Here is a 72089-nt window from a genome sequence, read left to right as displayed (position 1 = left end):
TTTGCAAGCCAAGCCACAACCACAATATTATTATGAGGCAGGCCGCTGGCGATTCCTGAACACTTTTCACCGCTTTGGTTATTTAACCCGCACCCAAATATAAGTACATGGGTGTTATTGTTTTTCTTTTTTAGCCCCATCGATATGCGACGGCATGGAATCGAACCTGAGTCCCCGAGCTTAGTAGTGTGGCACCTTCCTCGCCTGCTAAGCTAGCACAGCGCGTAGCTTAAGGTACGAACTTACACATACATTTACATAATGTACGACAGGTATCACCGCACCAAGCTTTCTTTCGACACAGCCTAGTTAGAGGCAACGAGTCTGCACACTTCTGAAATATGTATTTGAAACTTCTCCTCACATATCTGTCTGCGTATTTCGCGGATCTTATATTGCAGCTATGCAGCAGCGCAACCATTGCCTTATGTTTTAATATCTTAGTTGTTCACGAACCAGGCTAGTGAGTTGCATATATTGCCAGAACTTTCGTCAGTGTCGCTTTTTTTATTATTGTTCGGCTTCGCCAAAACAATGTTTTCTGTATTGCTTGAGAAAATAATAGTACCGCAGGTGCATGCTGTTTTGGACTGATATAATAAGGATAATTTTCTCCTATTCCTCGGCGTAAGGCTGCGTAAGCCTTGATAATAAATAAAGCATAAATTAATAGGTAAGCAGACATGCCCTGTTAGTAATTATAATTCTGAGTGTTTGGATCATTGTCTTATGCCATAACATTTTTTTATGGAAAGAGCCCGAATGATTTCTTAGTATTTATGTGACGAGACGTGCAAACGTAGCGCTTTTGTAGGAAGCACGTGTAAGCTTTTTGAAAAAAGTCACAGTTTCGCCGCAAAGCCGAAGCAATGACTGCGATAGCAAAAAATTACAATACCGCAAGAAGAACACCAAGAAGCTCTATACTTGCGGCACGCCCATCATCCGCAAACGACTCACAGAAAGAACACGCACAGGATGACCACGAACTAACAACAGTAACAGCTCGACGCTTGCAGTTCGCTGCACTGCTCAAACAGAACGAAGGACGCTCGAAAAGAACGCACAGGCATACACAGGACGAGCGCGAACTGACAACTGTCCCAGTTACTTATTCGTGTTTGAGCGGCGCACTACAGCCCAACACTTTTTTTTTCTTTTGTTAAAACTGCGGCGCGTGGAGTGGCCGCTCCGCGTCTCCTGCCGCGCGGTGGCGTTCGACGCATTGTTTACCCGGTGTTCTACATCGCGTGTATGTACAGAAATTGGCCGCTTTTTAGTGCGCGTGTCCAGAGCAGTTTTCAAACAGAAGGAAAATCTGTCATTGCTTTAAAGCGCACCCTGCGGGCAATCTCGCGAGTGATATCGCACAACCGGAAGCACCTCAGAGATCTGCACACCGCCAGCGTTAAATGGTGTATATAAATAGCTCGCGGTTAGTACTGTACACAACCGGTGGTGCTGAGGAGCAAGCGGCGCGCCGAGGAGCAAGGGGTCGAGGGTTCGAATCCCAGTAGCGCACTTCGAATTTTTTTCTTCTGATTTATTTGTCTTTTTTGGTTTTTTTATATATATACATATATATACACATCCGGGGCATGACGGCGACAAAAAAATCAGGCGAGAGTGCCAATGTAACTGCTATCGCAACAAAAATTCACCACCCAAGCACTCCCTACAGATGTTTAACCAGCGGCACCGGTGAAACATGCGGCACCGGTGTTTGTCAGGAGCTGTGATCTGTCGAAACGTATTCTGTTGTAGCTTCTAACTTCTCGAACAGCACAATTACCAGATGCGAGCTTTTAATTTTGCGTTTGGTGACGTTAGATTAAGTGATATTAAGAAGAGACGTGAGGAATTTTATGGGTAGAGATTCATGCTGCGGCTGGTATCATTCCTAGGCTATATATGCTGACAAAACCTGAAGAGAAACAATTTCAAGCGCGAAGACCCTTCGAGGTAGCTTATGCTAACATTGCTTCTTCATTATATCTTCTGCGCACTCACGGACTCACCGACCGCCATATTTTTTTTCGACCTGCTCGTCATATACAGCCCCACTCTCAAAACTAAAGAAAGCCACTAAACCATACTACAAGCATGGCTGTGCGTATATAAGAAAGCTGAAGCTTTGGGGGCTGTTTTCTGTCGGGATCAATTTAGGAGGCATTCCGGTCTGTTTTGAGTTATTCAGGAAGACGCTTCAACGCAAGGTGCGATACTCGAAAATAGGAAGCAAGAACAATTTATTACACCGACCGCGATACTTGAACAGGGCACTTTGTTGAAGAACGAGCAACTCGAACACGCCTGGGATAAAACTTTCTCGAGCCAATCGCCTTGAGCTGCAGTCCGTCGGCTAAGATGGAGCGGTTCCACGGATCGACGCATCTTACGCAGGTAGAGGAGCCAAGAGAAAAAAATTAAATAAAGTGAAGAAGTGTTCGTAAGGACGGCCTGGCAATAGTGCGTGAAAAGGTAAACGGTCATTTATCCAAAATGATGAATGCGCACTGAGCGCCCCGACTCGTGGAAAGGAGTTCAATCATATTAGGGCCGAAGTGTGTCCGACAAAAGATGAAAAGCAGAGTACGCCTAGTAAAAAAAATTAATGAAAAGATTACTTTTACGTTAGGTTGTTGGCTGAATAAGGTCACTCACAGCCAAAGCGAGTGTGCATTTATTTATTTATTTATTTATTTATTTATTTATTTATTTATTTATTTATTTATTTATTTATTTATTTATTTATTTATTTATTTATTTATTTATTTATTTATTTATTTTCACACCTGATATCAGAACTCAAAGAGCCAACACAAAAGGAAAGCTTTCCTTCGAGTCCATCTCATGGTTGTTTTGTTACCTAAGGTCCTTGCCTGTCACGAGGCTGAACCGCCACGGCGGTCTAGTGGTTATGGCGCTCGTCTGCGGACCCGAAGGTCACGGGATCGAATCCCAACCGCGGCGGCCGCATTTTCGATGGAGGCGAAATGCTAGAGGCTCGTGTGCTGAGACTTAACGACATGTTAAAGAGCCCCAGGTAGTCGAAATTTCCGGAGCCCTCCACTACGGCCTCCCTCATAATTATGTTGTGGTTCTTGCTCGTAAAACCCCAGAGATTATTATCATGTTATTTTCTCAAAGCACAAGAGTAAAGTCGTGCGTCATCTTACATAATCATAATCTTACATAATAACGTCTAATTATTTTACCGAACGCACATATAATTGGTTTTAAAGATGTATTTCATAGAACGTCACATATTAGTTTAAACCAAAAGCCTGAAGTTCAATCCACCCCACCTCTTAGGCACGCACGCACATCTACCGAAATGTTTGCGTATCTAAGTATTCATATAAATGCCAATCCGCAATAAAGCCAGCTACCATAAACACAATACTAGGCTTGTTTCTAGTCATTTTTTTAGGAAATATCAAACCAAGAGGCCATTCTCTAATAGAATAGGCTACCTAATGTTGCCACTACAAACAGGCTATTCCTTAATGCTAACAAAATGCCGTCCAAGTGATTGCATCACAGAACTCAACGGTACTTGCGTTCAGAAAGTTGGGCTTCTGCAGGCTCGCTCATGGTGCGGAACCCAAATGATTCCCACGAGAGAACAAGAAATGAGGAACAGAGAACCTCTGCGGGCGGATTGAAAGATAGGCATTGCCTGCGAAAAAAAAGACAGCTGTTCGTTTTAGGAAGACGGTAAGGTCAAAAGTTGGGCGAGTTGGTGTTGGTTCATGATACACGGAAGAAGATGGACACGGGACGACGCGCGTCGTCCCGTGTCCATCTTCTTCATTGTGTACCGTATTATCGCGCCCTTCCGTGTATTAGGAAGACGGACACGAATCTCAAGTCATGTATAATCCCTTAGGGTTAAGGTTAAGCCGTACAACCGTCTTTACTCCCTAAGTATCCGTGATCGCATTCAGGCTATTTCGTATTCACTATTTCGAATTCAGGCTATTTCTTATTCACTATTTCGTATTCAACGAAATAGCCTGTCTACATAAAAATACAGCTACCTATACTACCCGTTACGGTGAACTATGGTTTGTACCAATATGAGAACAAATTATGGCTTGCAAATTATAAAAAATTAGATTACCGAGATTGCTGAATTCACTTGAAAATGCTGGCTTTCTAACCTCAAACATAACATGGTCTCAACTGGCTTCGCTTATTCGATCATTTACATAATTTTTGTTGTTGGATATTGTCCGTTGAGCATTTGTTGAACATGTTTGTTCTTCTGTTGAAATGCCGGACATTTTTTGTCGAACACTTTTTCTGTTGTTAGAACTTACCGCAACCTGTAAGAAGTGTATACTGTAAGAAGTGTGCGATCATGTCGTCAAATCACAATGTCCGATAATCGATTCCTTTCTTACCTGTACTTATAACTATGTACTTTACATTATTTTGTAATTTTTTGTTTGTATTGAGTAATTCATGTCGCTCACGGTAGATGAAATCTTGATTCTTAAAACTCAATCATGACACCTATGCCATCTCCGCCACCTGCTGCCGCCATATATCACCGGGGGCTAAGAACTTCTCAAGCTTCCTGTAGCAGCTTTTATCTTAGCCCCTGCCATTGTGTAACGATGTTTTCAAAGGGAAACAAATAAAGAACGAAAGAAAGGATAACACAATTTGGGCAATCCTTCCTTTGATACTGGACATATGAAAGCTTAATCTACTTTTAAATCATTTAGGCGTGTAACCTTGCGTCGTAAGTTAACTGTACACGCTAACTAACAGGAACACTAAATATAGGTCCCCAAGAACGACGAGGTTTTCAACACATGTACGGTTGTGAACGAGAAATTGGAGGCGGCCCTAATCTCTCACATTGTTGTCCGGTAGTGGCGCTCCCACACGTCAGCCTTCGTGTGCCCTGGTGTATCCGTAGAATTAAGATTGCGTTTGGTCGCGCGGCCGAAACGGATCTCAGGGGCCACGTAGAAAAAAAAAAAGGGTGCACCCGATGAGTGTGCGATTAATTAATGAAGAGAGACGAGAGTGTGCACGTAGAGGCGTAATGCTCGAGTTGCATTCTGTTACACTTCGTCCTAGTGGTATCGTTGCCGCGAGAGATTCGACTTCACCGACTTCCATCGCTATCAAGACACCAAAGCGCGCGCTCCCTGCATGATATATATAGGTCCGAGCGCGGACAGGAGGAGCGCCCGAGCTCTCTCTCCGCCGAGCGAGCTCCGCGATGCGAGCGCCCTCACCGGGTACACTTTTCCTATCCCTTACCCTCCGCTGCTCCGCGATGCGAGCGCCATCCCACGCCCGCGCGCTCCTCCTCTCCCTTACCTTCCGCCACTCACCACCTGCTCCGGTTGCTAGGCGCGGCGCAGCTGTTGCTAGGGGCGAGGAGGAGCGCGCGCGGAGAGATAACACCGGTGCGCACGCCGGCCAGGGACGCAGGACAACCCCCGACTAAGAAATGCATTCGCATTTAAAAACGCGTGGTTGAGATCAGCTCCTCAGGCGCCCCAACGATCCAAGCTGCTAACAAGAAAAACCGTTTGTTTTGTCAATGAACTCATTCAATTAATTTTCAGCAATTACCCTGAAAGTTAATCGGCCCTTATGTTAAATGAAGTTAGGCTGCGATATCATATCTATCCAATGTAGGTCTTAATTTGAACCGGAAACATCGATTTGGCACCAGTTTTATCGTTTAGAAGACTTAGTTCTCAATATTCGGAAAATCCGAAGTGACTGCTCGAGCTCGAGTGCTTGGAAAAGAAACCCGAGCGTCACGATGTTCGTGCCACTAAAACATTACCCACATGAGAATAAACTTCACTAATATCCGCCTCGGTGATAGAGCGGTCACGGCGCTCGCCAGCTGACTCGAAGGTCGTGGGTTCGATCCCTGCCGCGGAGGTGGCATTTCGATGGAGGAGAAATGCTAGAGGCTCGTGTAATGTGCGATGTCAGAGAACGTTAAAGAACCCCAGATGGTCGAAATTTGCAGGGCCCTCCATTATGGCGTGCTTCATAATCATATCGTGGTTTTGGCGCATACAACCCCAGATAATATGATCATTATCATTAAGGGGAGAGCCTTAGATGCCTTATCAAGCCCGAAACTTGATCGTCGGCGTCGGCGGCGTCAACACGAGTGACGCAACAAATTATCATCGCGTGATAACGTCACCATATGGCGTCATCACAACATCACAGGCCTCAAAAACTTGTGACGTCATCACGAAGTCACTTAACGTGACGACACATGATGACGTCATCGCATAACATAATCACTTTGTCAAAGGTGGCCCGATCACGGAGGCAGTGCAAAACCAGGCGAGGTGCAGAAAGCTTGCCGGGTTGTCGGGGGAGGATCAATACACTGACTGAGAAGCAAAATAAGAAGAAGGTGGCTTTCATCTTCGAGTCGCCTTAGGGGAATGCACAAGGGACCTTGTGAGTTTTTTTATTATTAAATTTCACAAACGTTAGAGGTTACCTGTACCTTTTCACTGTGATCGCAAGTCCGCATTGATATATGCGCGGCAACGTGAGACCGTTCAAACGCATCGTAACAGAACTGCGAGCGCTGTAGCGATAGCCAGAAGCAAACATCGGATCGATATTGCGGGACGAAGAGCCTTTCGTTCAATGAATATTGAATCTCGAGGCCTTGGGATCGAGGGAGCGCGAAACCTTGGAACATTTTTTTTTTCTTTTTTGCTCTAGTCAAGACGTTGTTTTTCAAAACATCGTCTTAGCTCTCGAACTTTCGTTTAGTTATATCAAATCACTCAGAAAGCGTGGCGAACAATAAAAACCTGATGTTTTGTTTCCTTTTTATCGGCTACGATGGGGAATATGCTTAGAGGTCGTGGCATCAAATAAATAAATAAATAAATAAATAAATAAATAAATAAATAAATAAATAAATAAATAAATAAATAAATAAATAAATGTACTCACAGGGTTCCTTATGCATTCCACTCAGACGACTCGAAGACGAAAGCCATCTTCTTTATCTTCTCAGTCGATGTATTGATCTTCCCCCTCCCCCTCCGAAAGCATTCTGCGCCTCACGTGCTTGTGCATTGCCTCCAGGATTGGAGGCATTGCAAGCCTTCTGCATTTCATCTGGTTGTACACTGCCTCCGTGATCGGCCGAGCTTTGACCAAGCGACGGTGTCATGCAATGACGTCATCACGTGATCATGATTTTTTTACCAGTCGTGTTGTCGCCGACGCCGCGGGACGCCCACGCCGATGGTAAATTTTCGCATTTGATGAGGCATCTAATGCTTTCGCCTTAGTACATAAACTAAGCTCTATACGAACACTCGAAAAACTGAATAATACATAATAGTTGGACCAATGACCTATGGTGCTCCTGTACGTGGTTCAATGAAAGAAAATGTACAATTCGTGGTCACAACAACCAGGAAGCAATCGTTAAAGAAATATTCATTGCGAAAGGTTAGTCTGCGATGAATCACCGATTTGCTGAACAGCAAGTTCCCTTGTTGCGAAAGATCGATAGGATGCAATTCTGCAGCCCGGATTCCCGAGAGAGAGGTAATTACCGGCTGTGCGCTCAGACTTGTAAACAATCCACGTTTCTAGCAGATGTTCTCGCGAGGAGTCGCTTGTGCCGGAAGCGATGTTCGCCTCTTCGAGCCGGCTTGGAACGTTCCCGCCGGGGACGTAATAATTTCATCTGCAGTGTGTGTATTCAGGTGAGTAGATTGAAGGTGGATGTACGCTAGAGGCACCCTACATATACTCACGGATTGAAACACGAAAGTTTAGTGCTAAGTTATGCACGTACTTTCGTTTCCAGCCTGTGCAATTGGTGTCATAGGGTCGTAATTTTGACCCGAACACTTAAACACGAGCCAACATGCTCTTTAGCGGCCATATTTGCAGCAGTTATTGCTCACGATAACTGCGTCTTGCAGCTAACACACACACACACACACACACACACACACACACACACACACACACACACACACACACACACACACACACACACACACACACACCACACACACACACACACACACACACACACACACACGTACCCTTTAGCTTCTTTCCACGCGTGCCTCTCGACTTATCTGATTCTCTCGCCATCGCGCATTGCGAGAAACCGCGAGATCCGTTCAGTTTCCTAGAGACCTGTTCCGATGCTGTGAGTGACTACCGTCGGTGGAACTACCTTTACTTACCCCCTGGGTTGTAGTGTATAAACAATACAAACAAGACAAAGTACGACTGCTTGCTTTGCGGAAATCCACACCCACGATTACCTGCGAACGGCTCGCTCGCTCCATTGCCACTGTTTCGCTCAGAATCGGGGAAGGAGACTTGAAACGAAGATACTTACTTCCGCGGCCCACGAATGCTCTCTCGCGGAGCGATGCCGTCGGCGAAGCACCAGGAGTCTCGCTGATTGCACAAAGGCTGCAGTTTGAGCTTACGTGGCGTTCGAATACGCAGCTGTATGTGTGCGTGCCGGAGTCGAAATTACTTGTGTGTTGTTGTTGTTGTGTTCGTCGTTTACGAGAAGCAAAGCTTAATTTACCATCTCGGATTCACTCCGAGGACTGCCGTTCCGAGGCTGCTGGTTGTTGCTTTCACTTAGTTCGAAGGAGTGATCGCGAGCTTCGACTCATGCCCAAACCTCGCCAGTTCCTGAGAACTCCCGTTTTTTGCAACTCAGTGCTTGTTTATACATACGAAGCTGCGTAACGAGCTGATCTTGTTACACGCCAATGCATTTCCAAGTGCTTTGATCGAATTTCGGGAGCGGTGATATTTGGCAGCACGCGAATAGGTGGAGTATTGTTATCACGCAGATTAAAAACATTTTTTAGTGAAGTTCGGTTTGAATGGCTGCCATAAATCAAGCTCATTACAGGGCAACGTATTCTGTTGGAGCGAATACAGCAACTTCGCGAACTTCATACAGAGGTGTTTTTTGCCCTCTCGCGTATGATACGTATTTTAAGTTAAAAAAAAAATAGAAAACTCAAAGGGTCCCTCGCCTATACGCCTTAGACGACTCGAAGATGAAAGTCATCAACTTTCACTTCCTCTCGGTTGATTGTACTGATCCTCAGTCGTATGTGTGTGAGGGGTGGGGGTGGAGAAGAGCGCAACCGATAAAGTTTGACTGCCGGAGGTTTCTTTTTAATGAGCAACTGTATCTAATTACGTAGATGTTTAGGCAGCAGTTGCGATGGCCCCGACGTTTCGAAACCGGTACGATCTCTTCCTGAAAAGTTGCTTGCTCGAAAACGGCCTCAAAATCGATCTCCAAGCCAGTCCCGAAACGCCGCTACCGTTTTAAACTGTGAACCGCGCCAGCTCAGCATCGAGAATGTTTTTCACGCAGTCATGCGTACTTTTAAGCTATACCTATGAGCGCGAGTGTTCTGGCGATCAGCGTTCATCACCGAAATGCCGAGTCGGGCTTCGAGCCCGGGACCATAAATATAAAGAAACTTTACGGTGCAAATAGAACAGGGATGAGAGCACACAAAACAACAGAAGAACGTGCCCACACTGCGAGCGCTGTGATAATCCGGATGCGTGAGTGCAGCATGTCGTTACAGAATGCCCGCAATACGCAGAAAGCACGCAGAGCTGAGTGGTCTGTTGAACAACCTCGATAGACGACCACTCACAAGTAGAAAAGTGCTTTGACCGTGGCCAAATCCTGACAAATAAAGACGCGCAGTGAGCACTCTGCGTGGTTTTTAATGGACAATAGCTCAATAAGCCGTTTATGATTTTCATCATTGCTTCCTTGCATAGCATTGTTTTATTGGTGAACATATGTCAGAGTCATGTTATATTTAATTACATAGAGAACTATCTGTACGGACTGTATCCGAGGTAATCCATGTGCCCGACCTCCCTGTATGTATTGGACTCTACGGAACTGAGCAGGTTGACCACCTAATTTACCTATACTTTTCTCAGTCACCATCCGCAAGTTGTAATTAACGTGAAAGAACGCATGGCAGTTTTCTCTTTTGGACTTGTTAAATAATATTTGTTGTCCTGTCTAACTGCATAGTAAAAGCGTAACCTCAAATGCCATGTGCACTACGATGTTTGTATAAAAAAACGAACTTGATTGAAATGTTTTTTTTTTTGTTTGTGAGTTGCGAACTGTCGCTAGTAGTGCTGTGCCAAGTTTTTTACCCGGTCAGTGTATCCGCTTTTTATTGTAAAATTTTTAAGTGGTGATCACGCAACTGTTGAATAGTTGTTGGGCAGTAGGGCCATTGTGAGGCAGTTAATTAACCTTTAGCCATACCTTCCCTTGACATATATAATCTTGAAAACTATAAAAATGAAATGAAATCAAATGTCCGTAGACTCTGCTAATTGTTTATACGCCGTATATCGTGTATGTATGTAGTGCTTCTCACTATTTTTCTCTTTTCTTACACGTTTAGTCGTCCTAGTCTTTCTTGTTTTTGTGTGGTGCTTCAATACTGCTATCATGTTGGGAGGGCCAGCTCTAACCTAACCTACATCGCCACGGTTTTTGTTTTCATATATAAATAAAGAATTTGGCGCAGCTTGCACTAGTAGTGCGAGGCTGGAGAACCAACGGTGGAACTAGTATTCGGACTCCCGAGGAAGAAGCCACCCTCCCAAGCCCGTGTCCCTGACACGTGTTCCCGCTAAAACCGTGTCGTGGGTTTGGCGGGGGTCACGTGACTAGCGTTACGTGATGTTGGCGGAAACATCTCACGCGACGAGTGTTACGTGATTTTTCTGGCGGGAACAAGTCACGTGACTAACGGTACGTAATTTAATGTCATGTGACTAGTGGTGCGTGATTTTACGTCACATGACTAGTGTTACGTGCCTTTACTTCACGTTCCCCTCCTCTTCCTTTTTCATCATTTCTCTCTATTTCTCGCTTCCGCTTTCTATTTCTTTTTCTCTTTCTTTCTCTTTCCATCTTGATCTATTTTTATATCTTTTCTTGTCTGTTTCCATCTCTCTCTCTTTCTCTCCGTATATTTCTTTCTCTGTCTTTCTGTCTTCTTTTTTTCTTTCTCTCTATTTCTTTATTTCTCTGTCTCTCTCTCTCTCTCTCTGTGCGCATTCTCTTGGAGTTATTGCATTGCACGCCGGAGAAATCGGAGCACGTGTTCTGGGAGTAAAGCAGAAGTTGAAGAAGAGAACGAAGAGGAAGAAGAGAGCGCACGCCGATTCATGATGATGATAACTTCCGCTCGCACTACCCGGCGTAACGAAAAGCTTAAACAGATTCGCCGTTAAAAATAATGCAACAGGATGGCACCCGTCATTTTGTTTTGCGTGTACATCGGCCTTGTTCAACTTGCACCGCAGAGCTTTTTTTCAGTTATGAGAAAACGCCAACTAGCTCAAACCGAGATTCTTCCCAAACCCGGGTACGCGACCTCATAAGCGAAACGCCACATTCACTAAAATACAGCGACGGCTTTGGCGAATCCACTGCTGGCAGGGCTCCAGCTCTTTTCGTACATTGACACTGCAAGAATATTGTCAAGTCGCTGTGACGGTGAAGAAAAACAATCGCAGGCGTTAAAGATCAAACTTTTTATTGAGTGAGCTGGTGCCCAAAAATATATAATAATAATATCTGGGGTTTAGCGTCCCAAAACCACCATTGTTATGAAGACCCGTAGTGGAGGCTTCGGAAATTTCGACCACCCGGTGGTTTCTTTCTGCACCTAAATCTAAGAACACGGCCTCAAACATTTTCGCCTCCACCGAAAAATGCAACCGCCGCGGGCGGGATTGGATCCCGTGACCTTCGGGTCAGCAGTCGAGCGCCATAACTGCTACACCACCGTGGCGGTGCCTGGTGCCCAGAAAATGAATGACACCCAAAGTGCAGCGATGTCGGCGCATGCAGTCGTCGGTCGTCGAATAATCTGCTGGTCGGTGAAATTCACCGCGTTTTATTCATCCTTTATCGAACCTTCCAGCGTTATCGATGGCGCTCGGGTTAGCTCTAGAGGAAACTGTATTGTTCGCGTTGTGCGCGCAATCTTGTCGGAAGATTTGAAAATAATCGGGAACGTTCCGAGACGTTTCGGGGCAACCTGTGCAAAGCAGTGGTTGTATGCGTGACGGGCTGGTCACATAAAAATAGAAATATAGGCGCGTGTGACAATGTCACCTAGATCTACGAGGCAGCCTGTGAGCTTCCTCAACAACAAAAAAAAAATTCTGCAGCGTGATTTTCTTCCTAATTTCAAAACTGTGGACTCGAAAGCTCGGAACTGCGCTACACGCTGCTATGGTTAAGACGTATTAGACACCCGCGCGCTCGAGGTTGCCACGAAGCCTTTGGAATTTGCATGCGAACCTCATTATCAGAGTTGTTCGGAGAGACCTCCGTCGCCTTGCGTGGCTGCTTCGCCGTCTTCATTCGCGTGTTATGTAAATGAGGAGCTCCTTCAATGACGGATTAAGTTCGAGTGGCTGGTTTGCATAAGCTGACGCTCTCTTATTTCGTCCCAACCTTCCGTAACTGCTCGAATGGACCGGCTGCGGATTCCCGTGCAAGGAACCGTTCACATTCTGATAGAATAACATTGTCACGCACAATTAGCGAGTGGCTTCTTTGCATGCCTTTAAGCTGTCTTTAGGTTGCCACCGGTACGAATAACATTATTGCATCGCTCAGGGCAGACACCTTTAATGTACAGTCGGCGTGAAATGTTTAGGGGTCACGAGACACAAGAAAAAGAGGAATATTCCCGCTGCTTTGGCAGGCAGTTTTGAATTTAGATTTCAGGCCTGTTCCAAAACGCGCTAACATGTACTGTACAGTTAGACCGAATACAGCCACAAATTTTTGGGAAATTCAAATTTTGCTGAGACCTAGTGGTCTCTAAATTTTTGATGCCAACCGTACGTTCGTGCGTTTTTATGTATGCTTGTATACCTAAACATGCAAAATTAAAATCTTCGGGGGAGGCGTTTAATTTACCCCCCCCCCCTCCCGCCCTCTTTCGGTTACAGCAACGGTCTCTGGCAAACGGATGCGCAAGTAATCGTTCACGTCGTCATTGAAGTTTGTTGACAACGCGTTCGGTGACTTCACTCTTATTTGCCACGTTTCCTAACAATTTCCTAACATCACATAGTGCTTCTGTGACGGCAGAGACTGTTCGCGAGAGTTGAACCTTGTCGTAATAAATATTCCGAGAGGAAAGTGTCACTAGAAACAAGAAATAAGACAGTATTTTCGAGTCATTTGTTTGCAAAATAAGAGACTAGATTCAGTTTCAAGGAGTGGCGGCCACGTTCTGCGAGCAGGGTGGCGCTTAATTACCGCTAAGCACATCGCTCATGAGTGGCGGAGCACCTAAGTTGAGGTCGTTCATTTATAAAGCGCGTAATTAAAGGCTTCTGAAGAAGGAAATATGACTCGTTCCCCCTTAGCCAGGTAAAAAAATAATGTCCCCCCTCTCCTCCATATCCATCGGTAGCAGTATCTCATGGCTTCGGTTTTTCGCTGAATAATATACAACGCCAGTCTCATCAAGAGAAGCTGTTTTCCCCAGGAGGTTCACGCTGCGAGAAACCTCGAAGGTTGCGTTCGTCGCTCGCGCGAGTCATTAAGAAATGGGCACTGTGCAGTTCGTTAGGAGGCGCGTAAGAGTTACGCTATTTCGAGGGAAAGACTAAGCTCTGGGGTGGCTATATGTTAAGTGAGTCAGAAGTGGAAAAAAAAAAACGTTCTATCTCGACAGACACTGAGCCGTATTTTGTGAGGCTTTGTTGCGTTTGAAAGACAATCTTAATGTCTAGTGAGTGTAGGAAGGACATTGCTTGCAGGTCTGCAGTGTTTTTGGTAACACTTGGAAAATCTTAATTAAAAAAAAATGGCGAAAGCACCGAGCTTACAGCTTTGCACTAAAGGAATATAAATATCACAAATCTGTAAACTGCGCTTAATACTTCGCGTAAATCGCGTAAAAAAAGGATACGGTACACACAGTTCTGCAAGAAACGTCGCAAAAAACGTTAGTGCCAATTTCGTGAAACCCTTAGGACGCCGTAATAAAATAACGTAAATTGTAAATTCTTATATCAAACTTCTGCGCTTGGCATTCCGAAATACACGACCTCTTTCGAAGCTTACATATGTTTTTTTTTTTCCGTGTGGAACTACTGTTCCTAAACATTGTGCTTCATCAATATCGCGCGCTAAATCAAATCCCCGCTTGCTACTGTCACTACAATTGCACCGTCTCATGTAGAGCGAATATCATTCGAATCGATGCCGTAGTTGTCTACTAAAATCACTGCGTGTTGCACGTATCTCAATAGGAGCTTCCTCTTACATCCGACGGTCCAGAAATGGTTGAGATCAGATTGAGTTTTGTGAATTTTGACAGTATTTAGAACATAACAAAATATTGCCCGAACAAAACAGAGGCAAGTACAAATATGTATGCATACAAAGTACCGATATTAAAGTGACGTAGTCTCTTAAGCAGCACGGCTAGAATGTTATTTCATCATCCTTTGAAGAAAACAAAGTAAATCTTTACTGGCCATATCTAAATCACCTTGCCTATGCGCACGCCTAAAGCTTTTTCAATATGTAAGAATTTGTAGACTGACCAGGGGAGTGAAAACTTGACAGCGCAGAAGAAAACAATCAAAGAAAAGGAATAGCAATGAAAAAAGAAAATGGACAGAGCGGGCAGTTACTTACGATATTAAAAGTATACAATGTTTTAGCGATAATGACACGGGTACTTTCTGGAAGGCTCGACACGACTTAGCTTTGTTCAATTTTTAACTAGCCTGATAAAACGCGGGCTACATAATAAGGTTCGCAACGTAGGGCAATCTGCTCAAGAGCCTTAAATGCAGCAAAAAAAAATTAAGCCGGACAATAAGTACAACAAAAAAAGAAGTTCTTCATGCGAGATTTGGTGCTTCAACTTAAGAGACGTGGGGAAATATCTTAGGTCAAAAAAAAAAAGATAATAATAGTAATGAATGGTGAAGATGTTTTGCATTGTTATATTTTCAGAGTATTGATGTGCGCAGAAGAGAAGGGGCCACGTTATTCTTCTTGCGGCATTGATTTTTTTTACATTTACGTTGTTTTTAATAGTTATGTGCACTGTTCCATTATAGGCGAGAAACGAGCTTAGGCTTCACGCCCGTGACCTATGTTTCAGACTTAATCTTGAGTGCTAGGCTTACTCTTTCGAAACCACGCCCACCTACTTTCTGGCGATGCATTGGAAAGCAACTAAAAACGTAATTACATTTTATGTATGCTGAGGGACGAGTATCTCACATCCACCTGGCCATCCCCTTTTTGCTTTTGGGAAAAGGGGCTCCATTATATGCTCCGATATCTGTGTTTAAAAACACGTAGGTGAATTTATTGTAGGCCCTATGCATGGTTCTCGTAGCGTAGTAGCGCAGCTTTTTTGTGTACTGCTACCTCGTGCGTGTGTGTGTGTGATGCAGCGAGGATTCTTCTCAATTACTTAGTACGAGATTGTTGACTGGATGAAATGTAATTCACACGCCGGGGCAAACTAATACGGTGTCTGCGAGCACGTGCCAATCCAAACTTTTTTAGCCCGCTGACGAAGCCAGCAACTCGTGACGAGGGAAGACTTCGCGCATGCGCATTCCGTAGTTCTCGTTGACGTACGAATACGGCATCATTTTTTTGTCAGCAACCCACCGCGGCGGTCGAGTGGTTATGGTGTTCGACTGGTGACCCGAATGCTGCGGGCTGGAATCGCGTTGCAAAGAAGTGATCGAATTTAGATGTATGCGAAATGCTAGAGGCCCTCGTACTTAGATTAAGGTGCACGTTAAAAAAACCCCGCATGCTCGAAATTTTCGGAGCCCTCCACTACGCTGTCTCTCATAATCACGTCACAGTTTTGCTGCGTTAAATCCCCGCAATTATTTTTGTCAGCATGTTGTCGGAATTGCATTTAATGCGGAAGGTTACGCCAGGAGATCTGGATCTGTTTTAGGCCTTTGCGGGACATGCGAAAGAGTATATAGCGCGCCTGGCGCGGTAGCAGTACGAATATCATATTTTCTAAACGCGTCTTTCGTCAGCGAACACAGTGGTTTCTGACATGTCGGGACGCTCGCTTGAAGGCACTAGCCATTCGAGCAAGTGAACCCTCATTAGTTATTCAATGTTATGCACGATACGCGAGTTGACGTGCAAAAGCGGTGGCACTACTCAAAAACCTCAGATTCTTTTTGGTTCGCTAGCTAATTTTATGACTCACTACACTACCAGCCATAAAAACGAGAGTATCAACGCGCCTATGTAATCTGAACGCCTTCTTCAGGGAAAAAATGGAGTGATTGACTCACCAGTTGATACGTGAAACTCGCCTTTAGGACATCGTCTTGAGGCTCGGCATTTTGGTACGTTGATGTAGCCGACCGGGGTAACTGCTTCTTCCAACGTTGAATATGAGTGGTGTACGCTGTCGTATGCGTTCTGTTCCATGTGAACCATCCGTTTGATCCAGATCAAATCACACCAGTCAGTTCCTTATCGACGCTCCGACTGCGTGCGCGAAAGCTCCTGCGCATGCGTATAGTACTAAATAACGGTAATTTGTGCCACGTTTTGTTCAGGTGCGCAATGCGCTCTTGAAGGGCCCCTAAACTAATCCGAGTTCAAAGATGAGAGAGTTGTTTCTTTCTCGCCCTCACTGCCATTTCTGTGTGGGCTATCTGCTCCTCGCCACTTATTTCTTCATAAAACACGTGAAAAACGTCAGCACTAAGCGTCGAGGCTATCAGAATTCCGCACTTTTCGGCCACACGCTGTTATCTGCGCGTGAGCAGCCGAAAACACACAAAACGAAATGAAATCGGTCATCGCGCACGATAGTCATGAGACACAAGGCAGAACGGTGTGCGACTGCATGTCAAAGCAGGGTAGGAGATAATTCCCAACAGATATCGCTTATGCATGGACCAACGCTGTCTTTGTACTGTTCAAATTCGCGCCATCCAGTATTCAAAATCATGAACCAACCAGACCAGCAACGAATTTTGTTATGCTGACCTTATGAATTGTGCCGAAAAGACGGGAAGCGCTCGATTCTTTGTATTTCCAAAGGTTATTTAGGGGTCCTTTAAGCGCGGCACGTTTATAACATAATCAATAGACCAGATCATTTTACTGTCACACCAGCGTTTAGGGCAAGCATACATAACCTTGCTCACAGTTATCACCTTTTCGCACCGCCAGCACAGGGGCGGCAGGTTTGGTGACGTCACAGCTAACGGCGAGCAAACACTGGTGGTAGATGCGTGATAAGGACATGCCGGACGCTATCGCGATCCTTCGCTCTACCTAACCAGCAGCTTCCAGTCAAAGGTGGCTGCCCACTAGAAGCGAAGAAAACTCAGGTGTATAGCAGAGTGTTCAATAGGATCGGGTGAATCTTTTTTATGATGAAGCTACTTATGACTTGGGTCTGGTGAATTGCGTAAGCGCACAAAATGATGCTTAGAAGAACTCTTTTCGGTGTACCTCGCCAACGCCGATGCCACTCTCACAAGTGGCGCGATACTGGCCGGCGGCACTTCCCACCAGTCTCGTGACGTAGAGATGACGCTAGAGGTGTTATGAGCAGTTGCCCCTTTTGTCTCGCCATGGGACGGACGCGTGTCGCTCGCTCGAAGGAAGTACAGCGGTAATTGAAGGAGCGTCGACGCGTCAAGAAGCGCGAATGGGCTCGAAAACGACGTGAAGCCGCTGCCGCATAACGTGTAGCCGCAGCCGTTGGCTTTCCTGGTTTCCATCTTCACAGCCTTGAGAAGGATATAAATTTTTCTCTGAATAGTTCAGCCAAGTCACTACTACACGACAAATGACTGCACGGACTATCTAAAGTCAAACTGTGAGGTTTTACGTGCCACTACGCGACCACGATACTATTACGCGACAAGCTGTAGTGAAAGAATCGTTGAAAGCTGAGCGAGTTGGTAAGGGATCATTTTCTAGGCATTACGCAGCAGACGGGACACAAAGAAAGAACGTCTTTAATAAGGCCGCCAGTCCTGCGCCGAACACGCAGCACAGTCACAGCGAAAGCTGGAAGCGCGGCCGTTCTAGAGCTTGTTGTAAACTCCCTTGGGGAAACTAATATTAGTACACTTGCAAGGCACCCACTACGCCATGAATCATAATTTTTGTGAAGTAGAGAAGCACCCACAATGCCATTATTCGTCATTCTGCAGAGAAGCGTGGCACCCGCTACACATCTGTAAGGCATCATGTGCAATTTGTGCTGGGGCTGATGACGATGAATTATGGCTAAGCCCTTTCAACGACTCATCCGTTGCGCGATTCGCATTGTTTGACGGCTGGTTGTTATTTTACTCTTCTACCACACTATATTAAATATGTTAACGTGATTCCTTGCCCGACATGACGCCTGTATAGGGTCTTTTTGCGAAGATGTTTCAAGCGCCGGTGTGGTCCTGTAGTAGAATACTCGACTGCGACGCAGAGGGCCCGGGATCAAACCCCATTGATTCCGGGTATTTTCTTCCTCATTTAATTTTTGCTTATTTCGCGCGATAGCACTTACGGACACCGGCGGCTACGGCGGCGAACAACTAGGGCGCCAAAATCGGCTGCTGTTGTGATCTCATAACAGCTTTCGCTGTAATATACTAAGTATGTGCAGCGCAAAGTAACGAAGACAAGCGAACACACACACACGATATAGACTTGCCCTGTGTATTCTCTAGTTTTCGTTTCTTTGCGTTGCACATACTTAGTATTATCAAGACATGTACCAACTAGCCCACCAACGGATTCTTCTAAAGTAAGGTATGTATGTCTCTTTTCGTTCTTACTTTGTTTCGCGTCTGCTGCGTAGTTTGCTTGATTAAGAAGCTGTGGTGCGGAACCCAGGATTAACATTAGAGCCTGGATTTCTTTCACTTGCAATGAAATCGAGGCATGGCGGTGTTTTTATATTAATCTCCCATCAAAATGCGGCCGCCGTGGCTGGGAATCGAACCCGCGTCTCAGTTTCGCAGCGGGACAAGGGCGTAGCGAGGAATTTTTTTTTTTAGCGGGAGGGGAGCGTGTGTGTGTTTCAACCATCCGTTGTGTATGTTCATGGGTGCGTTTGCATGTGTATGTGCATATACAGATCTGCGAAATTTTAAGATTTTTGGAAGAACTATGAAATCCCTCCTCTGTTATATCAATGCTAAGCTACCATGGCGACCTTCATGTATATGTACGAAGCCGACACGTTAGATCACCAGATCAAGTTTTCGATGACCGATGACTGCGCTTGCCGCTATTATTGTACTATGAGTGTTACTTGCTTTGCTGGACGCAAGTTCTCCCGATAAGTAGTTCAAAACTTTATTGAAGGCTTTATTGAACGCTTCACCGCCACAAACAACGTGGCTATGTGGAGAAGACCGTTGATTATGAATGGTCCCGTTGTCTGTTATAGTCTATTTTAAGAAAGGGCTTCGGTGCCGCAATATTGTCCTTGCCGTTTTGTATCTTTAACTAAACGAGCAGTACTACTGTACGCGCATACGCATGGAAACGGCTGGGTCGGTGCAGTGGACGTTTCGTGACCTTATGAATTACCGTCGCGATACACAAAAATAAGAAAACTTTCGCTTAACAAGCCAAGATGGCGGCGCCCATGCGTCTTAAGTAAGATCGTCTATTCATGGACCATCACATGAGTCTCAGATCACCATTTTTAACGCAAGTGGCCCACAAAACACGCGCTCCATTATCTGGTCGTCACGTCACCAAACGGCATTCCACATCGCAAGATCTCTGTGTCACTGTTATCGATGACTGCCCGTCCAGTTCTCGCATACCACCCATGCCGTCTGCGCTGTCAGCAGCCATCCGTCGCCGCGAGGTACTCCTTGTGGTCCCGAATGTGCACGGAGTCGACGTCTTCCCGACTCGTTGAACTGGTGTCGCTCTTGCACTCCTTGTCGGGCGGCTTTCGTCGCTTCTTCATCCTCTTCTTGCGGACGTGTGCGCAGTATATGGCAACCAGTGCCGTCAGAGTCACGGCGAGGCTGCACGCCAACACGACGACGCTTAGGGCAAGTGTCCAGCGTCCCCCACGTGTGTTCCTCTGGAGATCTGCGTGTCAGTGAAGTGATGCGTTCATAATCATAGGTCGGCCAAAAAAGCAGAGCTCACTCGGACTGAATAAATATATTTTGCGGTTAGGCCTATAGCTCGGACTCAGGCTCACCGATATTTTCCTCAACCGGACTCACTAATACTCAGTCTCACGAAAATGTTTCTTAACTGGACTCACTCAGACTCAGACTCACTAAAATATTGCTTGACCTGACTCACTCAGACTCAAACTCACCAAGGTATTCCTCACTCGGACTCATTCTGACTCACGGCCTCATCTGAGTCTGAGTGAGTTGATTCGTGAGTGAGTTTGTCAAACTATGCTCATAATTCAACAGAAACAATGAGTTGAATCCTGCTTACTCTGTTTGTACAGGGGAGGATGGAGGAAATTAAGATTATAGCGTTTAGTGAGAGCGATTACAGCTTTTTGAGAACATTTTGGAGCTATGCTCCGTTTCATACGTCCGGTGCAGCGCTGTGTAATCGGTGCAGCGCTGTGCAGCGCGCGTCTCGCGCTTGGATTTCGTCGTCGCAAACGTGGCCTCCGCGATTGGCTCTGGCTGCGCGCTACCGGAACAAATTGCGGAGGCCACGATGCGAAAACAAAGAGACGCTAAGCGTTCCAGAACAACCTATTTACAACCGCATAATTGATATAAATAACGGGGTTTGTTTCTTTCTATGGCACAAAGCATATTAATTTCTTTCTCAGTCTAAAAACAAAAAAACAAACACATTACGGGTGGTAAAATTTTCGAGGGTTCCTCGGTGGGTTATTTCGTTCATGAACATTGTAGCAGAACAGCGCAGAAAATGGGACAAAGAACGCAGAGGAGTTGATAAATAAGCGCTGCATCCTGTGTGTTCTTGCTCCCTTTTTTTTTTTTCGCTGTTCTGCCACAAGGTGAAATGACTCAACTATTTCTTGGCGTGAACACATCTACTGCAAACAGTCTCGCAAGCTTCCGTAGCTTTGCGCCCGATGTATGAAACGTACTATTGTGCCGTGCCGTTTGTCTGGGCCATTTGTGCTGGGCCGACAACGCTGTGCCGTTTGTTGAAGACGAACGCCACAGCATTGTCGAAACGTTGGCTTCAGCGACACCCCGTGTTCAAGAATTTGTCATCTCCGTTTAAATCAACACGTTCACCTTTGGCTTACCTGTGCACCGCGAAAATATGTTTTATGGCAGTTAACCCTACCGTCCTTTCCAGAGGCTTTATCGTCCACTAGATACAGTTACACGAAACATATCACAAAGCAAATAATGCCGGCAGTTTCTGTTCCCATTTATCCAGATTGAGTGGTACATTGTGACACAGAACTTTCTCGAATTATTTTTTTTTTCATTGTTTAAGGAGATTCAGTGACAAAGATAGCGTAGCTAGAGCATTATGATCAAGGCTTTCACGGCTCTCACCTCCTTGGCCAATAAGAGTTTGTGCCGGACCCAGGGTGCGTGCGTAAGTCTTGAAGCTCGCCTCGGGGGCATTTGAACAACGACCAAGTATTCGGTGGCCGAGCGGAGTCTGTTGACGAGAACCGGACCCAGGTCCGTGCTCCAGAAGCTGCGTTCCGATCGGTTGCCCCTCCTGGTGTCGAACACCTGTACTCGCAGTCTTCGTTCCGGCCTTAGTTTGGTTGACGACGTCGTGGTGACGTTGGCGAGAGGTGTGAAGCAGGTCAGGGAGAAAGAGTTGTCGGTGAAGTTGCCCACACTGCATGTCAAGGCCGGTGTGTTCACGCCTGCACATATGGCAGATAAGCAATGTTTTTTTTTTCTTGCTTTTCGTCGCGACATGTGCTCCGTCTTGTATGTCTACGGATTTTTTTTTTTCACCAGACAGCCGATACATCAAGGTCTGTTTTTTCACCGATACATCAAGGTCCGTTGCGGAGTTAGAGATAAGAAAGTTGGTTTCAAATTAAGTACCCGGACCAAGTGCTTGTAAGGCAAATAACGTTCAGGTGAATCTACTCAATGATTCTTGAGCAGCTGTTCTCTAAAAAATGCGCTAGGCCAGGTAGCTAAGTTATAGTGCCATGCTGCAAAGCTCCCGAAACGCAGCAAATCACCAGAATAAATGAAAATAGGAGAAGGAACAGTTGGAGTCCAAACAGCGTTTGCACGTCTTCTCAAACTTCAATTTCATCCTTCCATCATAGGAGCTAGCATTGCAAGGGTGGAGTCTTGGGTTGTAGTTAAGTGCCGCAATTCCACAATGACTAGATAGGCTTTCGTTTCAAATGTTCAATAGATGTTGCGGAAGGGTGAGAGAATGCCCGAAGTAATTATTAAAGGCAAACGTATTTCCATATACTTACACTTTGCAAAAAAAAAAAACTGTTATAAAAGAAAGACTTGGCTAGCTCCACGCCGTCAAAGCAGTCGGACAGCGAAGCTGCAAGCGTGCGATTGGTTGTGATTGGCTAGCGACATTACGTGGTGTGGTTAAACAGCCGCTAGATTGGAAATACACGCGCTTCGTTTTACAGCGAAAGCTGTTATGAGATCATTCACGGCCGTTTTTGGTGCCGTAGTTGTCCGCCGCCGCCGCCGCCGCCGGTGTCCGTAACCGGTATCGCTCGAAATAAGAAAAAAAAAACTAAACAAGAAAAAAATTCAGGATGGAACGAGGTTCGAACCTGGGCCCTCTACGTGGGAGCCCAGTATTCAACCCCTGAGCCATGCCGGTGCTGAAACTGCTTTGCAAAAAGGTCATACAGGCTCATGTCGGGAACGACCACACTAGCATATGCCAATATAGCTGGGTGAAAGAGTAGAATAAGCACCAAGCGTCGCACAACGCGAATTCTGTAACCAGGCGTCACCACAATGCGAATTGCGCAACGAGTAGGTGTTGATGCTTCCAACCCATTACAAAGAGCTCTGCCATAATTCTTCGTCGTCATCACGCACGCATTCGAACACAAGTGCGCATAAGCCTTACATGCGTTAGCAGGTACCAGGCGGTCTGTAGAATGGACGAAAAATGGCACAGTGCCTATGCCCTACTTCTCAAAAATTACAATGTTTATAGCGTAGTGGGTTCCTCGCAAGTGCACTTCTGTTGGTTGCCAAGGAAGCCCATAAGGCTCCCATGATCCATTCCTCAGGGTCTCACAATAAAGTCAATTTCTCCTCCTCTCTCTCACGCTTAGCTGTCTCGGTTAACGTGATGATAAAGCGTGGTGGGACAGTTAAATAACGACCGGGGTCCAACAAAATAGCACTTACGTAACTAAGTGGGTCGTTAGAGCTTCCAACCCATTAAACAAGGGCGCCAACCATAATATCATCGTCATCAACCGCCGCCATCAACAAACTGCACATAATCGCTACATATGGTACCTGCTTCTCGCAGAACAACGAATAATGTCGTGTGGGTGCTTCCCACCCACTTCCCAAAATACGCCTTCGTGGCGTAGTGGGTACGTTGCTAATGTACCTGTATTAGTAGCCACAGGAGAGTTTATAACGGGGACGAACATGCCGCTCTTTCCAGCTTTCGCTGTGACTGCTGCGCGCTTCCGCGCAGGCTGGCGTTTTTTTAGCGCTTCTTCATCATCTATACTCTGCCTCCACGTGAAATGCATGACTCTTCCTCCTCTTCTGTTACTATACACGAGGACGACAGACATCTTAGTCGCATTTCAGTCATCATCATCATCATAATTTGGTTTCATTTATTTCTTCATTCACTCCACCTCTGGTAACGTGACTTGTGCGGCAACTACTACTACCATTACTACAACAACGACTACTACTACTACTACTACTACTACTACTACTACTACTACTATTACTACTACTAATACTACTGCTATATACTACTACTACTACTAGTAGTACTACTGCTACTACTACTAGTGCTGCTACTGCTACTATTACTAGTAGTAGTATTACTACTAAAGACAGCTTCGCTATAATAAAGTAATTGTGACTTATACAGGTGCTTTCGAACGAATACGCAGCTACATACCCTTACCTATAAATTTGAACCGACACCGTCTCTCCTGAGTTCCCACGGCGTTCTCCGCCCAGCATGCGAGCGCCGCATCGAATATCGAAGCGTTGGGGACGATCTCCAGGCGGTTGGATTCCGTCACGACTGGCAAGAGCAGTTGCTGGCGGCGCCTGTTAGGATGGCTTTCCCGCGCGGCTTCCGTGCCACGCGTGCCGTTCACCACGAGCCAGAAATAGCGCAGGCCTTCGCTGGGATCAGCTCGCACGAAGCAGGTCAGGTTCACGGCTGCGTCTTTCTCGACGCTCAGGACGAGCTCTTCTTCAGAAACGCACCTGGGAGAGTCTGTACGGAACGCGGAAACAGCAGGTGGTCAGAATGTATGATTAGCTACTTCGGCGAGTCGGCGCAAATGCATAAATACTGCGTTACTTAAAACATATACACAAATCAGAGGCTTTTTATCATCTGAAAACAACAAAAACAAGTTTCTTGAATGTGCATATTCTCTGATCTGCTCTCTTGGGGTTTGTTTGTTTGTTTTTATGTTTGTTTGCAGGTCGAAGGTGTTGGCGGTTTGTTATATTGCTTTGCGCGTGCTTATTTTTTCCCCTATTTAGAAGTTTTATAGCGTAAACTTCAAGGCCCAATTGACAAAGTACAATTAACTTCAATATTGCCTATGCAGAAATGCGCGAGGTACAGGTAGATAATTTAAAGACGATGCGCATATGTACCTATCCGTGCGGTCTCCCTGTTAAATATATCAGCTCTCGTTAGCTTAACAGTTTTGTAGATGAGAAATATTTCTCGAAAGGGTGATTCAGGTATTACCCAGAATTGTTTTAACCCTGGCCGCACGACACTATTCAATCAAAGGGTGATGTTATAAAACCTTGAAGGTTGACACGTCTACTCACATCTGACACGGATGAGAAGCGGCGTGCTCTCGACGGTGTCACCCCGGGTGTTGGTCACTCGGCACGTGTAGCTTCCGCCGTGACCGGGAGTCACCCGGCGGATCACCAAGTACCGGGAAGTGATCACCATTCCCCGGGCCAGGTCGGCGTCCAGCTCTCGACCGTCGCGACTCCACGTGACGTGGGGGATTCTCGAAGCGACCAGGACTGAGCATTCCATGTAAACGTCCGCTCCCTCCATGATGTGGCTCGCGTTGAGACCCGTGCCTAGCTTAATGCTTACTTCCGGCTTGTCTGAGCAGAAGAAGAGCGAAACATATGGTTTGTGTATGTGAAGTAAAGCCCGTTGACTTTCGTCTGACGTCGAGGCCTAGTTCATGCAGCCATAATATGTCCTATATTTTAAGTAACCCCTTATTTCCCAATTACTACCTCCGTACTGTCTCATTAATATTCCATTTATATCGCGTTACCGTACCATTACCGCTCAGGCATTACTGAATAGATACCACATCGTTGTGTTTCCGTTACAACGATGTTACCATTCAATACAGATACTGTTCCGTTACACCACTTTACGATGCTTTTTTAAAATATTGTCTCCTTCCCAGTACCATCGCGACACCGGTTTACGTCAGGGAAGAGCTCTTTCTCGACAATTTTTCCTTAACACAGAGACTGCGGTAATGTCAGATAATTGCCCAAAGACATTGGCGAGTTGTTCTTGAGGAGAAAGTCGAAAGTGAAATTGATCTTTTCAGGTGCAAACCAACGCCCTGACGGTGACTTGGTGATGCACTTTACGGATGTGTGGATGAAGAACGCAAACAAAGTATTAATGTTCCATTTTTTTAGTGCGTCCTAGGCTGTGATTAACCCATTCACAAATTTCATATTTGGTCGCATCGGTACATGTCATATATGACAAACGTTTTCTCTTTGCTTGCTTTCATTAGACTTTTACACCAAAACCGCATGCTGAAGCCGATGACGTTAGGTGGATGTTTCGGCTTAGTTCGGCCCTTCGAAGGTGTACCTTACGTTAACGACAACCGATATTTATTTTAAGTGCAAGTGATTCTTGTCGCCAATAGTTAGGTACGTAACTTATTGATTTTATTGCGATAGCAATTCACCAATGTACATCGAGCTTATCGTACGTGAGACACCGTCGGTAACCTGTCTGACCCACACATTGCTTGGCGACTCCAACTATCCTTTTATCTTCATTATCTTAATTGCGTTTACTTACTTGACACATTCACGGCAAGGTAGCGACTGAGCACACCACGATGCTCCCGCAAGTTGTCGTTGCTAGCACGACACTCGAGAAGCTTTCCCGCTTGCTCCGAAGACGGCAAAAGAAGTACACTTGCTGTGACGTTGTCCTCGACGCGAGTGTGGCTCAGGCGCTCGTCCAATGGCAGTCCGTCCAGGAACCACGTGATGTTCGCCGGCGGACGACTTCCGGTTGCCTCGCACTCGAAGCTGCGCGGCGAGGAGAAAGTGGAGGCTGAAGACGAGTCCGCGCTTGCTGATTGTATGGCTCGACCGGAGAAGGTGCCCGAGATGATATCCTCAGTATCGCGAGCCGAAGTCGAAGCCAAAGCCGAAGACGTCGTTCTCGTTGCCGAAGGGGCGACCATAACCCAGCCGGAGGCATCCGCGTTATCGTGAGGCCAGCTCCATACGGATACTTCGGCAGGCGGCACTAGGATAAGTTGAAATTATGGAAGTAATGTGGTTATTTGTTTTATGAAATAACGAAGAGGAGTAGTTGGTGCCATTAGTGTGGAACCGACTATACTTAGCAATTTAGAGAATGCAACAAAATAGATTTGTTTATTTTCACATATTGTAGACCAGCTGCAGGGCTGCCATTGCAGTACGCTTGAGGGTGGTTCCACAGATGGATCATAGCTTTGTGCGTGTTGTGCTTTCATCGCAAAGTTCGCGCTGAAGCCATAGACCACTACCAATTTCAGCTACTCACTGCAGTAGCTTTCTGCGACTTCTCGTTTCTTTCATTAAAAGATAAATAAATTATTGAAATAATTTCAATTGAAGGAGTGGGTGAAAATACAAAAACAAACATAGCCAGCATGAATGCCAAATCCAGTCAGTGTGATTCAATATGGTGTCATGCAGCAACAGTCATATAAACATAATTATGCAAACAATAACAGCAAAATAGTTTACAAAAAATGAGAGGATTGTGGTTGACAACGTGTCAAGGCATTTAAGAAATGGTGTATGGGTAACGAATGAATATGACCTAGTTTACTGCTCCATACTTCTATGGTACGGGGGAAGGGGCTCTGTATGAAAAAGTCAGTCCGCGAATAAAACACAGATACGTTAAGTACACGACTGTTTCTGGTGGATGTTAACATGGTAGGTCTTAGATAGCTGTTATGTGAAGACCAGTTATTGCGGTGAATCTGAACAATCAAAACGAAAGGAATGAATTTCACGAAATGTCGAACCCAGTCGCATATCAGACTTATTGTTTTGTTACGTACCTGATTTATTGATAGGTAACAACCTAATTTTAAACATATAAAAATTATGGGCAGTTTCAAATGATTTAATGTCACGAAGGCTGATTAAATAGCGGAGCTGGTGGCATCAGTTTTAGCTTAGCCATAGCCGAACATTCCCGAGGGAATGCGAAACGAACAACCCAGAATGAATGCGAGACCCACAGCTTTTCCAGGATAGTTATCAGCCTGTCCTCCTCTCCAAACCCCGTGCTTCGCTCCCGCCTTAGCTTCGACTTTGCTCTCCTCTTCTCTTCCTCTGCTCTCCTCTCCATGTCGCTCACCTTTATTTACCAGGCTCAACTCACTGCACTAGGCTTCCCTCTCACCCACTTAGCTTTAACCACGCTCTCCCTCTCGTCAGGTTTCACCCTCGCAGCTGGGCTAGAAAGTGCGAACGACGGATCCCCAGGGATTTACCTGGGCCTTAAACAACTACACTGTTAAATTTATACGTGTAATTAAATTCAGGCATTTCGTTTGTGCGGTTCGTACGTACTTACGGAACATGTCGACAAGCACAGAGCTTTCCATCGGCAGAGTGACGTCACTGGTTGCCACGCAGCTGATGTTCAAGAACAGATCTTCGCGAAATAGAGGGCCGAGGTCTAGGTGGGTCTCCCGGCCGCCGCTAGTCGTCGCTACTACAGTAGCTACCGGCGAGCTCAGTGCCTGGCCCTTTCGCCTCCAGGTGAGCTTCAGTTCTGGATCGGCTGCGCAAGCATAAGCCGGGGTAATCACGAATTGTTTGAACAAGTTACCACGAGCGTTTTTGCATTATGCATTCTCTATTAATTGAGGGCCGGTGAGTGTTGAAGCAAGCGTGTGTTAGGTCGCTGTATTTTAACGAGACGAGCGGAGTACCTTCGACCACGTTTTTCTGAGTTGTGTAGATAGAACACCATTTAGGAAGTGCCAGTTCTTTCTTTCACCACCATCACCGAAGAAGTAAGCGAGGAAACGTGATCAGAGGGAGAGAACAACGTGATAAGAGAAGAACTTCATTTTACGAAAAACGATCAGACTCGGTGAGTGCCTCTCACAAAGTAGTTATCGCTAACATGAGCGCGTACAAGGCAGAAAACTGGAGGCCACCACTGGTTAACATGCTTCTCCGAAATTGCGTATATGGTATTACGACGAAGTCCACCTGACGAGCTGAGGGTAATAAATTGACTCCATCAATTAAATATTGAAAGTCGACATGAAACATGTGAACTAGAATCAGGCCCGTAGCCAGGGGGGGGGGTGCTAGGAGCCCCCCCCCCTAAATTTTGGTGAAGTAGGCGTTTTTACCAAAAATAAATAATAAAAATAGGTGTTTTTCTCAAATAGTCAAGGTTTTCAGCAAGCGCTACCCCCCTCCCAAAAAAAGAGAAAAATTCCTGGCTACGGGCCTGCCTAGAATCGAGAATGAAGTTGCAGGCGTAATGCTTAGGAAAATCGCCGCCTTCATATGCTAAAGCGATCATAAACAGACTCGTTGTGTGCTGTTCTAATCACGTCGCCACCTTGTTTTTAAAGAATAAAAAAAGGTGACGAATATGAAGTTGTCGTTTAATTAACAAGTGATTTGATCTTCACACCTGCAGGCACGGCGCAAGTCAGCCGTACGGTGTCGCCCTCAGCGTAAGGCCCCGCTGTCATGCGCAGTAGGTTGCCTTCGGAGTCCCTTATCACAGGAGGCTGCTGAGGAACTGCATGTAAATGTAAAGGAGAGAGAGATAGAAAGAACAGTCATCGCAAGTGGGCATATCCGAAAATATGAATGGCATTGTTCAAAGAGAAACATAGTTGCCTCTTAACAAACATTGTTATGGTTCAGTCCCAACTCGTCCACCTCCTCGACATTTCGCTTTCGTCAAAATGCAACCACCACGGATGGAACCGAACCCGCGTCCTTCACTTCAGCCGCCAAGCACCGCAACCACCGAGTCACCGCTGCGGCAGTGCTAGATATAACCGGAGAACGAAGCCTTTTTCGAAGCTTTTTTCGCAAACACTTTATCGGGCAGCTGATTAAGAGTGTAGTTACACGATGGTTACGTGAAGGCCAGTGAGATCGATTTCAGGTGGCGTAGTCGTGTAACAGTGAATATATTGTGTAAAAAAAGGTTATTACTCAAAACTCATCCGAATTCCCCCACTGCGTCATGCCACATAATCAGGTCGCAGTTTTAGTAAGCAGGACACTCAATATACTTTTAAATGTCTCGGTCTCAGTAACCGCAGCAGTCATGAACTAAGCCATATCTTTCATACCGCAAGCGCTGGTCACAACATGACTATAGAAACAAGTGGACAAGCAAGAATTATGGCGATACCCAGAAAACAAAGATGCCAAAGCTGATACATTTTTTTAGCAGACACTGGAAACGATGCCACGTGCCGCCGGTTACAACCACACGCCTTTTTTTTCTACATTATTTTCTTCGCTTCCTGGGTAAAAATTTTGCCGTTCAGACCCCGTTAAGTAGGTGGTTGGACGAGTTAAGAAAACGACATGTGGCAAACGGAAATGACATGTTAGAGAATACGGTCCCATGCTTCAGTTAAAGTTTTCCGGGAACCGCGTCACAAAACAAGTTCTTTTTAAATATACGGCTGTTTCACCGCCCGAGAAGCGGCTGCAAACACGTGTCTTTGAGCAAGAGAAAAAACGAAAAATGTTTAGCGCTGAATATGGCACAAGTTTGATGTACGATCTCCCGGTTGTCTGGACCGCTAGCTGCCTACGCATATTGCAAACTACGTTGTTTCGTGGAGTATAATAAACTACGTTTCAGGGAGTATATAAACTTCGTTGTTTCGGGGAGTGTGGTGCTCCTGCGTCTATCTTTTCTTTGGCAAGTGGATAAAGAATGATTTGTGTTCAGCCAGCTTCAAAGCATAGCAGTTGCACGCGACTGCCAATCGAGCGCCCTCCACTAATGTAACGTAATTACGGGGTTTTACATGCCGGAACCACAGTGCGATTGTTAATCACCCAGTGGCGGGGGATCCCGGATCCATTTTGGCCACCTTGAGTTCCTTACCGGGCACCTAAATCTGTTTACACGGACGCTCTTACATTTGGACCCGATCGAAATGCGGTCCCAACGGCTGGAAATCAAACCCGCGTCCTCGACTTTAGCCGCCCGATACCTTACCTGCTAAACTACAATCACAGGCGAGTAACTGCACGGATAAGCTGAGTTCCCATAGGTTCAACAAAGTGCAACACATTAAAAAAATATTCATAATAATATTCGATTGCGCGAAATACATATGTTAAGTTGTTCAATCATTTTTGGCAATTAAATTAATGTCATTTGTGTTTTTTAGACTAAGCTGCCCCCTATTCGCTGACGTTAGCACGTTATTGAAGTTGCTACTGCTGACTGTTGTGACTGTCGTTTTTTACAAACGTAGCTGGGGGCTTACGTCAAGCTGCCTCTACGGAGAGTAGCTATTACCTACAGCTTCCACCAATGTAATGATAAAAAAACATTATTATTATTATTATTATTATTTTATATATTATTATTATTATTATTATTATTAGTATTATTATTATTATTATTATTATATTTATTATTATTATTATATTATTACAGCGGTGTTGGGAGAACCTCGCTATGTTTCTCATGTCGTCGCGCGCAGCTTCGCCTAGCTGATATACGCCACAGAAATTGGGCAAGGAAAGGTCAAGTACACACATCGGGCAGACTAAAAACGAAAATGCTGTCTAGCCAAGCGCAAGCTCCTAGTCCTATAAAATGCACCACATGCTGGTGTTATGGGCACAGTGCTAATGGTTGTCTCGAACCAATAAACTAATAGAGGAAAACGAAACTGAAACTGCACCAGAGATTGAAGATCTGAATGACCCGATGCAGCTTGTCAACGCTTTGAACATCGGGAGCCGAACGATGGCGCAGTCGGAGTGCTGCATTCGTGCGAATACCGAACATCGAAGAGCTTTACTTGAACAATCAAGACGAATATTACACTTCATTAGAGGCAAAGGATAATGTATACAAAACTTCGGCTGCCGAGTTTGCTAGGCTAAAAGAACACCCCCTTGACGCGATTACCAAAAGTATCCCGAGGGGTTTTACAATGCGCCTGAAGATGAATTTACAGTCACCGTTCTAAATGTCATACAGCTTGGCAAACATTATGCAGACTTGGAAAACGATGACGTCTTCCTGTTTATAACCGAGACCCGGTGTGGTTTGGTACTACTTTAACGGGCTTCCATTATCTCCGCTGTTCTTTTTGTGTTTGCAATAGCAGAAGCACGCATAATTTTTACAATCATTATTATTGTCGTTGTTATTGTTATTAATTAGTTTACTCTACGTGAAAGCTAACGTGCTTGAGCCTTAAATCTTCTTTGAGGCAAGCTTGCTGCCACTGTAAGTGTAATATACCATCCCGTTTATTTATTTAGATTTTCATCTATTTGTTTATTCACTTACTTGTGCGTTATAGTATCAAAGTCATTTTAGAAAATATATTTTTAACTCCGACACAGTCCATCGTTGCAAACAGACATCCGAGTAAAAACACGACCTCGACACCTTCCGTCGATGTCGCTCAAGTTTTACAAAACGGCCATTTTTAGAAGCAGGGCGCTTCCAAGTTTTATGCGAAATATTCCAAGAAAATAAAAAAATACGCAACTAAACCAAAACACTTTATTATAGGCCCTCCATCTCAACTCTAGCTCTAGCTCAAATCGTAAAGACATCCTGGGTCGTAAAACTTCGAAACCCGCAGGAAGGTCTCTTGGCGTACGCGCATTATCGAACACCTGTTTGAGGTTCGGCACGTGGCGGTGCTTATATGCAAATTAATCGCCGTCAAATTGCCCCCTGTCTGATTTAGACGACTGCGGGAGGCATACCTTCGTGAGACACTTTGTGGTAAAGACGGCGCAGACATGCCCGAATGATTTCAACGCATTAGGGCGCAATACAAAATCGAGCGATAGAACACTTGCAGCGTCAGTTCGACAATATATATATATATATATATATATATATATATATATTATATTATATTATATATATATATATATATATATATATATATATATATATCTATATATATATATAAGGACGACAGGCAGTGAATTCCTTCCAGTGCCTGGTTTTCCTGTTAGGCACACCCATACGAATGGATACACCATATAATTTAGCCAAGGAAAGCATAGGGGGCGTCATTTGTTGTCCATTGCTGTAGTATAATGGTTATGCCTTTAATCAAAAGGAATCAAAAAGTGGACTAAAAAGCACCGTTTCTGTCCGTGGGATCCGAACCCACAACCTTCAAACTTGAAGGCTGTGGTTCGGATCCCACAGACGGAGAGGGTGCTTGGTCGTCAACTTTAATTCCTTTCAATTTAAGTCACATTACACTATAGCTGGAAACAAGGAATAACACTCCCTTTGCTTTCCTTGGCTTAATTGCCTGTTGGATTTACGTGGATGCGCCTAGTGAAGAAACAATCCCTTCGAACGATTCTACTTCTTTCGTACTAAATACTCAGTTGGGACATCGATCTATTACAGAGGAACGCGACTACATCGCAAGGCACCTGAACCTACAAATTGACACAACCAGTAGATCGATCCTGCGATACACGGGAAGAAGAACTCGAGGCCTGACCAAAAAGTAGGCGAAAGCAATACTCTATGTCCACTAACTCAATGAAGCACGTGCCCTGTGAATACAATGAAGGCGCCAGCGCGTTCTCGTCACACTAGGCCCCACGGGCCCGATACTCCGTCGACAATGACCCGGTGGTAGAGTTTTCGTTTACTTTACGCCGCGAAAAACAAACGAAAAGTCGTTGCTTCCGGAGCGGCGCAGAAAGCGTGTGACCACGGGCGCCGGGTCAGCCGGACCGCGGATAGCATTACAATGAGCAGTTGAATACGACTGGACGCAAGGAAATCTTAGGTACCACGAGCGGGACAATGTTCGTGGACGTGACGTTTCAAACCAAATGAACATGGTAATTTGTTCCATTGTTCTGTGTTGAGATTGAGGAAGGTATCTTCGTATAGTCAACAATGATCTCGAATCCAGGACTATGGACATGTGCGTTAAAGGCGCAGAAGGCAACAAAACCGCTACTGAAATACCCAAATTCAGGAGATCTGTGCGGCCGCCTGTAGACTTGATGTGCTCCCCCACGTCTGCGCGTGATTCTTATCGCCCCTTTATTCCTACACCCAGTGCAGCACATGTGTCTGGTTAAACATTTTCTTGCCTCTCTCTCTATCTCTCTCTGTCACTCTCTAGACATCTGAAACGGTGGTTCATTGTTCGCGTAGTTGTTGTTGTGAAGAAGAACAAAAATCCGAAGGAAAAGAAAAAGATGAAAAGACTTTCCAATTTTGGATGCGCCTGTTGGAATCGGTTCTAAGCGATACTTCAATTTAATTCTTCTGATTGTGTGCTACATGTACCAGTAAAAATGGCTTTACCTTTAACCCTTTGTATCCCAGCGTCCACATATGTGGACAAAACATATCAGTGAAGTGGGATCAGGCTAGCCAACGCATTGCCTTAAAAATCGATTTGAAATGTTGGCATTACTTCAGAATTTCATATAAACATCTATATGTGTCCACTTCTGTGCACAAACAGCGGTAAGTGCGCACAGAACAATGGCGTTCTTCCCAAGTCGCCTGTAGAGGTGTATGCGTACATATTTTTTACAGGTTCACTCTAAATTCGTAGTGTTTTTATATTATTGAGATTTATTCGAGAAAAGGAATGGTTTATCTTGTCTTTGTGTGACTTTTGTTGCACTGTGAGCGACCAAAGTTTTGCAAGTTGAGTTGTCGCTGCGGCGTCCACGTTTGTGGACACCAGGCATACCGAGTTCGTGTAAAAAGCTGATAGAACGCCGCATGGTAGTAAGACCCGCTTCGTTGCCGTGCGGCTCTACCCAAAACATTATCAGTGATATAGCTAAACACGCCTTGTAGAAGTTATTAAAATTTATTTGCTTTATTCTGGACGCGGATTAAGTGATGACGACATACGTGCCATAATTTTCGAACTGACTAGCAGAAGCGAATGATCCGATTTGGAGGGCACCGGTAATTAGCACGTTGAAGTAGAGCCATCAACAAGCAAATGCCTTATGAAAAATGCTACTGCTGATGATGAAAGCATTCAGTTTGAACGTAACCATGAACGCGCTGGTAATGATGATCAACCAAGATAAAGATGATGACGAACACGTTGAAGTAGAGCGGTGGGCAAGCAGATGGGCTTTGAATGGTGATAATGATGGTGATGATGAAGGCGTTGAATCAGAGCCGTTAGCCATAGGCCACGTGACCCCATATGATGATGATGATAATAATAATAATGATGATGATGATAATGAACGCGTTGAACTGATGATGGCGTTGAATATGGTAAGTAGTGATGATGATAGTGATTATTGTGTTGGAACAAAGCCGTCGGCAAGCAAAGTTCCCATGTACGATGAAGGAGGATGATGGACCCAGTGTAACTGGTGTTCCCAGCGTCCACATATGTGGACACTTGTTTTCTTGTAGAACTAAAGCTAAAACTTCCCATGTTTTGGTTTATTCCCACTTTCGTATGTATTGTAATTTCATATGCGCAAAAAAATATTTACTTGCGCAGCTGGATTGGCCATGGGATACAAAGGGTTAATGTAAGCAAGATAAATATTCTAAAAAAGAATCAATGTACGGGGATAGGGGTTCGAAAATACGCGAACACCTGCGTGCTCAGATTTATGTGCGCGTTCAAGAAGTAGTCATAATTTACTCGGATTTTCTGCTTTCGCTCATACGTGACATAATTGATTTTGTATCCGCAAGTTTTGTATCCGCACTCGGCATATTCGTTGCGCGCGCTCTTCATTGTCCACGATGGTTTTTGTGCGGGGATGCATGGATGAATGAATAACTGATTTGAGCGTCCCCTATATATCGAGGCGGTGACCTGCGAGCCACAAAGCTCAATTTTTTTTCATTCGGCCTGATGCCTTGTCTATCTGACATAAATGTTCTATTCTGAAGAAACAGAAAAAAGACGATAGAATTCATAACGTAACTCTATTCGTCTTGCAGTAGAGTGATATTGGTTATCACGCAATCTTAGGTTTGTTTATTTCTGCCTAATTTTGCGGCACCAATCCTCCAGGAATATTTTACTAATCCCATTTTCGAAGATTTTAACCTTTACCGTGCTGTACTATAAAGCCCAGCGCTTCATGTAGGCTAATACTGAAACAAACGCTGGGATCAACAAAGGCTCACAGCGCATATAAAATACACACAACAGAAGAATGACGACAACAGACAAAGCACCGACCTGCAACTGAGGCCATTAAAAGATAACTGATTTAATGAATTTCACAGATTTGATAAACAGTTTGTAAGTGTGCCATCTATGGTATTGACTAAAAGAGACAATTATTGTACCTTGCGCATGACCGACGTAGACGGCGTAGGCTAATAGACATTTCTTGTAACGACTCTTGACATCGTTCTTTTTTCGCTTTCTTTCTTTTGTTTTGCGTTTGTTTGTTTTTCATGGTGTCGCGTCTTTTTTGATATTCCGCTGCTCCAATGAATTTCAGTTGTAGGTCAGTGCTTTTTCTGTTGTCATTATGCTTGTTTTGCCCGCGTTTCTTCTGTGCTGCAAGCCTTTATTACGGACCACCAAATTTCCCAAGGAATGACACTCAGGGATTGATATACTTACATTCAATTATGACAAGCTCTATTGTATTCTTTTGACAACTGCGCGCGTATTCTTCTTTACTGGATGTCGATTTAGAAGTACGCGTTGTCAAATAACTCGACCTCGCTCTATTGAGTAAAGCAAACCAACAACGCAGAGAGCCTCCGAGAGGCGTCATTGCCCAACATGTTTCTTTTTTTTTTGTTCAGACCAATGCAGTCCAGACCCTGGAACAAAAACACTCACACGCCCTCCGATGCAGTCACTTAATGCGACTCGAAGGCGGAAGCTACCTCCTTTTTCTGCTTTTTTTATTGCGATAGCAATTACATGAACATTCTCGGCGGGTTTTTGCCATCGCCGTCATTTCCCGTATGCGTTTATGTATCTATATATGAAAAGCCCAAAGAAAAGAAATCCGAAACAACCGACCGCGAAATCGAACCAGCGACCCCTCTCTCCGCAGCACGCCATTTCAGACATCTCTACCACGTGCCATGCATCCGCCAGTATAATAACGGTGAGAAATTTACATACACCAATTACCGCTGGCGGTACGCATATCTTGGAGAATCTTGAGCGTGTTTTCTATCACGTAACCTCGTCAATTTTCTTTCGATTGAATGCCCTTGACACCCAGATAATGCCCCTATTTGTACCCCTTCGCGATGTAGACACCCCCCCCCCCCCCCCCCCCACCAAAAAAAAAAAAAGAACGCCCGGCACACTCTAGTACTGTATATGCCACCTTTAGGTGAAGGTAGCATATACGGTAACTCTAGGCACACCTTGCGTCAGATGCCACCTGTGGCAGGCGACGCAGAGGTGTCAATGTACGCGCCGCACTTTAAAAGAAAAAGAAATCTAAGAGCGCCTGATTCTACATTGCCGACATTTGCAGCGCGTTGCTCAAGCCCAAAGACGTAACAACTGCGACAGTCGTTAGTTCACGCTTGCCCTGTGCATGCCTGTGCGTTCTTTTCGGGTGTCCTTCTTTGTGCTTCAGCGGCAAGCTGCAAGTATCGAGCTCATACGAAAAATAATAAACTCTCCAGCCACTTTGAAAAGCTATAAAACTGACTCGACGTTTCGGGACCGATTCGGTCCCTTCCTCAGGGGTGACTGTTCGGCCGGCTCCGAAGCTAGCGAGTTTCTTTGGTGGTGCCCCCTCTCCATCGTCCTTCTTCCCGCTGGAGAGTTTATTATTTTTCGTATGAATTTTTCACCCAGCCAGACAGATCTCTGTCGAATATGTTCACATTTAAAAAGTATCGAGCTGCTTGTCGATCTACGTGTGACATTTCAATTTCTTGCTATTGCATTGATTGCTACGCTCTTCCGGCGAAACAGTGACTTTTTTCTTATAAGTCAATCTATTCCATCTCCTGCGCCCCCTTCCGAAAACTTTGGGCAGCTAACGTGGTTTCGCAATGCCTCCAGAATCGGAGGCATTGTAAGCTTTCTGCACCTCACTTTGCTTTGCCCTACTTCCGGGATCGGCCCATTTCTGACCAAGCAATGTTGCCATGTGATGACGTCTCAAATTTTGGCGATTCTGTGACGTCATGATGGCGTCATTTGGGGACGTCATCACGTGATGATTTTTTTTTCGTCCGGCGTCGATGGTCAATTATCGTGGTTGATGGGGCATCTAGGGCTTTCGCCTTAATGAGACAACTCCCAAAGGATATTCTGCGTGGATTTTGAGGCAATAGCTAGCCTTAAGTGTTTCGTTGCGTGGACCTTTGAGCGAAACAGTGCAAGCGAATAAAATAGTAAGGAAGCCCACGTGAACGACGTCACTAATGACATCATGCCATGTCGTCGTAATGTCACACATCTTCGGAATTAGTGACGTCATATGATGACATCATAATGTGATGTCTTCAGTTGGCATCGTCGCTTCGTCTAAGATGGCCCGATCCCAGGCGTACTGGAACGAGTGAGGTGCAGCAAAGCTTCGGGATAGAGAGGGGGGTGCGGGATGAACAACGCAGTCATCTAAGATTGTCAAGGTAATTTAGTACGTGTCTTTAGTCTGTTACATTGACGCTCGTTATGTATTGCAGAAGCGTGGTCCCCGATTGTGTAACTTAATGCATTGCCAAGTGTAAAGCAGGCATTCTCCTTCAAGTGCTAGCGTAACATGCTGCCGAATTTCTAAATATCTTTACGACGCTGGGAGCCTTTAGAAATTCTGCCGACCACAAGCGATGTCATTGAGGTGATGATCTGCAGTGATTGCAATCGGGTAGAAAATTGGAAAGCTCCTATTGAAAGCACGTCTATATTAATTGAGCTAAAGGTGTCATACAGTGTACGGATAAGATCAAAACGCCAGTTCTGCCATTCTGGTTGATCAGTATTTCAATAAATACTTTTCATATTCATGCAGTCTTTGCAAGAGTAATTGGTGGGGCTGTGTTTTAAAGCAAGTGACCTTGTTCTAATGCATTTTGGCTCTAGCTGCAGTAATTCTTTTACTGCCATCGAGGGGTAGGTTGTAGTACTCTAAATCATTCGTCACATTTCTAAACAACACGCAACGAATGCGCGTCGTTCGTAAAACATATCTGATTCATTTTCGTATGGCATTTCTTTAAGATGCGAAGTATGTTATGGCGGTGTTCAAACCGGTGGTGGTGTAAGGCGTGACCACCATAACTGCGCATGCGTCTCCCACTCTCCCTCTGAAACGTGGGCTCAACATGCCGAAACGGTGCTTCGCATCGCCTCATGGTCCCCTTTAGCGGGAGATGGTATGATTTTTTAACACGAAAGTGTTTTATGCAGGGGTCCACCAAGATTTCAGTGACGTATTTCCGTCACGGAAATGACACCGAAAAAATTTACTCGATCGGATGGCAAAGAAAAAAAGTTCCGTCAACGGGCATCGAACCCACGACCGCTCGGTTCGCAACAACAGATGCCGGGCACGCTATCCACTGCGCCTTGGTCACAGACTCTAGAGGCTTTACAATAGCGCCTTTTATATCTACCACTCTCCCAGTCTGCGGGGTAGTGTTGTCATCTGGGAGCGGTAAAGTTAAGTAATTCGTCATTACTGTGGCCTCCGCGATTAGCACATGCAACGCGTTACGCGTCCGTCCCATTCGGCGCGTTTTCAATAGAAGTTCAATTTTGTCAGTGCCTTAACGCACCGCGAGGTGGCGATCTTAGCCGAAGCGTCGTAAAAGCGTCGGCCTCGCTCATAGAATCACGCTAATCCAAACGAAAAATAGCTGTGTGACGTGCACCTGCCTCACCTGCTGGCTGCAACACCGCGTTCCCGCTAACGCGCTCGCCGCGAGAAAAATCGCGGCAGGGCTACCGGGGCGGCACGACGCGCTTTGCGTTTCCCTCTAGTCCGGCCGTGGTGTTCAATCACATTTTAACATGGCGCGTGATGGCGACGAAGTTCTGCGTCCAATATGCGACGCCCTTCTGGCTATCACACCTCGTTTTCTGATCACGCTTTCACCGTTAACTACTACAGCTACTACAAGGTTTTGTGTAATATTTAACATGGACGTTAGTCGTCGGGATGGAGATGTACCACCAATCATCAAAGTGGGTGCATCGACGTTAAGCGGTGCTATTCGCCGCGAGATCAGGCTGGAGGCGGCAACACCGTCGCCACGTTTGTGTGGATAGGCGGTCGGCGGCACGTATACAGATGTACGCAGCAGCGCTTCGCCGTAGGCGGTTTGAGTCGATTATCGGCGAATAAAGCGCGTTGGCTGCAGCCTAACGGTTCTGTATTCACCTCCATTGCCAAATTAATGCACGAGATTGGCCTAACGTCCCTATTACGTGTGAGAGAAGCGCAATCTGCCAGTAAAGGGGGTACTGGCCTTCGGTCACATTCGTGTATTGCACAGTGTTCGATGTTTTTTCATGCTTTATTTGCACGTGTTTAAATTGTGTTTTGCCTATACCACAATATAAATAGTGTTGCACTACTGAGCCAAATAAGTATTTACTTCTTGCTCTGGCGTCTACAAAGAAAAGGGGGGGGGGCTGTATTTCTGCGTAATTAAATGAAGTAGAACTTAGTGCACTCTGCTTTTCTTTTCGCATCTATGCGCGTAGTGCTATAGAAATTAGTGGCTTCAGGTCTTTTTAACCGCTAACAGGCCTCTGCAGAAGCTAGTTCATGCTTTGCGGTAACAAGGATTTCCAAATCGCCAACACTTCACGTCATGGTGTCGTTAAAATCTTGCATTCACACCTCGACATTTGGTACCTTATTTTTTCGTTTAGGACGACGCCAAATATACAGTGTAATCTGCTTGAACGGCAACGTGGTAACCACAGTGAAATGATTTTGGCGAATGGACGGTACGATGGTTAAACCTAGCGCCATACCGACACGCACGTGCATGCACTCGCGTATTAGAGTGCATACAAGTCTAGTAAGGCGAAATGCTTATGTATCTTGTGTAAGCATACGTACAAGCATGTGATACTGTGCTAGCACAACGGAATAAGCTGTAATCTGAGGACGTGCATGACGTACAAGCACATGCGAACACGGTGTGGCTAGCAGACGACGCAAGGAGCCATCCACACCACGGTGTTTGGTCCGCTCGCCGCTAGGTGCCGACTCTGCTCGATCTCGCGGCCAATAGCTACCAGACATCAATATACATTGCGCAAACTCTCTTATATCAATGTACAGTACACATTAGGCTACTTCTGTAAGGGCACGCTTTACTTCCGTGTTATTCCGATTCCTATGACGGAGGGATCAACCATCTTTTTTAACCTATAGTGCTTTTACAGCGGCCGGCCGCGGCGCTAGCATTTGAAATGGTCGCGAAAATGCCACAGACAGGTGTACTTAGATTAAATGCATGTTAACTAACCACAGGAAGTCGATATTTATGGAGTCCCCCCCCCCCCACTATGGCATGCCTCATAAACATATTGTAAATTTCGCAAGTAAAAACCGCAGAAATTATCATTTTTACAGAGGAGCATGCAAGTGGCACACCACCTCGGTTTTTTTGGCGTCCGTCAGCGTGCAAAAAAAAAAAAAGCAAACCCGCGTGACCTATTCAGCGTGAGCGATGACGGCACCTAATGATGTCATCATGATGTCATAGATCGCCAGAACTAATTGCGTAATCATGTAGTCATCGTGACGTCAAACGATGACGTCACATGATGACGTCATCAAGCGACCCCATTTATCGGTCAAAGGCGGGCTGATCCAGGCGGCCGTGCAACACCCCATGAGGTTCAGAAGGCTCCAGGGAGCGGTGCGCTTTTCGTACGTGTTTAGCCACGTCAGTCGAGCCTAGGTGCTAACTTGGCGCGATCGTGCGGGGCAAGTATGGGTCGATCGCGCTTTGTAAGAACGCCCGAGGAGCGGGTCGTTTATGAGGGACAGCGACGAGACCAGAGGCGAGAGTGCTTCCATCAGCTGCGCTCGTCACCCACCTTCAAGCCTTGATTATGAGCTATTTTATGAAAACACTACATACGAAGAAGACGTAGAGACGAACAGAAGTAGACGTTCGTCTCTACGTCTTCTTCGTCGGTAGTGTTTTCATAAAATAGCGCATAATCAAGACTTCGACATGAACCAACTAGCCCCAACCATCGGCTTACCCACCTTCACAGGGTGGACTGGCTCCAGCTTTCTCGATTTGAACAGAAGCGCGACGCACTTGCAGTATTTCTTTTCTTTCTTTTTATATGTTTCTTCGAGTCGTCGGTATTGCGCTCATTGTTCGTATTTTTCTGTTTTAAGAAACCCAAGTGAATTGCGGTGGCAAAAAGTAAAAAAATTGGAGGTGGGTAAGTTTATCCGGTGAAATAAAATCATAACGGCTTCGTTTTCGGCGTTGCCACTTGCACAACAATATCGGCGCATTCCAGACTATCAGAAGAAGCGATGAAAACGACATGCTGAGTTTGTGTCGCAGGACCTGTTTAAGCTTTTCGTTTGTCCGTTTCCTGCGAATCGAAAGTATCATCCTCATGAACGGCCTCTACCATATATGGCATCTCGCGCCGCCCAGCACCTAGCACAGCTGCGCCTGTCGCGTGCAACGCAGTAAAACTCGGCCGGCGCGGGCTCTCTTCGTCCTCTTCTTGATCTTCCGCATCGCTCTCAGAACGCGCAGCGTCTATTTGTCCGGCGTGGGATGCAATAACGCGGATGGGCGAGTGAAGGAGTACAGAGAGCGAGAAAGAGAGAGAGAAAGAAAAGAAAGGGATGAAAAGAAAGAGAAAGAGAGAAATGAAGAGAAAGAAAGTGGATAAACAAAGAAAATGATAGAGGGCATAGAAAGAAATTGACGGGGAAAAAGACGTAGAAACAAATACACACAAAAAGTGATAAAGAAACAGAGAAAAAGACAGAAATAGAAAGAAAGAGAAAAAGAGAAAGCAACAGGAAAAGAGATAGAGAGAGACAGAGAAATAAAGGAAAGGAAAAGAAAGAAAGAGCGAGCAGGAGAAAGAAATAGACACAGAAACAAAGAAATAGAAAGAAGCAGAGATAAAAAAGAGATAGACAATACAGAGAAAAAGAGAAATAAAAAGAGGAAGATAGCAAGAGAAAAATAAAGAAAAACAAGAAAGGCAGCCCATTCCCGCTGTTCCTTCAGCCTTGCCACCACTAGTTCGAAGCTGCCTCTCTTTTTTCTCAGTCAGTGTATTCTTCCTCCCCGCAGCACTCCGATAGGTTTCTGCACCTAACGTGGTTTTGCATTGCCTCCAAAATCGGAGGCATCGCGAGCTTTCTGCGCGTCATCTGGTTTTGCACTGCCTCCGTGATCGGCTTGCCCTTGACGTAGCGAAGATGTCATGTGATGACGTCATCATGTAACGTCACGTTATGTGACGTCGTAGGGACGTCATGATAATGCCACAAATAAGGGCGACTTATAACGTCAAGACTGCGTCATGTGGCGACGTCATCATTCGTGTTGACGCCGACGGTCAATTTTCGCGTTTGATGAGGTATCCACCTTATGAAACATCCGTGGTCCTTTAGCGCGGCCCTACAGAGGCAGAGTATATAGTGAGAAATGCGCTGCTGGGAATTTCAACACGAAATATGGCATCGTCGCTCCGATTATACTGTGATGGAGGCATATTCAACTAAAGGGTTTGCTATGTTTGCGAACAAGATAAAGAAACGCATAATTTTGGGTTTTAGTGATCTGAATAAAAGCAAGAATTTTTTTCAGAAAGTCGCAAAACTTTCCAGAACGATAATTGTGGTTATGTTCTATAACGATTACAGTGTCTCGAGCTGACTTCGGCTCCAGCAGCACCGTCTCTCAAGCGCTGAAGTATGCTCTGGCAAGCTAACATAAATTACCCTCGTATTCTAGAACGTCCATTCGCTCAACGCTACACCTTGAATTGAGAAAGTCGATGGAAGCGCTGTCTTTAGGCAGAAGTCACTCCATATCAGCGATAATATGCAGCGATTCTTGAAAAGCGCAGCGTCATTTTCAGTCGAGCAGCGGTGCTGTGCTGAACTCGGTCAAGTGAAGGACGAAATTCGAGTGGAGGCGTGTTCGAGAATACGGGGGTTTGTCTGCTTTAACTCTAGCCGCAGTCTTCAGGGGACGGCTAGAACAATTTGTTCTAAACTCAGCATGTTGAGTGAGCGCCGCCATCACGCTTCAGCATGAAAGGTTTGAGTTCAGTGTTTGAGGTAAGCAGGTAGGGTTTCCCCGACACAAGTAGAATCTTGTTAGGAAGATTAGCAAATTCGGTGTGCGACGTGCGCTCTACGTTTTGCTGCGCTTTATTGACTTCCTGCCGGTTACTGCAGTTGAGATACGTGTCGTCTGCAGCGAGTTCCGCCAGCTTGTTTCCCCCGTCAGATTTAGCGACGAAGGCGCCGGAGAGGCGTCGGTGGGAGAAGCAATCGCGCGCTTGTCAAGGCGGTGGCGCCCTCTTACACGTACAAACGTCAGCCGCACGTTTCCGATGCGCCTAGCGATCTTAAGTTATTATTGCGATGACTTCTTAGTTATTTCTGTTAATTATAATATTTTAGACCTTGTTTGGTTCACTTTAACCGGATTGTGAGCATTCCTAGATTTGTTTTAGGCCTGTGTTGACCAGAGTGTTCAGCACGGATTGACAAGAAGCCGGGCCCCTAAACTGCTGTGCACTAAAAGAAGAAGACGGCTTTCGCTTTCGGCTTCTAGTCGTCTTCAGGGAAAAAAAAGGGAACCTGCGAGTTTTTGCAGTTGCGTTGTGCAATGAGTACGCTTTATCGCATGAATTACGGAGTCAACAGCGCTCCTAATGCCTAGAGTTTTTTCGAGTGCAGGGACAGCTCTCGCATATTGGAGTGTATATCACTATAAGTCGTTCGCAGTTTGATCTGAATAAAGCTAAAAATACAGAAACACCGCCCTCCCATTGTTGAATAGATAGTGCTCTAAGATGGTTTACTTCAGAGGCTCTTAGACCATCCAGAGGTCGAAATGCCGTTGTGGTGTTACAGTTATACGCGAGTCTAGAATGAACCCGTAGCCGCGAGGATTTTTTCGAAATCATGCAGTAATAAGGGTTTTACGCGGGTTTGATGACAGAAGCGCGGCCCTTGCTCGTTTCGCTCTTTCCTTCGCTACGCTCCGATCGTCAGCTCGTCTCTCATCCTCTCCGAGTGCTCCTCCTCGCCATGCGAGGAAGAAGAGCAGGGAGCGCGCCAACCTGCTAGCAGAAACACAGCTTCACGCTCGAACACTCGACAGCGCCTGCTCCAGGTGACATCACCTAATCGACCGAGTGACGTCAAAGCCCAAAGAGGAGCACGGGATTGTTTTCTGACTTGGTGTCGTTCCCGCAGTGCCTAGCGTTGCCGCTTTTGCTATTTTTGATCGTGACGGCATTCTGATCTCGATGCGCGTGTTTACTTGAAATGTAAAAAAAAATATCGTAGGTAGTTTAGGGGCCCTTTAACACGTCGCAGTTGCTTCTGTACTCGCCACGGTGGTCTAGTTGTTATGGTGCTCGATTGCTGACCCGAAGGTCGTGGGTCGAATCGCGGCCGCATTTTCAGGAGAGGAGAATATGCTAGAGGCCCGTAAACTTAGATTTAGGTGCACGTTAGAAAACCCCAGGGGATCGAAATTTCCGGAGCCCTACACTACGGCGTCCCTCATCATCATATCGAGATTTTGCGGCGTAAAACCCCAACAATTGTTATTATTACATTTCCTTCTATCCCTATTTCGCTGTCTCAGTTTTCTTCCGTTTTTTTTTTGTGTGTGGTGCTTGGGATTCCCTTTAGCAAGACCTATGCACACTGAGAGATGCATATAGCAGCATACATATGCTTCAACGTGTTTACAGCTCGCCCTTTTCTCTTAGCCTCAATGAAATCAAACAGGTATATAGGAAAAGATACTACGTATAAGCAGTATTTACCAGCATTAGTTCTTTGGGAGAGGCCGTGAAAAGATCAAATCGTACCGAGTTATATAGTGGCTTAACAGTGTGGGTATTGTTTAGTATTTGCAAAACACTTCCATGACGTATTCGCAACACGCTCGCAGAGTCACCTGTCGGCGACAGTGCCGATAGGATCCGCTCTCTTTGTTCAGGCAAGTCCCGAAAAGCTTCACTTAATGCCAAATAGGAGTGCTCGGTCAGGATGGTCTTATTGTACACGTTATCATATAATAGTGAGTTGCCGCTCGTTCAGAAAAGCTATTGAGCGGCATGTTTTACTAAAAAACCTTGGTTTGCTGTCGACAGGATTCCAATAGCCATACTGCAGTTCTTGTCCAACACTATTTAAACAAGTGTAATGACAGGGAAGAGCAAGGCTTCCCAGAGAAATTGATTTGGCTCTTTGCTATGCGTCGTGGTGCGCGCTTCTGATGCTGACGCTGATCAGACATAAATGTTCAAGATTGTCTCTTCTTTAATTTGTGTGCATTCGGATATACAGTACAGAGATAAATGAGTGTTGTAGTGTTCATCTGTAAAATGTTTATTAGATGCGAAGTATCTTATGGCGGGGTTCAATCCGGTGGTGGTAGTGTGCAGCGTGACCACCCTTAATGCGCATGCGCATACCCTCTCAATTCCCCTCTCCACTTTCCCTTTGACACGTGTGGCACGTGTTACCACTTACCGCGGGACGCCGTATACGGGTATGCACCACAGGTGACTGGCAGTTTATAACTACCCAGGAACGACGAGAACGGTCATTGTTAATTTAAATGCGAGAGCGTTAAGAAAAGCCGACACCAGCGGCGTAGACCAGATGAATGCAAAAAATAAAAATTAGGATCCCAGCAGGAATCGGAACCAAGCATTCTGCGTGGCAGTCAGATATCCTACCGCAGAGTGACGCCAGGTCTACAAATTGCGTTGTAAAAAGACCGTATGCAGGCGTAATGTCAATGAAACGTCAATTACCGTTATAGTGCTGGGTATATAATTTTTTATAACAAAGCAATAAACCCTACATGTGTACTCTTACGATACAGGCGTCGTGTCAGGTTAACGTCTGTGGTGCCAATGTTGGCTCTGCTTTTATAGCGGTCTAATAAACATTTCGGTTTCATTCCTATCATTCAGCAAGCTATATTCAAGCGTTGCTCGACCTCAGAGGAATACGCTAACGAACGTCACGTCTGATATTCGCATCATCGCACCGTAAAGCGCACTTCGTTTCGATAATACTGGCGTGTGTGCTCTAACGTGAGTGCTGACGTTACGTCCGACCATAAGGTTACCCTGACAGTGAACTGACATTGCACAGTACACGGGCCTCTAGTTTTTCACCGCCATCGAAAAGCGACCCCCGTGGCCGGCATCGAACACGCGACATTCGGGTAGACAGGCGAGCACCGTAACCACTGTACCACCGAGGCGAACCATAAGGTATTGGGAATGTTATGGAAGGGTAACCGTGACTCTTTAGTAGGGATATCCTCAGGAAATGACTTATGCCTCATCAGTGCCGGTGGCGGCGCAGGTACAATTTTGTCAGTATTAATACACCGCTGCCTAAAAAACAACCCAGCCTTCGCCGTGGTCTCATCAACGCAGCGGATCCCCCATCTCCGCCACGACCCTCGCCCGAGACCCTGAAGTGGCGGAGCAAGTAGCCATGGGCCTACCTGGGCTCGACAGCAAACGGGAAGTCATCTACAGCGACTCCAGACCGGCCATCAAAGATTTAGAACGCGGCGTCGTCTCCGACCAAGCGTTACGCATCGCCCGCAGTGCGGATGCGAGTACCCTCAAGTTCCACACCGTAATCTGGTTCCCTGCCCATCTCGGTCGGGTGATCAACCTCAACGAGATTGCCCACGACGACGACGCGCGCGCGCGCTCATCGACCGCGCAATCCCAGGGAAACCCCATCTCGCCGAGCCAGAGGCCAACCGGGATCCGCCTATTTACGTACAGCGAAATCAGAAAACAATTCTACCTGGGATGCCGCATCTTTCCGCCCCCACCTCTGAAACTTAACAGGCCGCAGGCACGAACCGTACGCGTACTATAAACGCACACGCACCCCAACCCCGTCAGTCTCACTGTTTTAGGGGCGAAGCTCCTTAAAGCGGCACCCGTTCGTCCCCGTCGTAGTGCGCAACCAGTCTTAACGCTAGTACCAGATCTTGACCTCCAAGGTGGTGCCGGTGGGAGATTTCTCCTGTGCGTTGTTGAACAACAAAAAATTCGCAGCGTGCGCGTTAGCTAAAAGCCGACTTCTTCTGTCTCTCGTTCCCCATTAGCAGCCATTGGCATGTTCCAGTAGGAAACGTTAGTAGAAGTAGAAGTGTAAGTGTTAGCTAAAAGCCGACTTCTTCAGTCTCTCATTCCCCATTAGCAGCCATTGTTTACCTCCAAGGTAGTGCCTGGTGAGATTTCTCCTGTGCGTGATTAAACAATAAAAGTTCACAGCGTACATGTAAAATAATGTGAGCTGCAAGTCGCCATGACTCTCATCGACCCTTTTAGTATAAACCGGCCCGATCTCACGTCGTTGATGATGTACTGGGCGTGAAGCTGCGCGACGCCGCCGCCAAGATCCTGCCGTACGAGGGCTTCGCCCCACTCATCATCATTCACCCCGTGGATATGCTGTGGAATTTTTTATACCGACGTGTACCACAGCGACACGTGCCCCTCGTGCAGATACAAGGCGACACTTTCACCACATGCCCTGCGAGCGTAGAAACGCTTATCCCATCTCAACCTCGGACAAGTGGGACAAGTCCCTCCGAAGCTTGCTTCTCGCCGACCAGCAATGGGCTCTCCAACAGGCCCTCGAAGCGGCCGCCATGTAACCCCTGTCGGTCCCTGCGTGGGGGACGCCCGCTACGCGCTAAGCGCGTCCTGCAGGATCTAAGTAAAGTTTTCCTCGTCCAGTTATGCTGATAGCTATAAGTGTATTGTTATGATTACGCATTGTGAGGCACTTGGTTTTGCAGTAACAATAATTCTTTAAGCACACAAATTTTGACCAATTATATACAGTAGGAGCAATATGATCAAACGGATATAATTTCAAAATAAATCCTAGCCAGCTCCACGCCGTTAAAACCGTTGGACAGCAAGGCCGCGCCCTTTTTTTATCAAGCATTACATTTCGCTCCTAAGTTTCGGCAATGTTTTCGCGAGCACCATCACCATTATAATTTCGTTTTATTTATTCGTAGAAAAGTATGATCATCATCAAAATCGTTTTGAGCATGTGCATCAGCTTGTTTTAAGAATTTTTTTATTCATTACCCCCTTTGGTCACGTGACCTGCGTGGCGCTTACTACTACTACTATTGCTGCTATTACTACTACTACTGCGACGACGATGACGGCACGGGGACAGCTTCGCTGCAAACATCTAATGTCAATTTAAATTTCCGATAATTTTCCTTCCAAATCTCCTCACTTGCTATTTTTATGCGTTGCTATGTGGTTATAGAATATTGACACTAGAGGTATGCACGGGCTCCGGGTAGCCCGAAAGCCCGAGCCCGACCCGGCCCGCGGGCCGGGCTCGGGCGGGCCGACGTATTTTCGCCTCGGGCCTGGGCCTGGGCCGGGCTCGGGCTACTTGGAGTTTTATCGGGCCGGGCTCGGGCCCGGCGCAAAGCCCGACTCAAGCCCAAAATATAGAGAATGAGCGGGAATTGTTTTCGAGCACGCAAATAGCGCCTTTTCCGCGACCGCCCTTTACCGCTTTTCCTTTCCATTCGCTGCTTTAAACAAAAGGGGAGCAGGTAAAGCACTGCCTCTGTTGCACTCCGACGAACAGAGAAGTAACACCACCTGAGCTAGTGACGGCGCCACGCGACTGTTCGCGTTAGATTTGAGGCCAAATCTTATATGAGTGAAAATGCACGCGACAGCGACGAGTGACCCGACGTAGATCGCCTTCATGCAAGCTTGCATGGGCATACCCCATACACGTGACGGCTTTGGCGAGCGAACTCCATTGTTGCTGGCATGAGGCCGTCTACTTGTAATTTGTAATCTGTGTAATAGAGACCGTTCGTCGTGTGTCGTTTGATCATATTTGATATGCTCAATAAAATGCCAAATTACCGGAAAACGATGTTTTGTTTTCGCGGCGAACCTTCAAAAAGCCGGGCTGGGCCGGGCCGGGCCCGGGATTGTGTTTTCGTACGTCGGGCCGGGCCGGGCGGGCTCCCACCCCTTTGCCGTCGGGCTCGGGTGGGCCTTCGACAAAGTCAGCGGGCCCGGGCCGGACTCGGACTCGGAAATGCGGCCCGTGCACAGCTCTAATTGACACTGCATTGCATGCTGTATACCCCTAACTGTTTTTAAGCCTATAAGCCTCGTCATCGCCGCATTAACTTGAGGCACTGCCCATGCATGATCAGTGCGTCCTGCATTGCATATGACGCACTCTGAGCACGCCTTCTATGCACAGAACCAACTGGCGGCATAATTCAACGACAGTATGCGCTCTCTGGCCGGGGCGCTGTACCATATCTGCAGTGAATACGAATAAAAGTTGTACATGGCCAAAAATTGGAAATCTTAACCTATGATATTGCGCTTTCGCTCCTTTTGAACATTTTTGGGGCCTATTGAACTAAAGGGTTTTTTTAATTATAGAGAAGATTGAAATGACGATAGATATCAGTTGTTGCTGCCAAACTATGAAAAAATATTTATCCGATAGTCGAAATGTTAGCTAGAGCAATCGCTGAGACTGTATTCGATAAGATCTAGCCTTACTCTTTCCCCTGATGCCTTGCAATCACCAGTTCTCGAGGTGTTCTACTTGTACGGACACTGTTACTAAGTGTTCGTAGCGTCCTACGATGAAAGAAAGTTTTTCTGAATATAATTCTATACACACTGCAGTGCAAACGGATCTCTTAAATCGTTACCTCTTTGTTCTAAGCAGAAATCTATATGCTAAGTATACTCATGTACAGATTTTACGCGACGTTAGAATATCTCTGTCCAATTTGCGGCGCACCTGACACGTTGGCATACCTGATCCTCGCGGCGTGCCCGTGCAATGTACACATATAGACACAGACACATCGCCTTCGCCGAGTGCATCTAACACCAGTCAAGAAAGCGAAGACCTTGACACGTGGGAGGCCAAGCTCATCTCAGAGGACCTGGACCAACAACGACGTCTCGCTGCCAGGGCTAATGAGGCAGCGAAGGCCAGAGAGCTTCTGGAGTAAGGAGACCCCCCACTTAGTGTAGAAGCGGGACTTGCACGCCAATACCGTTTAGAACAATAAAATTTTATTCCTCTTGCTTTCTCACAGCTCTTCTATGCCTTCTCTAAGTTGCCTTTCATGCAGCTGTGTAGTATGACGACAAAGATAGAACTGAATCGATGTGGACGAAAAAATTACACCATCTCCCGCTAAAGGGGACCATGAGGCGATGCGAAGCCGGAGCACTTGCACGATCGCGTTCCGTTGGCGTTCGTTGGGCATGCTACAGACCTCGCGTCGTGGAACGCGACGAAGGACGCTACGCGCGTCGTATCTTCTATCTAGCCTGGCCGTTAATTCTCACAGGGCGAGCGGGGAACGCGGTCGACAGGCGGGCAGCGTAGGAGAGGAGAGAGAAGGGGAGGGGACGCGCATGCGTTCGAGCTTCCTCTGAGCCCGCGTTTCAGAGGAAGAGTGGAAAGGGGAAGGGGAGAGGGGAAGTGGAGAGGGGTATGGGAGAGGGTGAGTGGAGAGGGGTATGGGAGAGGGAAAGTTGAGAGGGGAAGGGGAGAGGGCTAGAGGACATGAGAAATGGTGAGGGGGAGTGGAGAGGAGGTGTGTGGAGAGGCTATGCGCATGCGCAGTAAGGGTGGTCACGCCGCACACCACCACCACCACCACCACCGCCACCACCGGATTGAGCTCCGCCTTAAGATACTTCGCATCTAAAAAATAAGGCAGCTTTGCACTAGTGGCGCCAAGCCTGAACGTAGACACCGATTCTGTGTTCCTACATCTATCCTACAGTCCAACTACATTTACACCTCAGTGCAGGCTGTGCTGAATCCCCCGGGCCGACCTCTTTCACATACTATGGGGCTGTCCCAGTATACGTATCTATGGTAGCCCACAGTAGAGGTGCGCACGGGCTCCGGGTAGCCCGAAAGCCCGAGCCCGACCCGGCCCACGGGCCGGACTCGGGCAGGCCGACGTATTTTCACCTCGGGCCCGGGCCAGGCTCGGGCTACTTGCAGTTTTATCGGGCCGGGCTCGGGCCAGGCGCAAAGCCCGACTCAAGCCCGAAATATAGAGAATGAGCGGGAATTGTTTTCCAGCACGCATACAGCGCCTTTTCCGCGACCACCCTTTACCGCCTTTCCTTTCCATTCGCTACATTACACAAAAAGGGAGCAGGTAAAGCACTGCCTCTGTTTGCACTCTGACAAACAGAGAAGTAACACCACCTGAGCTAGTGACGGCGCCACGCGACTGTTCGCGTTAGATTTAAGGCCAAATCCCATATGAGTGAAAATGCACGCGACAGCGACGAGCGACCGCAGATCGCCTTCGTGGATTGCCTTCGTGGAGACGTAGATCGCCTTCGTGCAAGCTGACGCTTGCATGGGCATGCCCCATACACGTGACGGCTTTGGTGAGCGAACTCCATTGTTGCTGGCATGAGGCCGTCTACTTGTATAGCAAAAGCGCCGCACTTCGTTGAAGCCGGAAGCGTTGGACTCCTTGCTGTTTTTCGACGACAATTTGTAATCTGTGTAATAGAGACTGTTCGTCGTCTGTCGTATGATCATATTTTATATGCTCAATAAAATGCCAAATTACCGGAAAACGATGTTTTGTTTTCGCAACGAGCCTTCAAAAAGTCGGGCCGGGCCCGGGATTATGTTTTCGTAAGTAGGTCCGGGCCGGGCGGGCTCACAGCCCTTTGCCGTCGGGCTCGGGCGGGCCTTCGAAAAAGTCAGCGGGCCCGGGCCAGGCTCGGGCTCAGAAATACGGCCCGTGCACAGCTCTAGCCCACAGGGGTTGAAAATTATCACGGTACAGCCGTGGGAGGCCACACTGCTCAGCTCCGACCCAGACGAGCAGGTCTGGATCACGAGGCGGGCAGAGGCGGTGGTGGTCTCTGTCATACGCCAAGCCGCCAAAGAGCAGGCGCTCCTGGCCGACTAACCGTCGTCGCCTTCCGCAATGGAGGAAATCATTTTCATCGGTTTCCAATAAAAGTGTTGCCCTCCTCCGGCCTACTTTCTTTCTCTTTAGTTTTCTCTTTCTTTTTTACTCTCTTTTTCTCTCTTGTCTCTGTGTTTGCTATGTCTTTTTTCCTGTTTATTTCTATTTATTTCTGTCTCTCTCTCACTCCCTCTCTTTCTCTTTCTTTCCTTTCGTTTTCTCTCTTTCTCGCCTGCTTCGTCTTTCTATCATTTTCTTTCTATTTCTCTTATTTTTTATGCTATCGTTTGCTCTCTGCCCTCCTCCTCACCCTCACTCTCCTTTCCCTGCTATACTATACTATACTATACTATCCGCCTCGTGCATCGGTATGTTGGCGCCACCGCTCGGCTAAGGCGGTTGTACCCTCTCCCAACCCCCCATAGGATCCCATGCATTTTGAATGAAGTTTGCGATTTCGTTGCGCAAAAACAAACTAGCGCCATCTCTCGACAATACGCCACACCGACGACGCAACACTTCCTCTTGCTTCCACCGATACGCGATGCTCCTAGGTGACCCCTCTCTCCACTTTCTTTTATTTCTTTCGGTGGCCGTGAGAGCGCGCGCTGTGCACTATGCAGTTAGGGAGCCTACATGACCGGTCGTTCATGTCACGACCTTTCATGTAGGCTCCCTATATGCAGTAGCGCACCCGACAACACCGGCTGGGCTCGTCGCTTTCGTCGCGTCTTCCTTGAACGTTGCAACGTTAATATTGTGTTAAGGCGGTGGCCACACGTCGGACGATGAGCCCTGATTTCGTTCAGCTGCCATCTCATCAACGGCAATGTTTCAGACGCGTCAGTTGTGTGCTTTTGTCCGTTGGTTGCGGGACAAGATGGCCTCCTGCAAGACCGCGTTTTTCCAAGTCAGCTGTGTGTGTAGTTCTCGGCGTTGTAGCAGTTTGATGACGCGAGGACGTCAACTGGTGCTACATCGTGGGAACCGCTGAAGTGACTGCAAGCTTGACGACATTGTGCCAGAATATTCTAGCGTACTGTACGCGCACGATTGTGCTACACTTAAAATACCGCGCTTGGCCTCGAGCATCAACCTGGTACGCCTGTGTGCAACAAGCGTGTTGTTATCGTTGTTGCGTCGGTTAATATTGAATTGCAATTGGAATACCGTTTTTGCAAAGGTAAGTGAAGCTGTAAGTAGTTGTCCTGCTATATGCTCGCTACTCCACGAACATTACTTCTAGAATCGCATTTTATTTTGAGCTGCACGTACCAAAGGAGAATCTAGCATACGAGATACATTGCACGCGTGCGCATTTCCTATATAAGTCTGAGTAATGCCATCCTCAATTTAAAGCGCATGTGTTAGAGTATTGTGGCTTCAATGGTGAAAGTGATTAGATATTCCGAAATATGTGATTGCAATGCAGTTAGAACTTTCTCACATGTTAACGCGGTCTGTGAACAAAAAAAAACGCTGTGTGAATGTTTGTTCGTCATTTGCTAAAGTACTTTCACGCATTGTTATGCAGCTGTGTGACGGCTGTTAAAACGTTCAGCAAGTTAGATTTTGGTTTTCTTGGCCCAGTTGAGTGCTACGAGTGTTGGGCGAAGATAAAAACTCGTGTCTTTTGTGCGTTTCTTAAGCAGGCATACAGCCGTAATAGTCATCGTTGTTGTACTGTTTGGGGTGTTCAATAAAACAAGAATGCTGTTTTGTACTGCAACAATTTTTATTTCATCTGTGTTAACAGATCACGCAGACAACTTGGACACATGCACGTAAGAAACGTGCGCAGTGCATCGCGCGCACGCATATAAAAACGGGCCTGTCATTTTAAAACAAATAATATAGAACAATGGACGTAACAGACGGCATGGTTGTCTAGTGGAGCAGCGTCGGCAGTACAAATATCAAACCAGAATGAAACATGAATAGAAGAACGGAGAGTAACAGGCGCTTTACCCACGGCTTCTATGAGCCGCGTATATCCACCTATCGCCACCGTTCGCCGTTGGTGGCGCCACCAGTACCACTGAAAGCAGCAGCGCACGAGGAGGATACTATACTATACTATACTATACTATACTATACTATACTATACTATACTATACTATACTATACTATACTATACTATACTATACACTATACTGTACAAGGCTATGCTATGCTCTGCTAGCGTGCCTGGATAACCAAGTGGTTACGATGCTAGCCTTCGGATCGTGGGTACATGGGTTCGAAACCCGCCTCAAGAAGAATTTTTCTGTGTCTCTTTATTTCCGTTTCATTTTTCTCCCCCTCTTTCTCTCACTCCCTGTACTTGTTCTCATGCCTATCAGAGTTACTGCAGGACAAGCAGGCGCACGTGTTCTGGGAGTGAATCAGAAGAGGACGAAGAGAGTGCGTGCCTGTTCATGATGATGATCATTTCTATTTAACCGTCATGGGTCAGCGGGGAGGTAAAGAGCTCAGCTATTAAAACAACTTGCTTCCTATGGGCACCGAACTCACACCTTCGAAAGTTCTCATCGGCGGAAAGCTGTCTTGTCGTACTTAAATCCACATCCCCCCTGTCCAATACTTACTACACTACAACTTAAACCTACAGATAGCGCATTGCGTGCTTTGATTGCTTCGTTAGGTTGCGTCTTGCAAAGAACCGAGTCCCTCAATCCAATTCCCTTTAACATAATCATACATACATACATACATACATACTACATACATACACATACATACACATACATACACATACATCATACATACATACATACATACATACATACATACATACATACATACATACATACATACTGCAGCACTTGTTTGTGCAGCAGCAGTCGACAAGAAACGCGAAAACAAATACGCACCTTGAATTCCGATGCCGAAAGAGCAAGTGAAGCCACATTAATTTGTGTAAGACATCTTTTGTAAAAAGAACAATACAAGCCCCGAAACCAAAATTAGGCGAAAAAAAAGAATGCCACACGGCTGAAGGTTTTGAATCTTGAAATATCGCTACCACGCCAGGAGCATTCGTAAATTTTGGCTATGGTAGCAACCGAGTTGTACCACGACATTTGAGAAATCGATTGTGCGTAAGAAATGAATGAATGAATGAATGAATGAATGAATGAATGAATGAATGCGACAATGAATGAATCATGTGCAAGTGCGTTTGAATACAATTTCAAGAAAAGTACAGGGGCAAAAGGCGAGCAACGCCTGACAGAGGCACCTGCACCCACAACATACTAAAACAACATTTTACATCATTTGGTTGCAGCTCATTGGCAGTGACTGAAGCCCGCAAGGCCGTTACATATTTCACACACAGGGGATGAGTTACCCAGAAATTTTCAATAGTATTAAATTGAGAATTATTGTGCTACAATTGGTTACGGTGGCCGCATTTCCATGGAGGCAAAATGCCAGAGGCCCGCGTGCTTAGATGTAGGTGCACGTTAAACAACCCCAGGTGATAGAAATTCTCGAAGCCCTCCCGTACGGCATGTCTCATAATCATGTCGTGGTTTTGGAACGTAAATCGCCACAAATTATTATTGTTGTGCTACAACTGGTTCTCGTGATAATAATAATAAGAGAACATAATAAGAGTGTCATAATAAGAGAACAAAAAGCTACTAAGAAAAGGATACTAAGAAAGAAACTAATAATATCACCTGGTATCAAAATGCCACCGCGGAACGCGGGAGATACCAAGGAGATGGAGCGACAAAACTGGATTCTCTGAAAAGCAGTCCAATAGGCGCACGCCACGCTCTGGCTGTCAAGTGAACTTATTGATGACGTCAGCGTGGCAAGTTGCGTAAGTAAATCTCGAGTGCGATGAAATGCCATAAGCGCAAACTAAGCAACTTTGAAACCAGGTCACGTGTCTATACACTCCGCGTCGCACTAATTGAGCGGTGAACTTCAGGGGACGATAAGCGGATCAGGTTCCGGAAACTGGAGTGGAGTGTGCGCGAGTGGCCTTAGACGTGCTTGGTTTCGTAAGTTCGTTACGCGAATCCTTTTATACCGTCGGCACCTCAGTCTCCAAGTGCGCGACGTGGAACTAAACTGTGCATACGCGCATTAGCTTAGGTATCATTAATATTAGCTGAAAGGCCTTACTGATAAAGCTGTCCTCAGTGCACCAGTGTACAAACCGGAAGAATGCGATGACCTACTAAACAATGCAAATAAAGGTAAAAAAAGGAAGAAGGTTGGCAGCAGTCACCAGCAACTGGTTGCATTTGAGATAACCAACAACACACTACAGAACGCTGACCGTTCTTGCTGATTGTATATCTTTTGTGAACCGCCTTCCAAACCCTGCGTGTAACGCATCGTCAAGAGGGTCATGAATAAATTAATGGATTATTGACCCAATAGAGGAACAGTGATGGTTGTAGTATTGATCATGATGACCTTAAGGGATCAGCGAACGGTGCTTAGGTGATTTAATTATAAAAAACAAAATTCAGCAGCTCTTTTCCTACCGCCAAAATGGGGGCCAGCGAAGCTTGACGTGTGTTTGCCTGACTTGCTGCTTTTCTTTCGTATCGCGCAATGCTCCCTCCTAAAATTTTCCTTCCTCCATGCCGGGAATTGGAGCTTTATCCACGTGATTAGCAGTGCCGCAAGCTACATGCAACAACGACGGTCACGCGTTCACATCCAGGCAACAATGAAATGTGGCAACGCAAAATGACACGTCACCGCGATAAAAGTTTAGGTTGCCATACTAGAAACTGCTGATTGCCGAGAAGCCCGCGGTGTAGAGATCATCAATCATTCAAATACGCTTTTCACGTCGCACATTCGAGGGTTGCATTCTGCGCCAGGTTTTCTGAGTACGACAACGCTGCCACCGAAACCTGCAACTCATAAGCACCTACGCTTGAAAAAAGCTGAACTATTTAAAATGCAGTGACATTGTAAATGGCATGCTTAATTGTGTACCCTGAGACTCAGAGAGCGAGAGACAGTGATCCCACCGTCTAGGCACGAAATAAAGTACGCCATAAATCTACCTCAAAGAGGTCATGAGCGATTTTACGTTTTGCTTTAACTGAGTCTCTAAGCTTTCAGACAAACAAGGGCGCAAGTAGATAACAACCTTAACTAAGCATACAAAGCAAACCACAGTCACCGCAGACGCAAAAGATGTGAAGGTACAGCATTATGCGCGTAAGTACGGACTCTCGTGTCGGTACTTCCTTAAGCTTAATGGCCGTGGAGAAGTTTCTTTTTCATGCGAAACCCGGCTGTAGGTGCTTTCCAAGGCGACTCTTGCAGTTCTCAGCCTCTGCTACGAGCTAGACATCTAATGAGCTCGCCGCACGCCATCTATATACACTCGAGGAAGTCGACTTCGCATAGCATGAGGCTAGGCTGCACGTGTTTATTTTGTTACCCACTGGTTCATTTTGCTAAGTATCAGATACTCCTCGACGGAACTCCCCCCCCCCCCCCCCCCCCCCCCCCCCCCCCCCCCCCTCCGCCATCAAAGTAATAAACCACGAAAGTTGGCTTTGCGTTCGACCTAATGAGCTGCGCGGTTTGAAGATTTGCCTACGTTACAGCCCGAGTATCATCAAGCGTTCTTGGATATGATCAAAGTGTGCTCGACTTTCGAAACGATGCTGTATTCATTTTTAACTCGTGCTCGCAGTTTTATCTACGGGCTCATACTTTACACAAGCAATGCACAATATGACAGTTTTCCTACAGGATACAAATAGCGATGCATGGTTTAAAGAGAACTAACAGACAATAATGCCAAGGAAAGTATAGGGGATGTTACTTGTAATAATTATGATATAAACGTGAAGAAATTAAAGTGGACGAAAAGATAGGCAGAGCATCGGACGCGCTATTCGAAGGTCGCAGGTTCTGTCGCTGCCGGTAGCAAGTTATCTTTTCGTCCAATTTACTTCCTTCACCTTTATATCATACTTACTACAAATAACATCCTCTATACTTCCATTGGTATTATTGTCTCTTAGTTATCATTAATATTGTGTCTAACAAAGAAAACCGAGCCCTTGAAGTAATCTTCTTTCCTTGATGTATGGTTTAGTACGTTGACCATCTCTGGGACATGGCGTCAGCCCACTCGAAATTTGACCTTGGTATGAGGTCGGCCTATTTTGACCGTTCATAAGTCTAGTCGGGCACGGCAAGGTATGGGCTTGGCCCAATCCTACGTTGTTAGGGCGTGCTGTACATTGCCTTGGCGCCCTCCTAAGATGGACTTGAATCAGCCCCAAAATTAACCTTACCTATTTCGATAATCAATTTAACCCACGTACAAAACCACTAAAAAAAGTGACTTGGTCAACCCTCGAAATTCGCGTGGCCCAACCTAAAAAGCTGACTTGTTAAGCAGTGGTCAAGCATCGCCTGACGCGGCTGGAGAGTGATTTCGCACAATAAGAGGTTGTTTTGCGGAACCAAGCAGTTTCTGAATTGTATTTACTTAAAGAAGACCCAGTGAAAAAAAATGAACACAACTCCAAATATAGTTGGACAAAGCGTCCGAAGATGTCAACACCATTGTCCGTCAAACCACTATTTCGCAAACGCCTTTGCGTACATCGAAATACCGGACACACACATACACACACACACAGAGACAAAAAGAACTCCCTAATAAATAAATAAATACGGCGAAAAATTTGAAGCACCAAAGTTGCCTGTTTAAGATGTTTTTTCTCGTGCCACAGGGTGAGAAAAAGCCGGTTTCTCTTCTCTTGCAGCGTTTCTTGATTGAGTGAAAGCACGTTCGTGTATTCAGGCTAATTAGTTTCTTTAAGCGAGGACCCGCGTTTGTCAGAAATATAATCCAGTACAAAAAACAGCTCCCTCTACACTTCACTCGGGCATAGACTTGCAACAGAATAAGAAGACAGGGACCAGTAGGCATAAAGACATTTTCACCCCAAAAATATATATTGGACAGGAATTTCTTGAAAACCATTTCCTGAGAACATTAAAAAAAAAGGTATTCAGTGCTGGCTGTCGGCGAGTGATAGTTCACATATTTGAACATTCAATTTTGAAGCATCGCCGCACTCGTACTTTAAAAGGGGTTACCGTTGCTTTAGGAAGCGCGCAACTGTACACATAGTATCAACATCACAAGAGAAAAGTGATACATCCAAAGTGAACTCGCAGCAGATCGTCTCTGTATTATACGTTATCAATGTACTTCGTGCAATAGATTTTCAAGCACATATACAGGACACTTTTCGTCGACTTCGGCCCACGTCCGGACTGTCTCGACTCGAGAAAACGGTGCTTTGCCAACTGCGGCTTGGTGTCACTTTCGCCAAATCTCTTGCCTTCCGAATCGGTATGGAAGACAGCGCTGCTTGCAACCACTGCGGCAGTGAATGATCTATACAACACATTATTTGTCGGTGTCCTCGCTACAGCGCGCAGAGACTGCTACTAGCGGCTGTGTTGGGCCGCCTTGAGGACAAGCCCTGTCGGAACTGTCGGCGCTAGGATGCCGACCCGAACTGTCGTCTCACCGGAAATCTATTGAGGCCTTTGAACTATTTGCGTGGCTGTGGCCTATTGGATAGGTTATAGTACTCCTTCTCCGCACCTTCCAGTTGTTTGTTTCTTTGTTCTCGCACGCATGCTCTTCTCTCCGCTCTTCTTTTCATCTCTGTACCCCCTTCCCCCTCCCCCTAGAGTAGGGCAGCAAACATGATGCTATAATCTGGTTGACCTCACTTAATTTCTCTCAGTGTTTATGTCTCAAGCATACCCGTCGTGGTGGACTAGTGGTCATGGCGCTCGACTGCTGACACAAAGGTCGCGGGATCGAATCCCGGCCACGGAGGCTGCATTGCGATGGAGGCGAAATGCTAGAAGCCGTGTACTTAGATTTAGGTGCACGTCAAAGAACACTAGATGGTGAAAATTTCCGGAGCCTCTACTGCGGCGTCCATCATAATCATATGGTGGTTCTGGGATATAAAACCCCAACAGTTATTGTCTCTCAAGCAGATATGAATTTGAACAATGTAGACGCGTAGCTTGGACATATACAACGTGTTTTCTTTATCTTAGTGTGCGTTTTGAGTGTATGCATACATTTTCTTCCTTCCTTAATATCCGACGCACTTGTCCTTGAGACATTCGCTCTGATAATTATAAACCTAGAGGAATTAACGGATCAATACACCAATATACAATAAAACAATGAGAAAATGTCTTTCGGGTAGTCTTAGGCGAATGTATAAGGAATCCTGTGATTTTCGTTTTCTCGGGAGGTCTGAACAGTGACGAAAAAAAAGTGCACAAGCAGTCACTGGATCATTTTACCAATACTCAATCTCCTTAATCAAACACAAACTATCGCTCGTCGGATCACGAGGCAGTTAAAGCACATTTGTGCTTTTTAAGGATTACGGGCATGTGCTAATGCCTTTGATTACTGTAAAGTGCCACCATAACATACGCGTCAGCACCGTTATTCAACATTTGCTTCTTTCCTTCCCTCATATCTCTCTCTCATCTTTCCACTCCCCTTTCTCATTCAGCCAGAGTAGGGTAGCCAACTGGGGATGTGTCTGATTAACCTCCCTGCCTTCTCTTCTTCCTTCCTTCCTGGAATGAAGCTTTCTAGAGGTGAAATTCAGTACATCGATGAAGCAACTCACCTGCGATGAACAGCTCGACGGCTGCCTCGGTTACGGTCGCACCGGCGTTGGTTACGTTATCACTACGGTACGACACGTTGCAGACGTACTGTCCAGTATCGGATCGATTCAGCCGGTTCAGGAGCAAAGCCGGTGGGTCGCTGAGCAGCGAAAAGAACGCCCTGCCCGTCCATGGTGGCTGCTTCCAATGAGCACCGTCCACTAGTCCAACACTAGCTCCCAGCACAGTGACCGACGGTGGTTCTGGAGCCACCAACGCGTAAACCTTTTTTGGTTCCATGTGGTTGTCCCCACTTTGGGGTAGGTAGCTGGACAAGTTGAACTTCACGTCTGCTACGCGGAACCAGACGACAGACACCGGTTCCATCGACGTCATGTTGATGGGGCAAGGAAGTGACGTCTGTTCGCCTTCCAGTAGGCTTAGTCTCAATGGCGAAGGAGGTGACGGACCCAGTCCTGTAGGAAAAACAAGCGAAATCGTCCCGTCCTGCATTTTCTTTACGAAGAACCCAGGAACATAGAGCTTCCTAATGATACGCTAGAGGGAGATGTGGCGCTAGTGTCTAAGGGAACTGCAACACATGACGATTCAGCCAGCATAGGAGTCATGGGTAGTACGTAGATTTACATAAGCTTCGTTCTTTCGCCTCTGTGGGGCTCCATGTGGCCTAAAACAGCCTTGTCGTAAGACAAAGTTCAGCAACAGTTCCGCGGTCCCACTTCACCACCCTGAATGTTTTAGGCGGACCAGTTCAAATGAGCTCACGAGGTTCACAACGAGGCATTCTTTTGTCAGAAACAAAAGTCAAAACATGACAATAAACATAGCCACAAGTGCGTTCTATGCCTCAAGCGCGTAGACTGGGCAAATCTATGTACTACCCATCATTTCCATGGTGGCTGCAAGATTGCAGCGTCACATTTCCCTCTTATAAATATAGTAGGAAACACTATGCCTACGAAGGGAAGCTGTGTGACCATGCTTAAAAGTTTCAGCGAACGAAAGCAGTGACGTTCGGCTAGTTCTTATCGCAGCGTTGCAGCTAGTGTTCGCTATCCATTAGCTGTGACGTAATCAATCGTGCAACCCTTGGGCTGGCCACGGTGACGGTTGATAACTGGGGTCAACAATATACATGCTTACTTCAAACACGGGTGTTACAGTAAAATAATCCAGTCTACGAGCAGGAGTTAGCATTCGCTCTAACGCTCTAAAGGTACCTGAGTTCTTCATCCCACGAACTTCCATAAGTGCCGGCTAAGTCATATTGAAAAAAAAAGTTACCGTTCTTGAACGCGGCAGGTTTGTCGAGTGATATGTCGGTTTTTCTTTCTTCGAGAAAGGGCAAGACCACTGGTTTGCAGAGACTTAACGGCATGTAAATTAAGATTTAGTGATGACATTGCTCTGTTATGTTGGAGGCGGTGGGTTTGATTTTGAACTGCTCCGTGGCCGCATTTCCACCCCTATTCGGGCAGAATAAGAGAACTTCGGTTAACCCCTTCAGACGCCACCTGGAAAAGCTGCCTGTAGTTGCGTCAAATTTAGACAGCGTAATTTTAAGTCACTCGATATTGATTTGCAACAAATATAATGTCATAGTACCTTGACTTATGTACCCTGCAGCAATTGTACTTAATTAAATTGGGATTAAATATCTGTTTATCCTGAAGTTATTCACGTTCTGTTTTTCCATAAACAGAATAAAATTTCAGGCTAGAAATATGGTGCCCATTGGTCTTCTGTTATGTTCGTTTTGAGCAAAGAAAAATAATACTTTGGACGTGGGTCATGGAAAGCGGCGAGTCGAACGATTCGTAGAACATGGCATTACCTTCAGCAAAGTGTTGATATGTAACAGTACACTTCAAATGTAAGTTAAATGAAGGCACATTTATGACGCAGGTGGTTCAGTTTATCCAACCCTTACTGTATCGTGCTCTTAGCCACTAATCGACGCAATTGTGAAAAACACGCGGTGTATACAGTCGTGTACAAAGCGTCTGAAAGGGTTAAAGATATCCGAGAACTCCACCGCGACGATCGATTATATTCCACGGCGCCCCATTATACAGCTTGACTCCTAAACAGATGTCGCTTTCTCAGAAATTCTCAAAATTCATTTTTTATCAAGTTCACGACTTTCTCACTGGCCGGAATTCTGACCAGCTGGCGCTAACGACGTGAAATTCCCAGCAACACTGGCACGATACACAAATGACCTGGGCTGCATTAATTACTGACTCTTCTTATCGGCCGAGGTGAGCGTGCGGCTGATGACGTCCTAATTCAAAGGTTCATTAATTGCTTTTGAATAAGGTTTCAAACGTCTGAATAATGTTTAAAAAATATAGAGTGTCCCACTACAAAGAACAGGTGTTTGTGGGATTAAAGGAACGTAGTCGCGAACGTTGCCAGTACAACGACTTAAATTATTGTCCTTGTAGTCCCCAGCATTCTTTCATTGATTCCCAGCTGCGAAAGGGCATGGTTCTGGTACAACACGATTAATAATGGAGCAACGGTGTGATGCTGCGTATCCGATTTTTTTTCTACTGAGGGATTTAAATACAACTTCTTCAAAACCGCGCAGTCCACGTGTCGAAAGGTGATGACCCCTTTTGAACAAGAATAAATCATATTCAGTTGAATCACAACACGCAGATGCACTGAACGCAGACCTCGCAGAATATCTCTTAAAGGCGGTGTTACCTCGGATGCCGTCCTAATTACTGTCAGTAAGTTCAACAGCAAGTCATTGGCCGAACAATAAAATGCAAGTTAGTAATCTACGACGCTATTGTAGATACTCTAGATACTGCCAAAGCATACCATGCGTCAAGGCGCTTTGTCAAAGGCGCCTGCTCATCCTTGGCGTGTTAGATTGAAAAGGTTCAGTTATTGATGCGCGTTACGGCAAGTACAAACAGTGACACTCGTAGCATCATTCTGCTTGTTGATACTTTTTTTAAATACAATAGTCTTTCTTGGGATACTTGAACGCAGAAATTTCGTCCCGTCTGTCTGTCTGTCACACGATTCGGCCACTTGGCTAAAGTTTAAGCACTTGCTGAACGCCCAGCCATCTTGAACTGGTAGCTGCATTCATACTTCTGAACATTGTCGATCAAAAAGTAAATATTACGCATATCTGAGGCGCAACATCAATACGTAAGTATTAGGTGGTGCGTTCCTTTACTAGATAATACATGGACACGTAATTCTAAAGACCCCAGTGTTTCTTAGGCTGCGCTGAAAATGCGACGCTATGCACGAAAAAGACCTCTGCCGACGTATGGTGCTGCCACCTGGCAGTGGCCCTGGGAACAGCATCACGGGTGGCCGCGGATGAGACCAGGACTCATGTAGTATGGCTGGCAGAAGACTATCGTCTGTCGACGACATTTGCAGCGAAGCAAACAGATGCGCGGCAATTTTTTTTGTTTCTATCACTTAATTCATAGCAGATAAAGGCTTCGGGTGCTGGAAATCCTAACACGGGGAATGTCGCTCGATGCCAACGTCTCTACGAGACCAGCGACTTTCCTAGCTCAAGAATTCAAAGGGAAATTCCATGCCATAAACTTTCCGCGTATGGCTGGCCCAAAACGCTTCTTTCGTTCCCCAGCGCATGCAGTAAGATTCTCGACTAATGCGATTCAATGCTAGCACGAGTGTCTGAGCGCTGGCTATGTTCTGTTTCTCAATATTGCTCAAAATGCGACGTCGTTCACGGGAACGCCATCTGGTAGACTATATATAACACAATCTCCTTTAGCAAATATTCTTCAAAGTTTAACACAGAACGTTTCACTACAGTGATCGCCCGAGGCACGCGAAGGATCAGCGAAGTTTTAATCCCTGAAATGGTTGTTTCGCCCGTTGTCACGTATACAAGAGACATGCGCCGATTTCGCTGAGTGAGGGAAGCCGGGAAGTGAAGCCTATAGCGGGATTTTGCAGGTTTCTCTATACATCATTTTGAGTAGCGAAGTTATTTATGTCGTAGAAGAGGTGAATCTCTTGAACAAACAAGTTGTTTACGTTGTCGCTGGAAGAGCCCTTACGAAAATGCCATATATGGCTCATATACGAGGTAAGTTAATCTTTATGATTTTGTTGCAATTCAGCACTGGGAAGAACGTGAGAACCACCTTCGCAGATCAGTTAATAATAATATCTGGGGTTTAACATCCCAAAAGCACGATATGATCATGAAAGACGCCGTACTGGAGGGCTACGAAAATTTTTACCACCTGGGGTTCTTTAACGTGCACCTAAATCTAAGCACACAGGCCTCAAACATTTTCGCCTTCATCGAAAATGCAGCTGCCGCAGCCGGGATTCGATCGCGCCACCTTCGGGTCCACAGTCGAGCGCCATAACCACTAGACCACCGTGGCGGGGCACCGCAGATCAGTTATGTATTCAGGGTGACACAAGGTGAAACAATTATCGCGCTCAGCCGCGCAATTAACTAAGATGGAATATTGAGCTTTTAGTGAGTGCAGCAATCGGGCATGTTTGCATTGAAAAGTTAGAGACAGTCGCGTTTCTACGCAGTTCCACTAGGATGAATTCTTCTACCAAGTCTGTGCCCCGAGATATCCCGCTGCAAGGTTTAATTGCGGTTTGCATGATTAGGCATGCGAGACGGTGAGGATCGGCGCAATGTTTCCCCCTGATGTGACGAGTAGTCATTGCTTGCTAGCGCCTACCAGTAGAAAAAGGGTAACCCTTATAATCTTTGCCTATACCTTCGACTCGTCGTCAGATTAAACGCCGCACGCAAATGCCGCGGCACATCGGGGAGGAGCTTTGCGCCAGTGCCCACTGTCTTGCATGTATAATTATGCAAACCGTAATTAAACTTTGCAGCGGGATATGTCGGGGCACAGACACGCTTGAAGAATTCTTCGATAGAACTATGTAAAAACGCGACTGCCTCCACTTGTTCAATGCAAACATGCCCGCTTCCTTCATTCATTAAAAAGTTCATTATCGAATCTTAGTAAATAGGACGTTTGACAGCGATAATTATTGTCTCACTTTCTCAGAAAGCCATAACGCTTAATTTTGAACACCCTGTATGTTTTATATATGGCCATATATAAATTTATATAATGTCATATAACGATCCAGTAAACCAATATGCTGTCATATACGACTACACATAAGCTCATGCACTTCCATATATGGCTGTACTTACATGCACATATGAAATCGTATAAGGAGCCCGTAAATGTAGATGTTAAAATTAGGCGGATATGGACATTTATGACCCTTATATCCCATATATGGTCTTGTTTGACATATGCGACCATATGCGCCACATTTCGATATGTCCACATATGGATTTTTGTCAGTCCATATATGGCATTTTGTAAGGAACGCTTTGTTTTTTCTTTTGAATAACCATGCCTGCGCGAGCTTAAGAAACGCTCAAGCATGAGAATGTTGAAGGCTTGCGCAACAGAGGATGTCGGTATACTAACAGCCCGGACGTGTCTCGTATCTCAACGGGAGCACAAGTGCAGTAGAGGTTTCCGCATACGAATTCATAACGATCAATGGCAACACAATATGCGACGAGCAAGAAAGCAGTTTGTGGTGTTCCCGATAGGAAATATTGTAAACAGTCCGAACATTGCATTTCTTACGTAATATTTACACTCTTTTCCAAATGCCGCAGAAAGAGCTCAAAATAAGCACCGTCATCTTATCTCATAGCTTATTAGAATCTTTTTAAAACGCAGAAAGTGTTTTATACAGGCGAATTGTAAAAAAATTTAAAAAGAAAACGTTGACTTTCAGGTCAAAATCGATATCTATTGACACCAAAATAATGTGGATATGTTTTCGAATTAGAAAAAAGGAAGTTCGAAGAATCAGTAATTTATATGTGACATTTGATGAAACAGGTGTAAGCTCAATACAATAAATATGACAAGTCCACTATAAATTAAGCGCGTACAATCTCTAGTAAATATTACGGTATCGGTGTGAGGTTTCCTCTTTTGATGTTGATATTTGTTATGCGTGATTATTCTTTGTGAATACCAGAAAAATGAGAGTTATTCTTGCTAATCAGTTCTTGCCCGAGGTAACAACCTTCGTGAAAAATGTGTACGTAACAAAAAAAAAATAACTGTTGACGAACCATGGTCAGTTTACAGCTTTCTGCCCTCGCCGAAGGCAAGCGAAGTAAACACACTAAAGTCCGGTCACCTTAGCGCGGTCGTTTGGAAGCGACAAAGAATAAGAGATGGTAGCATAAGATTCAACTTGCGAGGACTTACCTTACTTTTTTTGTTTTTTTTTGGAAGCAGACCGGTTGTTTTCTATAATAGAAAGACACGCTCAGCGACTGCAACCACTGAACAACCTCGTTGAGCAATCTTCGCACGTCAAGGAGCTGCCTCTTTCTCAATTCAACGACTGTGGACTCTTAGTTTATAAATAAATACCGGGCAAAGGCACCAAGATCTCTGGGATAGGTTGTATGTACACTTCTTTTTCTCTTACGTCATTCTCGCTGCTGAAGCATACACCTAAAACGATCCCAGCATAAAACAGGAAGCAAAACGAACACCCGGAAATTTCGAAGTTCCTGCCGGAAGAAGTGTAAACTCCGAGGAACACTGAACAAGATTAAACTGCAGGAGTCCTCTGTTAGTGACACAGAAATGACTATAAATAAAATGTGCTTCACAAGTTCTCGTTAAAGAGGAAGTTTGTAAACGCAGCGCACAGCTAGTTATGTATACTGCGCTAGCACAATATAAAACATAATAAGAGAAAAGCAAAAAGTCAGCTGCAAGTACCTCCTCTGAAGAACACAGTAGTTCGAAGAAGTGCTGACGTTCAAAACCTATGCCTTCAGGGCAAATGAACTGCTTGATATAACGTTTATGGCTTTGGGCTTAGTAGCGCAAAAACCAACACGAAAACGCAACGCTGTTGGCTTTCGAGAAATAGAGAGAAGATGCTTGAAGTTCCAGAGCATCTTCTCGAGCTCCAAGAACGCTGGCAAGGCCTTGAAGGGCTTTACGGCAAAGTGGTATTGCACTTCAAGTTGCATGAGCTACCAGAGAAAGAGGAAGGGTGGTTTTGGAGCTAATTTCCACAATTTTCTTTCACGTAATACTTTCCAGGAAAAAAGAAAGATTGTGCCACGACCACGTGTTTAGAGTCGACATAGTTTTCTTTTTAAACATGTCTGATATTTCGACGACAGTATTTAACAGCGTCGGGGGTAATGACGAAGCTACGATTTTTCATAGCTGATTCGTTGTTAAGGTATTATGAAACTGCTCGCTCAGTTGCATAATTTTACTCATTTTACAGTATTTCGTGGAGTACTTTGTTCACGCACGCTTGCTTTAGAGCACAGAAACCACCACTTCAATACAGATAATTTAAAACTGATGTCGTGCAGCCCGCCATGGTTTTATTTTTTTTTGCTTAGCAGGACCGATTCAAAGCATTCTTGCTGCCCCGTTTGTGCGGGTTTGATTACAGCCACGCGTTTTGAGGGAATACAGAAGAGGGAGAAAAGTTCTACTTCATTTGAAAATTGTGAGAGTTGAAAAGTTTCCTTGATGAAAAGAATGAAGGTGATCATTAACAGGATGGCTCGCCCGCCTTTGAATTCCTCGTCCCCAAGCCTATTCTTCCGTAGGGAGTTCCGTGCAAATGAGCCCACAAACGAGCACATCACGTGCAGCTGCCGTGGAACGACGCGAAGAGCGTACAATAGTTTCAGCTGGTGAAGCCGTAGAGGTGAAACTCATATTGGCATACCTGGAGGACAGAAAGTTAAATTACTTGGTATAGGGATTCGTCGTGAAAGAAGGCGAGGTGCGCAGACACCGGCACAAGATTCTCTGGTTCTCTTCTCTCGTGTCTGTGTGCCGTACTGTTTCATGACAGCATACCTGAGAGTCTAGTGAAACGAACAATTTATGAGACAAACCTTGGATTGCGATTCCCGTATTACCACTTAGTTAGAGTTTTGCTGTTTCAATCCCGCCAAGAAAGAATCTGTGCTTCGAGCATGACTCTCGGCGTTGGAATTGAATGCATCACAAGTTCTTAGTGGTACGAGCAACGAGTGACACTCCTGTTTTCCTTCCAAGTACTGGGGGTCGAGCACTTATTTCCGGTTTTCCGAATATCCAGTAAAAGTTTTTAACAAATAAAATTTGTACGAAATAGGTGGTTCTGCTTCATGTTCAGAATTTTATATTGGATATATATGACATAGGAGCATAAGTGTACTTAAGACGACGGCCAATTAACTGTCCAGATAATTAACCCAAATTATTTGGATGAGTTCATTGAAAGGACATACGTACGCGTTTCTTCTGAGCAGGTGGGATTTTTGCGGCACGTGGCGGAGCACATCTGAACCATGCGCTCCTTTCTACGTGGCCTCTGTGATCCACTTCGGCAGTGCAACGAAGCACAAAGTTAACACAAAAACACCAGGGAACACGGACAGTCGCGAGTGTCGCTAATGGACACGCAGGTCAAGGTTTAAGGTCACCTCCAGTTTTTTCTCAGCAATGCGTAATACTTTTGCTCCATTGTCGCCACTACTAAAGGTCAAATGAGCGAGGAGAATAACGTAATATTGCAGCAGATCCCATGCTTCGTAGGAATTGAAGGAAACGAAAAAACAGAAAGAGCGTTAGAGCTTCGCCTTCAAGAGTAGAACGTGATAGCGTAAACGGGTCACGTGCGCATCGCCTTCTGAATTGCCAGCCTGGCTTCGGTTCTCGGTGGATGCCTCAGCCGTGCCGCAAGGAAACGAACGTCTGTGCGCGTAACATATTGGCTGTTTCAAACTATCCTAGAATGCCTACTACAAGTACAGTTGCGAATTACCCACTACGGCATTATTCTTCCTTCTGCAAATCAGCGAAGGCCCCTCTACGCGTACGTAAGGCAACATGCGAATCTACGCAGCTGCTCACTTTGTTCATGCTTTTGCTGATGATGATGATTAAATATGTCTGGGCGTTTTATAATGGGTGGGCCTTTAAAACACCCACTCGTTGCACAATTCGCATGTTTTGACAATTGGCGCGATTCGACGCTTCTGCCAGCAATATTACATGCATTAAGGAGACGCCTCTCACTACATGACATCCATATAGTTTTTTTTTTTCGAAGCAGTTTCAAGCAACGGTGTGGCTCTGGGGTAGAACATCTGCTTGCCACGCAGACGGCCTAGTTTCAATTCTCACTCTAACCGAAGATTTTTGGTATTTTATTTGCATCTTTCTTGATTTTTGGAGTCGGAGTCGGTGTCGGCACCGCTCACAACCAACCGTGCCGACACCGACTCCGACACCGTAATTCCTGCGAAACAAGTTCTTTAACACTATCGTGTTAAAAATCTGACGCTCTTACACGCGAAGCGCTGATTTATGTATTGAAGAGTGAGAGCTGGAAACATCTTGTTTTTTTTCAGGAACACCACTGCCATCTAGAAACTTTTTTATTGCTAATAGTGCCCTTATCTTTCCCGAAAATTCACACAAATTCGGTCTGCGCTATTCTAATGTCACAGACTACGAGAAGTGCTCGTCAATTCTCGTTCGAATATCGCAAGTTGTCAGGAAAATCTACCACGCAGCTTAAACACGTGATCCCGTGACTTCATTCTCCAACTTCTTCGTTTGCACCAATAAATGCGGCGTTTACGGCAATAAATTCGAGGACAAGGCTACTTTCTGCATGTTAATAGAAGTCCTTCTTTAAGCATATACATGCTACGTATGTAAGTAAAAATTACTTTTTCAAGCCCATGACGTCCCATTTGCTAATAACAACAGGCTTGAAAAATAATTGCGTCTGTGGTTGCTCGCCGGGTTTCATGAGGTTAAGCTACGCTTCGCGCACTTAACGACCTCAGATTAAGGCCGCGTTATAGCTAGAGTCACAGCTCTATAGCTTCCGGCTAGGCCCCGGAGATTTCTCCCAGCATTGCTTAGATTTGCTGAGGCACGGCTTGTCGGGACTTTATCGACTATCCGGTTTTCTTCAGCAAAGCTGGTTGGTTCTCTGCTCGCAATATCTGTTGATTCGGCAGAGACCGAAACCAGGGGATGTGCAATCAGTTCTCGGTTAGTCATTAGCTTAATGAGGGTGGGCTGTATATCTTCACAGCGATATACAACGCAATACGTACACAGTATACAGGCAATCAATAAATGCGGTACCACTAAAAACGAAAGTATACTTGTTACCTTTGGCAACGCTTTCTGATAATCATCGGAAATACGTCAAAGCATTCTGTGTCGTAATAGTGGTGTATAAACTAGCACACAATTACCGTAACTGGCGGCCACAGTGGCTCGGGGGCTATGGCATACTGCTGCACAGCTGGATGTTTTGGATTCGAGTCTCGACACTC

The 72089-nt window shown here is 45.7% G+C and overlaps 1 protein-coding gene across 1 annotated transcript; it reads right to left on the bottom strand.

Annotated features, from left to right (window-relative positions):
• Positions 1-19940: 19940 nt before the first annotated feature.
• Positions 19941-62119, bottom strand: LOC119377811 (hemicentin-1-like). Its single transcript, XM_049411648.1, has 8 exons — positions 61666-62119; positions 29216-29326; positions 28133-28342; positions 26342-26800; positions 25090-25383; positions 24188-24514; positions 21686-21950; positions 19941-20130 (listed from the first exon to the last, which is right to left on the bottom strand). Exons 1-8 carry the CDS (start codon positions 62039-62041, stop codon positions 19941-19943), a joined length of 2232 nt encoding a protein of 743 aa, XP_049267605.1. The 5' UTR covers positions 62042-62119.
• Between the last annotated feature and the right edge of the window lie 9970 nt (positions 62120-72089).

Source organism: Rhipicephalus sanguineus, unplaced genomic scaffold (assembly GCF_013339695.2).
Source record: "Rhipicephalus sanguineus isolate Rsan-2018 unplaced genomic scaffold, BIME_Rsan_1.4 Seq568, whole genome shotgun sequence".
Taxonomy (NCBI): domain Eukaryota; kingdom Metazoa; phylum Arthropoda; class Arachnida; order Ixodida; family Ixodidae; genus Rhipicephalus; species Rhipicephalus sanguineus.
The sequence above is the reverse complement of the archived record's forward strand: the minus strand, read 5'-3'. Positions and strand labels throughout refer to the sequence as shown.

What these genes read in the sequence shown, in the direction of transcription:
- LOC119377811 (XM_049411648.1), bottom strand. Translation starts at nt 62,041, where the DNA reads ATGACGTCGATGGAACCGGTGTCTGTCGTCTGGTTCCGCGTAGCAGAC. An exon ending in CGTCGAGCTGTTCATCGCAG is followed by an intron (nt 29,327 to 61,665) that starts GTGAGTTGCTTC and finishes ATTTACATGCAG; the next exon opens with TTCCTCAGCAGCCTCCTGTG. An exon ending in CCTTGCCGTGAATGTGTCAA is followed by an intron (nt 25,384 to 26,341) that starts GTAAGTAAACGC and finishes TCTTCTGCTCAG; the next exon opens with ACAAGCCGGAAGTAAGCATT.